At 39.7% G+C, this 56,028-nt stretch overlaps 1 pseudogene; it reads left to right on the forward strand.

Moving 5' to 3' along the window:
- The first annotated feature begins 12,361 nt into the window (after positions 1-12,361).
- On the forward strand, positions 12,362-13,168 carry LOC125101647 (striatin-4-like; annotated as a pseudogene).
- Positions 13,169-56,028: the final 42,860 nt, after the last annotated feature.

The raw sequence follows: 56,028 nt of genomic DNA on the forward strand, positions 1-56,028 counted from the left end.
CTGAGTACCTGGGTCATGCAGCTACCCATGTAAGCCACATGACACCATGTGGATGGAACCTCCCAGCCAAGTGGATCCATCCCACAGAATTATGGGAAATAATAAATTGTTTATTATTAAATTATTAAACAATTGTCCTGTATTGGAAGACAGCATAATGGAGGAAGAAATAACTCAGGAACGTTCTCTCGGTAATCTGATGCTACCTTGTCTCTGTCAAGAATAGTTTGGGCTACAACTACTGATTACAGGGGCTTAAACAACATGCAGGTTTACTTCTCCATCCTGTGAAAGCCTAGAGATACTGAAATAACTAGTCGGAAAACACATCGCGCGTTACAAATTTTTCTACTGTGGTCAAGAACATGCCTTTTCCAACAGTAGTTCTACCACCTTCCCTGCCCTCCCCTGCATTGGTGTTCTCAATGTTAAGTTACTAAGCCAATGTTCACCCTTTCAGAGTTGCCCCCACACTAACTCTGAATAGAAGCACACGCGGATTTTAGCGTAGAACACCTGAGGGGAAAGCTCCCCAGATCTAGTCTCAACTTCACTGCTTCAGGCTTGAAGAGAGACTGATTAATGGTAAGTATCTTTCTGGAGAACCACGAAGCCTCTGGTTGGATCGCCCAATAATCGCTGAGGCTAATTTTGTCACAAATGTTTAGCTTCAGGGCCTTTCATGGCACAACTTTCTTTCAAGGCTACAAGTAGAGGCCTAGCAATGTGCTCCCATATCATCATATATTTGTATAAAAATAACCATAAGGCTGGCCACGACTGCTGTCTTTTTCTCTTCTAACATACTCTCTGCCATCCTTTCTCTAGTGTCAAGTATATCAGATTGGCAAGGGGCTAAAATATGGCTCAGCGGAGGTGGGACTGATGAAGCACTTAGTTTGAGAAATATTTGTGTGGTTGGCAGTCGCTTCTTTGTGCAGGGATATTCCTGCTAGCTGGCTCGGTGTGGGATGAGCTCCAAGAATACTCCCACTTCCCACTGCGCTGACTCACAGCACTGCAGTACAACGACAGGGCCAGAGGTGGAATCATGCTATAAACACGTCCTACTACAGTTGCCACTGAAGTATATGGGCACAGAGGAAAAAGGTTTGTGCTATACCAAGCCATCAGCTGGTCTGTGGAAAATTTTTCCTATCATCGATGTGGAACATTACAGAGGATTCAGGGCTCACTGATACCATGCCAAGAGAGTTCTTTCTGGTCAGGAATGTAGGCTATAAATAGGACATATAATTATGAAAGCACTACACACTTTTTTTTTTTTCACTTTTTGATGGGAATTATGCAAAATCAAATGTAATGGAATTCCTGTGTTTGAAAATACAAACCTGTAGTGGATTAGTGAAGACATCTGTACATGAATTACACATTTTATGTGTCCTAACATATCGGATATAGTCTTGGCAATTTTGATACGGGCTGTCCTGCCATAGTCCGGTGGCTCCAGAGAAAAGGACCCAAATAATAGACTGGTATCAGTTCAAATAATCATTAAGATTAGTCACTCACTCCAGAGAAAAATCTGAAATGCCCTAAAATCCTACAACTCATGTCTTCCATTTAACTTTATAGTTCTTCAATTTGCTAGAAATTTTCTAATTTTTGTATATGTGCTGCTGAAGCAAGCACTATTAGAAATTTTCTAAAAATATATAGGCCATTAGCAATGAGTTGTGTAGTTAGAAAAAAACTTCTAAATTACAATTTTTTTAAAAGATCAATCATCTCTGCTAGAAGAGTGAATTATTTCTAAGTTTTCTACAGAAAGTTGAATTAATAAAAAATACTTTTCATATAAAGAAGTAATCAAAGAACATACCACCAAAAATGTAGGAAAAGGCATTATAGATATGTTAGACATTTAATTATCAGATATATGCTTGTTTTTGGATTTGGGAATGTTGGTATTAATCCATTTTTAAAAACGTGTATTTTATGTGATAGTCTTTCTTACTTTAACCAGTGTTTACTTTCATACCTAATTTTCTTTTTTTTTAAAGATTTTATTTATTTATTTGACAGAGAGATCACAAGTAGGCAGAGAGGCAGGCAGAGATGGGGGCAGGGGGGAAGCAGGCTCCCCGCTGAGCAGAGAGCACGATGTGGGGCTTGATCCCAGGACCCTGAGATCATGACCTGAGCCGAAGGCAGAGGCTTTAACCCACTGAGCCACCCAGGCGCCCCTCATACCTAATTTTCAATGAGCTCTAGGCTCTATAATGTTTGACTCAACTCCTGAACAGTAGAAGAAAATCTCCAAAGTTCAGCTAAGTAAGAATAACCTGTCCTCCCAAAGAACAAAGTTTTACATTATGGTGTATAAATGTGACACTGACATTCAAAGTTGGTGCTTTCTGGGCCAAAGACACAGCCCTCCTAGAGCTGTAGCCAAGGAGGCTCCCAGGCTGTGTGGAAGGTCATCACACTGGCTGGCCAGCCGCTGCCCTGGCCTGTGCTGGCATACGTGTGTTTGGCACTTGTCCCATGTGTTCAACACATTTGTTACTTGGAAAGAAAATGGTGCTCCTTTTTGCTTTTTGCTTTTTCCTAGCCAAAGGGAGTGTTAAATAAACTAAGCTAAAATTCCATCTACATGCATATATTTATCCCATAAAGAGTGAACTTTGCTGTCTCTACCTTCATTTTCCTGGTTACTGGCTTGAAAATAAACATTTGTCTCAGAGCAATTCAATTATAAGCAGAGAGTTGAGAGGCATTTAATTATCAAAAATAATTATTACCCAAAATAAGTTCTTTTCATTTGAAAGTATATTCCCTGGACAGTATCTTGACTCCAAATATGTTAGGTTAGCAAAAAATGTTTTATGCATCATCCTCTAATTAAGGCTTAGGAAGTGGTGTTCCCAGCAGACAAGGAAAATATTCCTTTATTTTGACATCGCGCCATTGTTGAATTTATGGAGTTGGAGTAAGCACCAGAATAACTATTCACCACTTATTAGTATTCACTGCGGGAACTTGCCCTGAACTTCATGATTTTAAAATAACCTATTAATTAAACTAGACATTCAAATGTGTTTTATTTTCATCTGAAAGATGCACAGATAATTTTTTCTGAGCTAGTAATTTGTGGTTTCTTTTGAAGTTTTGTTTCTTATTTACTTTTGGAAGGGATTCCTAGAGTTTTTATAATCGAATTCTAATTGCCTAAGAATGACATCAAAATGTAATGAGAAGAATTTAATCCAAAAGTTATTTTTTTGATGGAAAATGGAAGAGCTCTGACAATAAACCAGTTGCATAGTAACATTTTATTTTTAAGTTTAACCATCTATCTTCCCTCTCCGTTGGTAGAAATAAATCATGGGAAATTAGATCATTAAATCCTCTATTCCTTATAGAATTTAGCTTACTTGTAGTACAACCACTCTATTCTATAGAAATTAGTCTAGAAACATATTTCAATTTCAGTGCCAACAATTCCCATTCATTCTAGTCACTGATGTAGTTGTGGCATCATCACCAAAAGGTTTCGATGTTTTGGACAACTTCATAAACATAAAACTATACCATCCACACAAAATTTACTTATACAAAGAAACAATTAATTCTGTTTACCAAAAAATGATTCAAACTTTTTGTTAACATTCTGTTTTTTAATAAGCCCCTTTCCTCAAGTGTGCCAGGTCACACACAGTGGGTATTTTCAATTTCATACCTACAAGAAGCCATCTTAATCATGGGATAATTTTTACTTATTTATTTTTTTCCAGTCAGTTTGTTCTCACGCAAACCCTAAGTATGTTTATGGTCAGTGTTGACAAGAACCTCCGTGTGGGGTGTACCTGACCTTGCAGCTATTCATTCCAAGCCCATCTGATCTGCTCAAATCAGGGCTCACTGATGTGGCAGTGAAACTCTTCTTTAGAGCATCCCCATGGGGAAGCAGTGACTCCTAGTAAAAATCATACACGATGCTACATCTGCTGGTAAAACTAACAAAATGATTACTCTTCAGTTTATAAAAAACAATTTTGTCTTATTGGAGGAGTCAGGATTTTTAGGGATGGTCACCAACCTACATGGTAAAAAGCTTGGTTCTTAAGGGCAGTATAAAAACAGTAGCATCTACTATTAGCCATTTTAGTTCAGTCTCTGAATGAAAGTCTTTTGGTTCCTTTTATCATCTTCACAGGCAAGGGGTCATGATCTTTCCTATGTGTACTGATCATCTCTTAGGATGGTATTCTCCAAGAATCATGGCTCTGATCACTGCTGGTCAGCATTACTGAGGGGGATGTGGTCATCTGTTAGCTGCAGAGGTCAGTGGTATGGCCGTTCGTTCACACTGAACTGGTCAAGAGAGAAGGTAGGGGGAAAAAGATGGTGACTGTGCTATGTTTTTTCAGCAGTGTCTCTGAGACCGTAGATAGATGGATAGATATAGATATAGATATATAGATATACATCTGTATATCTACATCTGTATATAGATATATACATCTATATAAAGATATACATCTACATATGTATATCTGTATCTGTATATCTACATCTGTATATAGATATATATAGATATATATCTACATATCTATATCTATATCTATATCTATATCTATATCTATATCTATCTATCTATATGTATATATTATACACTGAGGATCATTACACTCTCTTCACCGCCTTCTTCCCAGGAATCTGGAGAGAAGCTCTGGAAAGGCTGTGTCAGGAGCCAATAATATTACTCAGGGCTCCACTCAGAATGTCTCACTCCCCCCTATTCAGGCTTGGTAGTGTTAGCAAATGTTCTATGAACCTCTCCCCTCTTGAATCACTGCCTTTTTAATTCTAATCCTTTGTTCAGAAGAGTAAGGGACATCTGTGATTCCTCAGTCATGCAGGATACTTTTTAAGGGGCCAGTTGTCTGGGCCAATGCTTCTACTCATTATCTTTTCGAAGATGTTCACCAGATCCTTGTGTAAATAAAGCCATTGACTGTGTTGCCAGCAGTTGGCTCTTCCATGATGTGCCTAAATTCATAGAGCTGGCTGCACAATTCCCACCTTTATTCTTGGACTCATGTTATAAAATATCCTTGGAAGCTCTAGAAGATGTGTCTGTTAACACAATTTCTTTCCTATCTTGTAAGGTCTAAGGTGTGCACTATTTCTTACTGTTCATCTCTCTCTTACTAGAATATCAACAGACTTGTCTGATTTCTTCGTGCTCACGTAACTTTTCCCTGTGCTATTGCTTTGATGAATACCAATTTCTTAACCTTTCTCTTTACACAAACACACTGCGTTTCTCCTTATCAATCTGGGAAACCGTTTATTCCGGCTTTCAAAAACTTCCCCAAACTCCTGTCTCTGTCCTATTTTTCTTTATTTCCAGCTTCTCCCCATCATATCCACCTGCTTCAGCCTAGCTGACCTCTCCTCTTTTAGAGTGATCAAAAGAGGAGAGCTCTCTCCACCTAATGCCAAGCCATTGCTTGTCCATTTCCCCATCTGGAATACCTTTCTTCCCTCCTCTCCCCCCAGTCAGCCTTCGAGCTGCAACCCAACTCCTTCCTTCTTTCTTTAGGATATCTTTCTTGACTACTACTGCTGATTCTATCCCATCCCTAGTTCTATAACTTATTTCCAGATTTTCTCATTTGCCACATTTATCACCAATAATCCAATGTGGTTCCTTATCTCCTCAAGGAGATTATGTGTGGTTTCTTTTGGAGAATAAGGGCCCAACTTTAGGCTTCTCATCCTTCCTTCCCATTGACTTTAGCACAGGGCCCTCCTTTAGGAGGCACTAAATAGGCCTTTGTTGAACCATCTGGTGCTGGTCTACTCTGAATCACAGATGGACACTTGCCTGAAGTTGAACTGATCCTCAGAAAGGCTGGATGATTTTTGTCTTAGGTCACACAGTTTTTTTTTTCATCTGTCCCATTTTTCCTGCTATCATCAGCAATAAAAATGTAGACATTTGCATTTGATGTAGAGGTTTCCTTCCTTTTAAGTAATTCTCTACTCCTCTCATCATCCCTCATCTTCTAAAACCTCCTCTTTTAATGGTTCCCCATGAGGAAGCCTTGTTTTAGTGCAACCCATTCCTGGCCTGAATGTTTTGTGATATCTGGTATGTAAAACCCTTCTCTCCCTAAACTGATGAGATAGTATAGGAGTTGGGAATTTCTCCTATAAAGAGACAGGGCACAAATAGTTTAAGCTTTGCAGGCCATTTGGTATCTGCCTCAAACACTCAACTCTACCATTGTCACACAAAATCAGCAATAGGCAATTGTAAACAAATGAGGTGGCTGTGTTCCAACAAAACTTTTTATGAACACTGAAATGTGAATTACATACAATTGTCCTGTGTTCATATTATTCTTTTGATTTTTTTTTTTTCACAATCGTTGAAAAGTATAAAAACCATTCCTAGCTGGTAGGCTTTACAAATATAGATAGGGGGCCAGATTTGGCCTGATAACTCCTGATCCAGTATATTAAAGTGTAGCCAGGGTACATTTTTAATTAGAGGTAAAGTTGGCTTGAGCCTGGTTCTCTAGTCTATGGAATTTCAAATCTGTCCCTAAGATTCCTGTCTTCTTGGTGACATATGACCTCCTCCACTTCTTGTTCCCTCTTCCTTATGTCTGGCCTCTGTTCTACACCAAGCTGACCCCCCATATGAAATAAAGCCCCTTTAATGAGCTCCTCAAAAAACTCCTCACCCACACAGGTCATCATGAACAAAACAGACTTTACTGAAAGTTTCAGAGAAGTTTTTCACAAAAATCTAAGACAGTCAATGAAATAGGACATTATACTTCTTAAAAGGTCATTCTATCCCTTTACCCATCCCCCTTCCCTCCCCCAAAATATTATGTCTTCTTTTTTTTTTAAGGATTTATTTATTTGACAGAGATCACAAGTAGGCAGAGAGGCAGGCAGAGAGAGAGGAGGAAGCAGGCTCCCCGCTGAACAGAGAGTGCGATGTGGGGCTCAATCCCAGGACCCTGAGATCATGACCCAAGCCAAAGGCAGAGGCTTTAACCCACAGAGCCACCCAGGCGCCCCTATTATGTCTTCTTTTAAGAGGACTGGTTCAACTTTTTACAAGAGCAATATCTTTTCTCCCCTTTTAAATTTTAGGCATCCATCCATTCATTCATTCATACACGATGTATTTATTGAATATTTACTACAGTGCTGTCTAAAGAAACTTTCTGTAATGATGGAAATGTTCGATATCTGCACTATTCAATAGAGTAACCACTAGTCACATGTGACTACCGAGTATTTGCAATGTGCCCAGTGAGACCAGGAACTGAATTTTAAAATGTATTTTATTGAATGAATGGCTAGTGCTACCATCTTGGATTGCCCAGATCCAATATGTGCAGGCCACTTAGATACCCTAAAAGTTCTCTTCATATTCAGTTCCTAAAATTTAGCACAAAGTTGGGACTGGGCTTTCACTGCCACTGTGCAGGATTTAATTAAAATGCTGTTTTATTTTGGCTGTCTTGAAATCAGTAACGTTCAAAGCATTCATTCTTCACTCATCTCATGTAATTGAAGATATTCCCTGGCTTTCAAGGTTCTCCCCTATTTTCCACTTCAGTAGTATACAAATGCAAAGGTTCATTTCCCTCAAGGGCACATTCCTCACAAAAAGCACATCTTCAACCATGTGTCCAAATGCTAGATTCCAGCTGATTTTTTTTACCAAGTACATAGATATAACAGCTGGTCTTTGTTTTTAATGCCTCTCCATTTAGGCTAAATATTTCATCTTAAATACTGTTTTAGTATGTTAACATGGGAATGATCATATGAAAACTATCCTATGGAAATATTGATGGTTTGTACACAAAAGGATTAATCTAGGTGGATTAGGAAGACTTCAAAATAGTGCTAGAGTATTTCTCAGAAATGTCGATGGATGCTTAATTTAATCACTATAGATAAACACAATCCCTTGGGTAATGAAGCCATACTTTGGCATTGTCACAAGGATATAATTAACCTGTGCATTATAACAAAGCTGGAATCATTGTTACCACGCCACTTGGGACATTCTGCCCGAGATTATAATATTCAAATATATGTAGATCTTGAAGAACCTTGAGTCCACAACCCCAAAGACTGAGCTAGTGTTGGAATCCACTGCAAAATTATGACTCACAGTAAGATAGTATCTAAGAAGGCCAACATATTCAGGAGTCCAGTTATGTTTAGCCTTCCCTAGTTGTTTGAGTCATGTAGCAAGTGGTAGGGCTCAAGATACAAGATAAGTACTTTCCAGATTAAAGAATAGATTGCACATAAAACACCGAGTTAATATCTTGTTATAGAATAAGCAACTGACAAATCTTAGTTTCCCTTTCCCTGACTTTGCTCTCTGGCCTGTTAGACTTCAGTTCCTAGGGAGGTGCATATCTAAAGGAGCCCTCTCCCAAGGATACTACAACCAGACAACCCATGTCTCTGGAGTAGAGGTGCCCTGGAGGGATTATGAGATAGGACAGAAGTGAGAAGTGGCTCTGACCAAATGGTTCCAAAGAAGGCCACCAGCAATAGGAAAGGGTATTTCTCTCTAGTGTCAGTTTTATAAACTCAGAACACAAAAAAATTCTTACAGGAAATGTTCCAGGAAACATGAGCTCAAATTAAAAACCAAGCTCAAATAAAGGTTTCAAGAGCAATGGATAGTGTGGTGGAAAGAATACTGCCCAGTAATCAGGAGAATGGGGTTCTAGCTCTTACTCTTTATGGATCCAAGCTGAACACGTTGACACTGAGTCTTAATTTTTTATCTATGAACAATGGGTGTTAAACTAGGTGGTCTCAAGGTGGTATGACTCTTTATCATTCTATAATATTTTACTACAAAAATGATTTTGGTAATATTAATCCTATTAACAAAACAGCAGTAGCAATATCTTTAGCTGCATTTGAGGAAACAGTATCACTAGGGCTCCCTGATTCTCACTGTGGTCTGAGTCCCATTAAATCAGGCCTGACTTATTCTTGCACACAGTAGACACTAGGGTCTATAAGACCTTTAGGGACCATGAAAATGTAGTTTTAATTTCTTTTAAAATCATAAAAAACAATGAACGTAATAATGATGAATATGTAATAATAAATGCAGCCTTGAGTATATGGTTTTTATACCGATTCTGTCATAAAGTATAATTTAAAATTATTTTGTTTAAAGGAGAAAAGGGTCCATAGTCATAATGTAGTCCTATCCATTATAGACTCTGATGTATAAGAATTTATCATACTTTTGATTAGATAAAACTTAAGAGAGTCTATAAAGGTCTTTATGCTCTAGGTCCAGTAGTTGGCACTTGGTGGTAATGCTTAGAAATAAAGTTGCATTTGAAAATTAAACTAGCAAATCAACATAGTGAATGAGACTAATAATTTACAAAAGTTACTTAAAATGCCAGAAACTTTCAGGAAGAGCCAATTAGGATATCTGTGGTAGCAATTACAACAATTATCAACCATTTATGATGTACCAGGTGTTGTGGTAAGTGCGTTATATGTATTAGTTCATTTATCCCCACAACAACCTTATAAGGTGAGTATTATTATAAACTCACTTTACAGAGGAATAAGCAGGCTTATAGAGATTAAGTTTATTTGGTGAATGTCAGACATTTGATAAATGGCGGAAATGGAATTTGAACATGGAGTTTGATTTGGGAGAACACAATAAGGCCACAACAAAAACCCCTCACCCTGTGAAAGTACATTTAAGCCCCCATGGACTAGTGGAGCTCAGCACAGGAGGAGAGAGTCTGCATGGAGCACGGGGAAGTAGATCATACAAGGTGTACTCCAAATGGATGAATCCCAAAGATGAAAAGGAAAACGTGAAGGCTAATCAAAGAAAATGTTATTTATTTCATGACCAAGTATTTGATAAAAAACTCTTGAACACAAAGCAGTAGAACCCTTATCCCTCTGCGGATGAGCATGATTCTCAGGTAGGTAATTTTCAATGGGACTTGCATGAGAGAATCTTGAAATTTTTTTAAAAATTAGCAACAGATTGACAAGGGTGTAGTAATACAATTGGAGAACACTTGCCTTCTTAAAAATTCAAGTTTGCAATGGTTACAGATCAAAAGAATGAAGCTATTTGAAAATACTTATAAGAAATGACCATTCCAACAGATGGATGGGAATCATCAAAGAGAGGCCCAGCAGAGGAGGAGACAACAGGACAGTGGTAGAGAAGACCAAAACCAAAAGCTTCTCTTAGCCACATTGCTAAGTGTTCTAGGGATTCCTAGTGAGATAACATTGGAAGTTATTATAAATATCATAGCAGATAGTGTTCATAGTTTGTAGTAAAGAACGATGCCCAAGCTAATTTAGAGTAATTTGCTTATAGTCCTTATTCCATATGGTCTTCATTAAGTTATTCTCAATTCTTTTGTGATTTTTTTTAAGTGTTTGATTAATGACCTTCTCTAATGCTCTAAGACCATTAATGTCTGGATCAGACGGACCTCACTCAGTTGGCATATTAACCATGTCTTCTATTTTCTGACTGTTTGACATCTTGGGAACCTTGCTTTCCCCAGAGCAAGTACCCCTCTCAGGATTAGCTAATTCCTAGAGACAGCAAACAACTCACCTGTAAGCATACCCTTCATAAGCAAACCAGCCAATCTAGTGTCTATACCCCTCAACCATATCCTTTAGTGGACTCTCACACTCTGGGCCACTGTCTGTCTGCCCTAATCACCCCAGGATCAGGTGGCTGATAACCAGGGACACCCACTATGCCCCAGACCCTGTTGATACTATTTAAAACTTCTCAAACCCTAACCTACTTACCCTGCCTCTCCAGTTCCTTCCCATGGAAACCATAATAAAGGCTAGTGCCCACATTTTTCCCTTGATCCCTTCGCCTTTTGACCAAACCTGGTTCCTCCTTATGTGGCCCCCTATGGCACAGTATGCTCCCTCCTTTGAGGAACTGTGAATATAACAAACTATTCTTTCTATGGCAGTTGTCTCCTGATCTTTTGGCTTTGCCAAATGCCTGATTAACAACAAAATATGTATTTTAAAGTGATTTATAATTGTCCTTAAGATTCTGGTAACCTGGGTGGGAAGACCAAGTTAGAAGCTCTCTTCACTGAATACTACCTTAGCCAGCTTTCTTCTTATCTGTGTTGGGATATACATTACTAAGGACATTAGTGATGTTTTCCACACTGGCCATAGAAGAAAAATGTTGATGATCTGACCACTAGATAAGGAATTTCTGTGATAGGGTAAAGTGGATGAAATATAGTTGTATTCAAGACTCTTTGATAACCATGAGGGAACACAAAGGAGAAGAGGGCCATGATTTGGGCATGACCCTTTCAGTGCTATTCAATGAGAGAATACAGAATTCACACCCTCAGAGAAAAGGGAGGGTGTGAATGCACTTGGTAAATTGAAGTCAGGAGCATTAGCTGGCACACAATAAGTGCAAAAATATTTAAATATGAGGAATATGAATCACTCTCATGGGCCAGATGGAGATTTAGAGAGTGGGGCAGGAATCAATTATATCTCAGTACGACATGTTTCAGTTCACATAGTTTAGGAGACAAGGGGCCCCAGGTTGGATTGGAATATACCACTAGTCCTCCCCTCTCCATGTCACAAAACCAAAGATCCCTTTTCCCTTCCAGATCCCACTGCCCTTCAAGGGTCAGTAGGTCCAGAGAACAGTTGGCTCACTCCTCTGAAAGCTAAGAGAAACCTGGGGAAGGAGTCAAACCCTGCTCCATGAAATGGGATGGAGACAAGATAACAAGGTAGAGAAGACTCTTCACCATTTCTGTAGGGACCAATAGTGTCACTGTTTCCTCATCTGCCAAATATGGATAACAGTAATGCTCACTTCTGAGAGTTATTGTTCATTGAGGGATATTTGCAAGGTCCAGGGCCCACACCGGGTCCACACAGCTGCTCCTTAAGAGTTAGCAAATGCAGACAGGGGCTCGCAGGGGGTCCCGAGGCCTCCAGGACACAGCAGGGAGAGGTCCCCACGGTTGAGGCCGCCAGATCCTGCCACTCACTTGGCTCTGGCCTGGGACAGTCTGACAGGGCAGCCCTGGCCTCTGGCCCTGCCCTAGAGCACTACCTGATGGTGAGGGAGGAGGCGGTTGAGGCAGCCTGGGTCCATCATGGAGTCAGAGGCCCCGGGCCTGTGCGGGATCCTGCACTTTTCCAACACGCATGTGCGTGCTTGGAAGCCGAGGGGGCCGAGTGAGCCCAGTTGCAGGCTTAGGTGACTTCCCTACACGGAGAAAGCAAAAGGCAAGGCATTGTCAAGACAAACCTGGCGCGGTGGATCGAGATGTTAGAATTTGCGCAGAAGCAGGAAAGGGCCAAATACTATGAATTGAAGTTCAGTATCGACATTAACCACAGGGAGAATAAACCAGAACTGTCAGAACAAGTGTCCGACGGCCCTGTGCAGTCAGTCTCCCCAGAGAATAGCCCACTGGTGCGGAAGGAGGGGCAGCAGGTTCTCCGACAGTACCTGGAAGAGGTGGGCTACAGAAACTCCATGGTGGACTCGCAGTCCTGGCGCGTGCAGTCCCTACTGGGTCATTCGTTGGAGCTCAGCAGGGCCAGAGAGCCCAGAGAAGAGGTCTGCGGGACCACCTCTGTCCCTGGGGGATCAGCAGCAGTCAGTTGCTGCTGGTGAAACAAGTGAACAGACCAAGAAAAATGTGGCAGCAAAGATGGCAAAGAGCGCTTGGGGGGACTGGGTGCTGGAGCAGATCCCCTTCCTGGGGAACTGTGAGGATGGGGAGAGCCATGAAGACGACCAGCCCAATGGTGTGCTGCCCAAGAAACAATGCAGGAAGCTGCCCGCCAAAGCTGGTGCCTGCAATGCTGGACCAGGTGGAAGAGGAAGAAGGACTCTGAGGATGCCATCATTGGTTTCTATTTTCTGGGCTTGGGAAAAGATGGGGAGTCCTCTCCAAACCCTCAAAGATGCCCTGGAGAGGGACCCACTATGAGCTACAAAAGCCAGGCGGTCAAACTCCAGAGAATTTTGGTCAACTTTTGGAGTGTGGTGAGCAGATGCCCTCATCTGGAAGATTCCAGACCTCAACCCAGACCCCTAAGATGGTTATAACCTGAGTGTGCTGACCCATGTCCTGCCTGGAGGGCCATGCAGAGGCTCTGTGGGGCCCAACCTTTAATCCCCACTCCCAGTGTGTGCCCTACTATTCTGTCAATGGCACCCATGCACATCCAAGACCCCGGCAGCAGCAACTCAACCCGCCTCTGTACTTTCCCCACAACCAGCGATCATGGGATCCCCACGAACAGCGATCACAGGATCCGCATCTCAGTGGTCTTCACAAGCACTGAATCTGCCCACATGGTGCCCTTCTTCTGTTCTGGTGGCACCACTTTTATGACCTTGACACTGGCAGTGTCTTCCTCACCCTGGAGTGCAAGGGGAGCAGCAGCCCCACCCAGATCAACCAGGTGGTGAGTAGCTCAAACCAGTGACCATGATGACAGAGGCAACCACCTCTTGGACCAGTATGCACACTGACGCCCTGGCCAAGGTCTTATAATACCCACCTGGCTCAGTCCTGGCTGCCATGCTGCCTGGGGAGTGGGCTAGGCAGGTTGGACCAAGAGGACTCCCAACCTCAGTCTGGAGGCTGAGAGGCCTGGCCTCTTCCTGCCTTCCTCAGAGTCTGGTGGTGCTTTCCCCCAGAGACCCTCCCCCATGACCCACCCTTCCCTAAGCATCCAGCCTGGAGAGCAGCCTCCTTCAGGGATCACCCTCCAGGATGGCCTCTGGGAGTGTCCTCTCTGTGCCCTGAGGCCCAGCCCTAGTATCTGAGCTGCCTTCTCGGGCATAGCACGACCCAGGCAGGATGTCCTTGGGGATCAGCTTTCCCAAGATGCCAGAAGGTTCCAGGTATTCTCATTGAATCCCCAAATCATCTTTTCTATCTTCCCATACCTGGGTGGGTGCTGTGCTGGGAGGAGACCAGGCGCTCCTGCTCTGGTTTCCGCCCCTTGCCCCGCCCCACAGATGCCATGGAGACAACTGAACCCTGGACGTCCTCAGTGGGAATACCAGGCCTGGTACAAACCAGAAATTTTCTCAAGCCAATACTCCTACCTCCAGCTCCCTAAACACAGCTATCCAGAAACTACCCAATGCCTCCAAGGCCAGTAACTTCCTCGGGAGCCAATAACGGCCTCAAGGGAGATGCTCATCCTTACTTCCCCTACCCAAAGAGAAAAAGAGCTTTCTCTTGCCTTTCCTTGGGGCATGGAGGGTGGAGAGGGTTACCCCATAACTCCCTGTATATCAGTATAAATAAATGGGATTTTAATGGAGCCCCACCTCCACCCATGTTATCACTGTGTGATAGTCTGTCTTCTCCTCTCCTGGCCCTCTACTCTCTTCCTCCATTTATTTCATTTCCTTTTTGGGGTTCCACCCTGAACTCTTGGGCTCTCTTCTGGGTTTATAAGCTTCATCCCTTCTGCCCTGGACTTGGATGTGAAATTGGTCTCTGTAAGCCCTTTGGAGTAAGAAAGAAAAAAGTTAGCTATTGCTATCATCTACATTGTTATTATCTATTATCTTCATTTTACAGATGAGGGAACTGAGGCTGCAACCAGAGGTTACTGGTAGTAAATGCCAGGATGAGCTCAAACCCAAACCCACACACCCAACACTATGCTGCTTCTTATGCAGCAAAAGTCATTCTTTTTTGTGGGACTGCAGTAAGACCTGTATAATTTACCTTTTTTTCTCCCCCCTTCCTTTGTTCTAACTCCAAGCTTGTCAAGCAGGCTTCTGATGCCTTCCTGGGATCCTGGTGTCAGAGGGGGTGCTCCGAGTAACAGAAATTAATCCCAAGATTAATGAATTGACATTGTGCTAATACAAATGAAGTTTTTGCTTTGCTTTTTGGCTTGTGTATCACTCTATCCTGAGAACTCTGGGAGAACTGGCAAAATTCAATTCTGACCCTGGAAAGCTGGTACACAGACCTTAGCTGTGGTGAGCATGACAAGGAATCACCATGTTGTGCATTTGCCCTTTGGCCTGGTCAGTCTTTTTACCTCATCCCTCTCCACCTGTCTCATGCACTATGAAATTTTCCTGACAAGGCCCCAGTTTATTTTTCCATCTATGTCATTCTACAACCTTAATATGGGTCAGTAATTACTATTCTTATTGATGCTGACATAAGTTCCCATCTCCACAGCTGTTTTTAATCCAGTGACATTTTAAATGTGGTCATGATCCCTGATTTTTCACAATTTAGAATTCCTTGAGAACATTCATAGGAAACCAAGGATGTACTTCTGAGTAAGGGGAGTCGAAGTAAAGAGAGACCTCTGTGACAATCCTCCAACTGCTAGAGAGGAAATACTGGTATTGAATCAATGAAATTTATTTGCTTTATCCCACATTTGTGAGAATATTGGGAATTACTGTCTATAGTTGGTGGCATCAGATGACTAGTTTTCTGGTACACTGAAGTTCAAGCCTCTGCGGGCAGGTGTTGGTAAAAGGAATACAGGAAGCCTCACCCAGAGCAGACGCTTCTCTCTCAGATCATCCTGACATCTGGAACAAGATTTGGCCTTCCCCTGAGGCTCAGAGAAGCGTAAATGTTTAGACATACCCAGGCTTAGTACCATTTTTCAGAGAAGGTTTCCTATCTTTTTTTTTTCCTTTTTTTTGGAGGAGCGAGGCAGTCTTTGCTACTGTTCCAGACAATAGTAGACACTACATAAACATAAATTTGTTTATGTGGAAATAAACAAAACCCTTCTGTGGGTAAATGGGGAGAAATGTTCATCCAATCGATTACAAAAGACGATAAAAGTAGTTGTGCCACAACATAAATGAATTTAAAATTCAATCTTTTTGCAGATAAATGGGGAAGTTATTTTTACTTTATAAAGTTAATTCCTCACAGGAAGATTCCTTTAAAGGTTGGATATTGATTAATCTGGAATAACACAGAAAAAAATACACATAAGCACAACTTCAAACACATCTTTTTCCTTCTGCCCTGTGTCTAGCCCTGTTCCAGCCACAGGGCATGTTCCTCGTTCCTAAATCTTCCATGCTAGTTCATGCCCCGGTGCCTTTGCACAGGCTGACCCCTTCACCTGGACAATTCTCTCACACACTCTACCTGTTGGAATTCTACTCAGATTTCCAAGCTCTTTCCAAGTATTAACACTCATATGACACTTTTAAATAGAATTGATCTTTCCTTCATGTCTTTCTACATCTTCCATGGGTGTTCACACAGAATACATTTTCTACTTCTTAATTATAATTTCTGAGTAAAAGGACCAAGGTTAGACTCTGTGTACTTCCCACCCCTACATGTCAAGTAGCTTGTCTTAGATAGAATGTTCTCACATTTTTCCTCCTAGGTACCACTTACAGTAGAAGAGAATATGCCTTCAGACTGCTTTAAGATGGAATTTCTCTGAAGCTGTTCTTTCTCAAAAAATTCATGTGGATTTTACATTCAGATCTATCATGTAGTACTCATAATGTTAATATAAAAATGTTTAAATTTCTCCTGTGTAAAATCCAGACTCTAGGAACCACCCCACAATTTATGCTTTACATAGTTAGTCTTTCTAGCACATGGCCCTTGGGATATACTTCTCAGTTGAAAAGAGTATAAGGAGAAGATTTAAAATGTTTATTGAATTGAATTAAACAACTGTAATGTAATGTAAAATGAAGCATTTGTTCCAAATGCCAAATAATTGAGAAAATATAGTCAAGACAGAGGCTGCCTTGTGATTATTAAGCTTAGAATAACATTTCAAAGAATTATTTAAAATCGCATAAGCTACCCGAAATGCATCATACTCACATCTGCTAATGCTTCCCCCTCAACCCTTCCAGTTCTCACATACAACTTGTGAAGTGATTATGTTAATCTGCTTGCAGCTAGCTGCTCTGAAAACCTACAAATGCAGAGTCCCACAAAAGGCCCCTGTTTCCTTTAGGAAGATATTTTAGCCTGTGAGCTTCTGGACCCATGTCTCTTTCTGGAGTTATGTCAGAATCAAACAGAAAAGACTTCATAAGTAACTGACACCTAGTATTAATATCTTACCTACCTGCTGAGAGGTATAATTCAGTTTTAATGGACATCTTTTAATGGATTTTAATGGAAATCTCTAAAAGAGTTTTCTAAAATAGCCTGAGAGAATACCAGATTACTTGAGGGAATAAATAAATTGCTGATTTGGAACATACAGTGTAAATAAATAAAACACCCCTAACTCTTACCCTCTGCTGACAGATACTAATGGCCAGAAATTTGAAGAAATCATTTCCTAAACAACATTCCTATGGCCCAAAATATGCTCAGTGTCTCCCAAAGTAAATATCTTTGTGATAACATAATAATAATGGAATCCAGTATAATATAGAATTCTCTAACTCTGTTGAGAAACAGGTTTCATGCAAGAACCAGACGTTGTTTATCATCATCATTTCGAACTACGTCAAACTGATAATGGCAAAGGGTACTTTTAACCAAGCAGGGTTACCCAAGCACAGATGTGACCCGTTCCCTTTGCATTCTTTACATATCTCAGCAAGATCTTTATTCACATTTGCTGAATGGAGAAGGGAAGTAGACTAGCACGGACAGCTACGTGATGGGGGTCCTATCTCTGCAGTGGTACCTCCCCCTCCCGCTCCTAAATTCCTCTTCTAATCTTGCATGATGTACTTGGCTCAGGTGTGACACGAGTGCCTTTACATTTTCCTCTCCTTGAATATCTGCTTGTGTTTTTCCTGCTTTGCCTGCTTACCAAACTAGCAGAGACATGATCTTCTTTAGTCTGGCTTTGACGATGTAATGGAATGCCTGGCGTCCATTGCTCCTTTCAAGCTTCCCTGTTCCTTGCATCAGGACTCTCTGAAACAGCCATGCTGTCATTTATGGCTTGGCTGTCTTTCTGGAGCTGCCCTTATTCTAAGTATTTTCTGTTGCACTTGGCTGAAATTGTATATATGCAGTAAAATCACTGAACCGAGGAAGATCTGCCTGCCTGTTTCTCCCGCGAGGCAAACAGCATCCGGAGGAGCAGCTCATCATGGATCCAGTGATATTTCAATCACACTGTGACCGCGCAGGCGGGTTTAATCAACTCTGCCACATGCGTAATTCACAATGGATCCCTTTTGTTACACTTATCATCAGAATGAATACACACAAGAAGCTCATTTAGCCCCCACCATTTGTCATCAGCTGCCCTATTAAACATTGATTTTATTTTCCCAGGTCAGAAATGATGAAATCAATATCTAACACGGCAGGTTTGTATTTGCTCATACTTTTCATTCAGATTCCCTGAGTAATTTTAAAACATTTTACATCACATAAATGTTTATAGATTTAAATGTCGGTAAAGGTTAAGAGGTAATTGCATATGAAACTGACTGCATTAAATTTTAAAGTGAGAGTGGTTTTTATTAAACACATATGGAGATATTATATTATTTTATTGTTATGATCCACTAACTCACTCATTAGTTAATTTGTTCATTATTCATTTGACATATGTTAATGCGGCATTTAGTATTTTTTGGAGTGCTTGAAAGTAAAAAGTTAGGCATTGACATATAAAAGTGTTTTCAAACTACTAAACTTCATAGAAATGTTGTATCTGGAAGTCCTTTTTGTGTTTCAAATATTCACTCATTCACAAAATGCTAGGCACTTACTGTGAACTGTGTACTGCCCAAGCCCTGTGGTAAGAACCATAAATTCACAGACAGGTAAGAATCAATCCCCTCCCCCTACAGCCTCTGCAGGAGCTCAGAATTTGGTGGGAAAGAAGCAGGCACAGAAAAGGTCAGACTTTGGTAAAGAAATCATAGATGAGTTTCTCTGTGGTAGACTTATAGGTGGTCTCCTCTTCCATGGGCTCTACAGAGGGATAGAGGAAGCAGAAAGCAGAGAGAAGAGAAATATCAGCTCTGAAATGGCCTGAGGTATTTAGGAATGTTGAAAAATTATAGTGCCTGGAAAAAAGTAATAAGAAAAGTGACTAGAGAAATGGAAAGAGGAGCCAAGATGTGAGAGTCTATTTGTGTTGCCTTGACTTCACCCTTCAGTCATGGATCCAGCTACCATTCAATAGCTTTGTAATCGTGTGTCAGGCCCTTGGTTTTTCTGAGATCTATTTTCCCTATCTATCAAATGGGGGTAATGATACCATAGTCCCAAACAATCTCATGGGACTGTGATGAGATTCGGGTTAAATAATGTACAAGAGTCATTTTTAAGACAGTAGAACATGACACACAAAAGCGGGATTATGATTACGATTATGATTTAAAAGCTGAGGTAAACTTGACTTCCTTAGCAACAAGTCATCAGAAACAATCTTCTTTCCTGGAGTACCAGATAGTAATAGCTACTTTATAAGCATATAGTAGAAATGTATTTAAACATCAATTCCTTGACTGAGAAATGACCAAAAAAAAGTCTCTAAGTGAATTGACTGAAAGTAAGTAGAAAATAAATAGTTCACAGCCTCTGGTGTGGATGGTGTTCCTAGAGTTATGCTGTGTGTTACCTGCACAACCATACACGAGGGCCTTTGACAACAAAGAGCTTTGATAAGAGAGTGAGGAGATAATAGTGGAAAAATCACTATTTGAAAAGATTTGAGCTAGCATTTTCCAGACTTGAAAGACATAATTTACTGACCAAAGAGCACACTAAGAGTACTGAGCATGATAAAGACAAATATACACTTCCAGCTTTACCAATTGATTGTGGACACTTACCATGGTTCTTCAACTCTCAGTGCTCTGGTTTCCTTATATATAACATGAAATTATTTATTTATTAGAGGAGAGAGATCATGCATAAGCAGAGAAGAGGGAAAGAGGGAGAGGGAGAAGCAGACTCCCCGCTGATCAGGGAGCCAGAGTGGGACTTGATCCCAGGACCTTGGGATCATGACCTGAGCCAAAGGCAGATGCTGAGCCAACTGAGCCACCCAGGTGCCCCCAGAACATGAAATATTAATGCTACTTTCTTCATAAGTTTATTATGAAGTTCAAGTGAGTTCATATCTGTGTATAGCACACTGGTACAGAGCAGGCACTCAAAATGTGTTAGCTATTATTACAAAGAAATGACAACTAGATTGACAGCCTTATCAAAAAGAAAAGAGAGAGGACTCAAAATCATGAATGAGAGAGGAGAGATCACAACCAACACCACAGAAATATAAACAATTGTAAGAGAATATTACAAAAAATTATATGTCAGCAAAATGGGCAATCTGGGAGAAATGGATAAATTCCTAGGAACACAGAAACTACCAAAACTGAAATGGGGAGAAATAAAAAATTTGAACAGACCCATAACCAGCAAAGAAATCGAGTCAATAATCAAAAATCTCCCAACAAACCAAAGGCCAGAGCCAATTGGATTCCCAGGGGAATTCTGCCAGACATTTGAAGAAAAGTTAATACTGATTCTTCTTAAACTGTTCCAAAAAAAAAAAAAAAAAAAGAAAATAGAAATGGAAGGAAAACTTCCAAACTCATTCCATGAGGCTAGGATTACCTTGATTCCAAAACCAGATAAAAACCTCCACTAAAAAGAATTACAGGCCAATATCCTTGATGAACATAAGATGCAAAAATTCTCAACAAGATTCTAGCAAATGGAATCCAACAGCACATTAAAGGAATTATTCACCACAATCAAGTGCGGTTTATTCCTGCACTAGAGGGGTGGTTCAATATTTGCAAATCAATGTGATGCATTGCATTAATAAAAGAAGGACAAGAGCCATATGATCCTCTCAATAGATGCAGAAAAAGCATTTGACAAAATACAGCATCCATTCTTGATAAAAACCCTCAAAAAAGTACGGATAGAGGTAACATACCTCAACATCACAAAGGCCATTTACAAAAGACCCACAGCTAATATCATCCTCAATGAGGAAAACTGAGTTTTCCTCTGGAGTAAGGAACAAGACATGGATGTCCACTCTCACCATTACTATTTAACATAGTACTAGAAGTCCTGGCCTCAGCAATCAGGCAACAAAAAGAAATAAAAGTCATCCAAATTGGCAGGGGAGAAGTCAAACACTCACTATTTGTAGATGGCATGATACTCTTATGTAGAAAATATGAATGGACTCCACCAAAAAACTGTTAAAACTAACACATGAATTGAACAAAGTCACAGGATAGAAAATCAAAGTACAGAAATCTGTTGCATTTCTGTATAGAAATAATGAAGCAACAGAAAAAGAAATCAAGAGATTGATCCCATTTATAATTGTACCAAAACAATAAGATACCGAGGAATAAACCTAACCAGAGAGGTAAAAGATCTGTACTCTGAAAACTATAGAACACTTATGAAAGAAATTGAAGATGACACAAAGAAATGGAAAAATGTTCTATGCTCATGGGTTGGAAGAATAAAGATTGTTAAAATGTCTATACTACCCCAAGCAATCTCCACATTTAATGCAGTCCCTATCAAAATACCACCAGAATTTTTCACATTTTCACAGCGCTAGAACAAACAATCCTAAAATGTGTATAGAACCACAAAAGACCCAAATAGCCAAAACAATAGCCAAAACAATCCTTAAAAAGAACAGCAAAGTTGGTTCTGGACTTCAAGCTATATTATAAAGCTGTAATCATCAAGACAGTATGGCAGTGGCACAAAAACAGACACATAGATACATGGAACAAAATAGGAAACCCAGAAATAGACCAACAACTGTATGGTCAACAAATCTTCAACAAAGCAGTAAAAAATATCGAATTGAAAAAGGACAGTCTCTTCAACAAACAGTGTTAGGAAAACCAGACAGTGACATGCAGAAGAATGAAACTGGACCACTTTCTTACACCATACACACAAATAAATTTAAAATGGATGAAAGACCTAGATGTGAGACATGAAACCATCAAAATCATAGAGAAGAACAAAGGCAGCAACCTTTTTTACCCCAGCTGCAGCACCTTCTTTATAGATACATCTCTGGAGGCAAGTGAAACAGAAGCAAAAATGAGCTATTGAGACTTCAAGATAAAATTCTGCACAGTGAAGGAAACAATCAACAAAACTAAAAGACAACCTATAAAATGGAAGAAGATATTTGCAAATGACATATCTGATAGAGGGTTAGTATCCAAAATCTAGAAAGAAAAACTCAACACTCAAAAAACAAATTATCTAGTTAAGAAAAGGGCAGAAGACATGAATAGATATTTTTCCAAAGAAGACATCCAGATAGCTAATAGACACATGAAAAGATGCTCAACGTCACTCATCATCAGGGAAATGCAAATCAAAACCATGGTGAAAACCACCTCATACCTATCAGAATGGCTAAAATTAACAACACAGGAAAAAACAGATGTTGGTGAGAATACAGAGAAAAGGAAATCCTCATGTACTGTTGGTGGGATGCAACCTGGTGCAGCCACCCTGGAAAACAGTATGTAGGTTTCTCAAAAAGTTAAAAATAGAACTACTTTATGACCCAGCAATTGCACTACTGAGTATTTAACCTAAGGATACAAAAATACAGATTCAAAAGGATACATGTATCCTGATGTTTGTAGTAGCCTTATCAACAATACCTAAACTATGGAAGAAGGCCAAATGTCCATCAATGGACGAATGGATAAAGAAGTGGGGGGTGTGTGTATTTATGATGGAATATTACTCAGCCATCCAAAATAATGAAATCTTGCCATTTGCAATGATATGGATAGAGCTAGAGTATATTACACCAAGTGAAATTTTTAAAAAGACAAATACCATATGATTTTACTCAGATGTGGAATTTAAGAAACAAAACAGATGAACATATGACAAATAAATAAAGAAAAATAAAGGGAAACCAACCATGAGATTCTTAACTATAGAGAACAAACTGAGGCTTGATGGAGGGAGATAGGTAGGGCATAGGCCAAATGGGTGATGGGTGTTAAGGAAGGTACTAGTGATGAGCACTGGCTATTGTATGTAAGTGACAGATCACTGAATTTTACTCCTGAAGCCAATATTACACTATATGTTAAATAACTAGAATTTAGGGGTGCCTGGGTGGCTCAGTGGGTTAAAGCCTCTGCCTTCAGTTCAGGGCATGATCCCAAGGTCCTGGGATCGAGCCCCACATCGGGTTCTCTGCTCAGCAGGGAGTCTGCTCCACCGCCCCCCGCCTCTCTGCCTACTTGTGATCTCTGTCTGTCAAATAAATAAGATCTTCTAAAAAAAATAACTAGAATTTAAATAAAGTTTGAAAAGAAAAAAGAAAAATGCCAAAAATTACATCTGTCAACCCAGAATTCTATACCCTGTTAAAATATCCTTGTTTATTTACAGAATACTTCAGTTAACAATAGCAGAATATACTTTCTTCTCAGGTGCATGTGAAAACTTCACCAAGATAGACCATGTCATTGGGCAAAAATAAATAAATACATAAAAATAACAAATTGAAAAGAATTGAAATCATACTAAATATGTTCTCTGACCATAATGGAATTAAACTAGAAATCAATAAGAAGAAGATATATGGATAATCCCCAAATATTTGGAAATTTAAAAAAAAGCACTTCTAAATAATACATGGATCAAAGAAATCTAAAGGAAATTAGATAATATTTTGAACCAAATTAAAAAGAAGATACCACAATGTCAAACATTTTGACTGCAGCTAAAATAATGCTTAGAGACAAATTTATAGCATAAATCTTACATTAGAAGATAAGTCTCAAATCAATGCTTCATACTTTCTCCTAAAGAAACTAAAAGAACTAATAAAGCAAGCATAATGAAGGAAATAACAAAGACCAGAAATCAGTAGTATTGAAAAGAGAAAAAAAAAAAATCAATGCAGTGAAAATCTAGACTTTTTTAAAAAAATGAGTAAAAATGAACCTCTAATATAAAGATCATCACTGTAAAGATAAGGATATATCACTGCAGAGCTTGGAGACATTGAAAAGATAATAGAGTATGAAGGGGTACCTGGGTGGCTCAGTGGGTTAAAGTCTCTGCCTTCAGCTCAGGTCATGATCCCAGGGTCCTGGGATTGAGCCCCGCATCAGGCTGTCTGCTCAGTGGGGAGCCTGCTTCCCCCCTCTCTCTCTCTTTACCTGCCTCTCTGCCTACATGTGATCTGTCTGTCAAATAAATAAAAATCTTTAAAAAAAAAGAAAAGATAATGGAGTATGACAATAACTTTATTCCCATAAATTCTATAACTTAGATGAAGTGGAGAAATTGCTTGAAATGCACAAGTCACAAAATCTTATTTAAAGAGAATTAATAGCTAGAATAGTACTATATCTTTTGAACAATTGGATTTGCATTGCAAAGTTTCCAACAAAGAAAGTTCTAGGCCCAAATGGTTTCATTGGAGAATTCTACCAAATTCTAAGAGGAAATTACACCAATTCTACAATACACTTTCAGAAAATAGAAGATAGTTTCCAATTCATTTTATGAGGCTAGTACTATCTGATACCAAAACCAAAGACATTACAAGAAAAAAAAAAAAAACAAAACTAAAGAATGATATCTTTCATGTCCAAGATGTAAAAATATTCAACAAAGTATTAGCAAATAAGATCCAATGTTATATAAAAAGGATAATTCACTATGAACAAAGTTGGTTCAACCTCAGAAAAATCAATCAATGTAATTCACTACATTATCAAATGATACATAATAAAAATTCTTACAGAACTAGGAATGACAGGGAACTTCCCCAACATGGTAAAGAGCATCTACAAAAAACTCTACAGCAACTTATACTTAATAGCATGAGACTGGACACTTTCTTCCTAAGTGGGTACAATGTAAGGATACCTTTCTTACCATATTTATTTCATATTTACTCTTAGTATAATACTTTAACTTTTAAACAGTGTAATAAAATAGGAAAAAGAAAAGACATACAGATTGGGAAAGCAGTAGTAAAACTCTTTCTATTCAAAGATAACATTTGCTTTGTGGAATATTTCAAGAAATCAAAAAAAAATAAAGCTTTTAGAACTAACAAGTGGGTTTAACAATGTCACAGGATACAAAGTTAATATACAAAAGTCAATGGTATTTCTATATAGTAGCAATGAGCAATTGAAAATTGAAATTACAGAAAATTGTCCTTTACAAAGAATTTAAATAGTAAGTATAAATCAAACAAAATACACACAGATTCTCTGTGCTGAAAACTATAAAACACTGATGAATAAAATCAAAACAGACCTAAGTAAATAGAGAGAGGTGTCATGTTAATGGAAGACTCAATATTGTTAAGAAGTTAATTCTCTCCGAACTGATCTATAGATCTAACAAAATTCTAAACGAAACTCTGACAGGATTTTTTTTTTTTAGGTAGAAAAAAATCCTAAAATTTATAAAGAATGGCAAAGAAACTAAAGTAGCCAAAATAATTTTGTCAAAGAACAAAGTTGGAGGATGAACACTACCTGATTTCAAGATTTTCTATTAAGCTACAATAATCAACACCCCGTAGGATAATGGCAAAAGATAGACTTGTAGATCCATGGAACAGAATCAAGAGGCCAGGTATAGACCCACTGAAATAGAGTCCATTGATTTTTGGCAATGAGGCAAAGGCAATTCAACAAAGAAAGAATAGTCATTCAGCCATATGCAAAGAAAAGAACTATGACATTATACATATCATACAAAAAGTAACCCAAAATAGATTATAAACCTAATGTAAAATAGGACACTATAAAGCTTTTAGAAGAAATCATAGGAGTAAATCCTTGTGAGCTCAAACTGGGGAATGATATCTTAGAAACAACTCCAAGAACGTGACAAGAAAAGAAAAAAATTCTTTAACATACCTCATCAAAATATAGAAACTTTTGTTCTTTGAAAGATGATATTAAAAAACTGAAAAGCCAAACCATAGACTGATAGAAAATATTATAAAGCATACATATGACAACTTGTATCCAGAATGTTTTTAAAAATTGTAAAACTTGACAAAAGGAAAACAAATAACCCAATAAGAAATGGGCAAAAGACTTGAGTAGACACTTCACCAAAGAAGATTGATAGGCACCTGAAAATATATTTTTTTGAGAAAGATTTTATTTATTTATTATTTGAGAGAGAGATTGAGAGAATGAGTGGGAGGAAGGACAGAGGGAGAAGCAGACTCCCTGTAAAGCAGGGACCCTAACAGAGGACTTGATCCCAGGACTCTGGGATCATGACCTGAGCTGGAGGCTTAACCAAGCCTCCTAGGCACACTGGCACCTAAGAAGATACTTAACATCATTATTCTTTGGGGGAAATTCAAATCAAAATCACAAGATCCCATTATACTCCTATTAAGGTGGCAAAAAACAAAAACAAAAACAAACCCCTAACAATATCAAGTTCTAGCAAAGAAAGAGAGAGTGGAATTATCATATGTTGGTGGTGGGCATCCAAAATGGTACAGCTACTTTGTAAAATAGTTTGGCAATTTCTTATAAAACTACACATGCAATAACCATTCAGCCCAGCAATTCCACTTCTGGGTATTTTACTTAGGAGAATGAAATAAGTTCATGCAAACATCATACACACATGTTGGTAGTTTTATTCATAATCACCAACAACTGGAAACAACCCAAATATCTTGCAACAGTTGAATGGATAAACACAAATTATTACTACAGACAACAAGATGGAGGGAGCTCAAATACATTATACTAAGTTAAGGGCCAACACACTATTCGGTCTCTAGGCCCAATTCAAACCCATTTATTCATTTAGGGATTGTCTGTGACTGCTTTTGTGTTACTATGGCAGATTTGAATAGCTGCAACAAAGACCATATGGCCCACATGGTGTGGTAGCTAAAAATACTTACTACCTGGCCTTTAGAGGAAAAGCTTACCAATCCCTGTGCTAAGTGAGGGAAGATAGACACCATAAAGAATCAGTATTTTGGGGCGCCTGGGTGGCTCAGTGGGTTAAAGCCTCTGCCTTCGGCTCTGGTCATGATCCCAGGGTTTTAGGATCAAGCCCCGAGTCAGGCTCTCTACTCTGGGAGGCTGCTTCCTTCTCTTTCTCTCTGCCTGCTTGTGATCTCTGTCTGTCAAATAAATAAATAAAATCTTAAAAAAAAAAAAAGAATCAGTATTTCAGGGGGTGATGGAACTATCCTGTATCTTATTATGGTGGTTGTTACACAACTGTCTGCATTTGCTGGTTAACATAACTGATACAACAGCACATCCCTCCCCCACCCCCAAAAGTGAGTCTTCCTGTATGTAAACTACAAACTAAATTAAAAAAAAAAAAAAGACAGAAATAAGTGGTGTAAAATGGCACATATACTCGTCTGGCCTTTTTGGCTGCAAGTTGTAGAAACTTAAATGATTTTTAAGCAGGAAAGAAAAGAAAAGATTCATTGCTCAGAGAGCTGGAAGAGCTACCTTCAAACCAAAGGCTGGGCTTCAGGAGCCAGAGCTGAGAGGTAAGACGCACAGATCACTGGGGCCAGGATTCCTTTGGGTCTTATATTCTTGGTTGCTCTCTCCTATTGATCTCCTTGTGGCAGGAAAGCTTTCCCCTGGCAGTCCTAATTTAGTAAGCCAGAGAAAGAGAAAATTTTTCCCTCTAAGTGTTTATTTATCCACTCCAGGGAAAGATGATGACCTTTGTGGCCACAGACTCACACCTTGATCAATCACTGTAGCCAGGAGGGAAAAAGCACTAGGATAGCTAACCCTGCCTCTGGCGACAAAGGACTAAGTTCTGTTTTGAGAAGAACAGGATTAGAAAGCTTCTCAGGCAGGGGAAATCCAGTTGTAGTTTCAGTCAACTTCATTAACCACAAATTAATAAAATAAACACAACATCTCCTGAATATCTCTTTATAGTTTCACAATTGTTTCCCTAAGCTAGGCAAACTTGATTTGCAAGGCAGGTCAAACAAAGGCATTTGAAAAAGGTTTTGAGGCACTTAACCCTTGGAGCCTGTGACTTAATAGGACTGGGAGCCTATCTTAATTAACTGTGAAAATATTCGTTTCAGGTCCCAGTGGATTTCATTGAAGTATTGATACTTCAAAAAAATGATAAAAGGGAAATGGCCTAACTCTGCTGGTGTAGCCCAAACTAAAAGACCTTATTATGTAAACCAAGCCCTATTGTATCACCTTTCTGATTAACTTTTTTTCCTTTGAAGTACCAGTCTTTAAACATTTTGGAATTCTTTTTTAAAAATCAGATTGAGGGGCGCCTGGGTGGTTCAGTAAGTTAAGCCTCTGCCTTCGGCTCAGGTCATGGTCTTGGCGTCCTGGGATCAGGCCCTGCATGGGGCTCTCTCCTCGGTGGGGAGCCTGCTTCCCTTCCTCTCTCTCTGCCTGCCTCTCTGCCTACTTGTGATCTCTGTCAAATAAATAAATAAAATCTTTTTAAAAAATAAATAAATAAAAATCAGATTGAGATAGCCTCTCTTGGTTAAAGATAATAGATGTTTAATTTTAAAGATTTTCTTAGGAAGCTATTAATCATGATGATTGAACTCAGTTTACTAATTTTCCTGCCTCTGTCAGTGAACCAGAACCAACATTCTCTTTAAATAGAAGGTAGACTTTCAAAACCTTTAATTTTTCTATTTTCATGCAGTGGATATTTTAAAGACATCATTAAACAAAGTATAAATCCTTTTCCAAAGCAAAAGACATCTAAGCTTCTTTGGTTTTTCTCTTTCCCATTCTGCGATAGTATTCCAAGGGCCCCGCCTAGAAGGGTTAGATTACACAGAGTAGACCACATATCCACAGATCTCAGGTGCCTAAATTGCCAACCAGATCAGGAGGGAAAAAAAAAACAAAAGCTGGCTTCCCTTTGCTCAGGCTTCTGGCTCATCAACGAAGAAACAGCCTTGGCTGCTCATTTGCCGTCTTGTATTGATGACTTCTTCCCAGGAGGGAACCGCAAAGAGAATCATTCACCCTCAAATACTCATACTTTCTAGCCTGGGGAGCAAAAGCAGGCGAAGAAATTGGAATAGGACTTGCCTGAGAGAAACTCTGAACGCTTTCAGGGAGAATTTATGTCACATACTCTTAAGTTTTTAAACCTAATTTAGAAAGTATACAGCTTCCTTGCAAAATAACACTGAGCATATCAGCAATTTTTATCTTTTCCTACTGGAAATGGAAGCAAAGTTCCCCCTTACTGGCAAATCCTGTCAGTATTTCAGCAGTTGCAAAGAAGTTAATACATCATATTTCTTTCTCCTGTGCAATAAAGTTATATTATCACATATTTTAAATTGCTCTACTAGTCTATCTTAAAACTACAAGTCTAAGTGATATAGAATACTTAACATTTTTTTTTTTTTTAGTTTCCAACTTTAACTTTATTAGGGAAAGTCATTTTACATTTATATGAAGTAATGTCAATCTGGTATGATCAAGTTTAATAGAAGTGATTCAATAACTGGTCTACTTGTTCTATAATTTGTGGTGATTGTGATGGGCTGATCAAAATCCTTCTTGTCTTTTAGAATTGAAGACAAAGGCTAATTCTGAAAACAAATGGTATTAAGTACCTCCACATTGAAGGAAGGAATATTTAGAAGTATGTCTAAGGGTTTGTTGATTGACTTTACTGATACAAAACCTCCATTTCAACCCTAGCCTCCCGGATTGAGGTGAGATGAGATGGCGCAGAGGAAGAGGCTGGGTGGAAAGCAAGTTTCTGAGGGGAGGCTGAGGAAAAAGGGGTTCAAGCAGTGGTGTAACTGGAGGCCCACCTACGGCATTTGACACCTAGGTTGGATAGTTCATACCCTCTTCCTCTCTATCATGAAAGTATTTTAGGGGACCCCTGGGTGGCTTAGTTGGTCTTTTGACCAACTATGACCTGGCTTCGGCTCAGGTCATGATCCCGGGGTCCTGGGATCGAGCCCCACATCAGGCTCCGCAGGGAGCCTGCTTCTCCCTCTGCCTGCTGCTACCCCCTGCTTGTGCTCTCTCTCTGACAAATACATAAATAAAATCTCTTTAAAAAAAAAAAAAGTATTTCAGTAATCATCACAAACTGAAATAAGCAATAATAACCGACTGACAGGAAAGAGATGCAAACAGTGAAAAATGCTTTACTGATTTTTGTAACTATAACTATGCCAGGAAAAAAATTATTAAAAATTAATAAAACATTGCAAAAACGAGATAAAAGTAATGGATTAATCTATTTTAATTATAATGCAGTTTTTGAAAAAAAGGGGGAAATTATGCCTTCATGTTGGTCTTGCGCAATAATGAATGACATTACAGTTTCCATCTTTAAACCTTAATTTTGTCAAAACAGATCTTCTGCACACATTCTTGTTTTGCCAGATTTGTCGATCTACCTTCCTTTCCCTCATGGTTGGTTGAAGAACTACTTTTTTGTTCACTTTAATTTCAAAAGCTTTTTTCACATGAAGTAATACAAATAGTAGTGAAAATTCTTAAGTGTAAGGTTAAGTTCAGCAGAGATTCATAAAAATCCCATTTCACAATAAATTCCAGCAATTGCCATACTAAACATGTCATTGTTTCTTTGGGATCTATTCTAACAGCTTTTAAAAGTCTCCAATCAAAAATATTTCACTTATCTTTACTATAAACTCAACATAAATTTATATCATATTCCATAAAAACTTATGAGGTTTTCCTTCAGCAAAAATTAGAGACATTATTTTATCTCTTATTTAGTTCTTGATAAGAAAAATGAAATGGTTCAATTCAGCTTTTGTGGCAATGTAAGACCAACATCTTTTGTTATTTCTTCTGGCAATTTTCTTTAAAATTTGACTCTTTTTTTCTATGTAAATATTCATTTTTGTCTGAGGTTGGGAGAAAAACCTTTTTCTCTACCAGCTTAGGTCTGAATGGTCAGGGGTCTGCAAATTAATTGACCATAGACACATTGATGAGACAAAAATGTACAGTTCATGTAAAAGTGCTCTATGGAGACATCTAGGATCAAAATTTATATACTAGCTTAGTAAGGGGAGGGGGCGCTGAGTCAGAGCTTCAAAGAGTGGGAGCTTCTGATGCAGGTTGTTTACATAATTTTTTTGAATATTCCAGTGCCCAAGGACAGTTGCCTCTGTGACAGATGATTCTTATAAGCTCTGCTTTAGTCAGATAAGAGAAATTAAGATACGGTTTCTTCCTGCATCTGTTGTAGCTCAGAAGTTTTCACTTTGATAACATTTTGGTGGGTCTTTCTTTGGTCCTTTCAATGTTATGTGCCATAATTATAGCTTCTTTCAGAATTTCTGTGTGTTGATCTTCAAGCAGCAGTTTTAAAGTCTGCTGTGTCCCTGTTGTTCAAGGCTGATTTTCACTGTTTATAAATATTTTGGGGTCTTATTAACCTCATCTAAAACTTCACAACCAGAAAAAAGTTAACTCAGGAAAGAAAAATCTCATGCAACACAGAGAAATTTTAAGCTAATCCTCTTGGGTCCACATCTTCTTTCAGATTACATAGTACTTTGAAGATCGAAATTAACTTTTAAACTTCTTTTGACTATGTATGTAGCTCTATAATGAATATGCCATCTCATCTGGGAAGATCTTTACACTGTTTTGCACACATTCTGCACTGGTTTTCATCAATGAGGTGAAAATTAAATGAATGAATACATTTTGTCAAAGTTCCAAAAGAGCCACTCATAAAGCAATGTTTCCAAAAGACGTGAACTCTGCAGAATTTCAAAGACTAATTTACACAAGACCTACATAAGGATGGGGAGTGATTTCTTTGATTGGTGCCTGACATCATTGTGAATATGTTCCGTAGTTCTGGCTTTGTCATATCATTGACCATGACAGATTGACCATGATTTTGCCCATCTGTCATCATTTAGTTGTTTCAACAACTCTTCCGTGGGCTTGTAACAGTTTTCCAGAAATAGCAAAGAAGCCCAAGAATTATTCCTCTATTCAAAGTTCATCATCTTCATTATGGATGTACCCGACCACTTTGCACCTCTGATCAGTGTGTGCAACATGGGGAGTACAAAAGTAATTCCGAAGTATTGTGCTCTTAAAATATCTTCTACTCCTGAATGGTACCACTGACTGAATGCTTTGTTTTCTTGATTCATTCCTTAGTTAACAACTTAAAAAGGGGGATATAGTTCAACTCTATAAAGTTAGAATTCAAACCCCATAAAATATTGCATGTGCACACTAAGATGTGTTCTTTCCAACCAGACACATCACACGTCACACTTTGCAGTTTCACTGGTTTACATGAGAAACAAAAAATCCAGGTGGTCACATAGAATAACAGAATTGAAATTCTCCACTTTTATTTCCTTCCCTTTACCATAGTTGTGCTATCATTCAACTTTGAGTCTTTGGCTAAAAGTAGGACTATGGAGTACCATAATGGTTGTGTCTAAACTGGACCATTATGAACTTATTCTTAAAAGAAATGCATCTTACAGAATCCTTGTGTGTTGGCAGCTAGTTGATCAGTGAAGAATTCTTCAAATTAACTTTCATATAGAATAAATATTTATTAAAGGATAAGCAATAAAAATGTATTAATTTTGGGGGGGGCCTGGATGGCTCAGCTGGTTAAGCAACTGCCTTCCACTCAGGTCATGATCCCAGGGTCCTGGGATTAAGCTCCACACTGGGCTGAGCAGGGAGCCTGCTTCTCCCTCTCCCCCTACCTGCTGCTCTATCTGCTTGTGCTCTCTCTCTGTCAAATAAATAAATGAAATATTTTTTAAAAATGTATTAATTTGAAGCCTATGTGTGCATGGGCTTACACACACACACACACACACACACACACACACACACACAAATACCAATAATTGTTTAGACTTAAACCAACAAAAGATATTTATAGGAACAAGTATTTTATCACTAATGTTATTCAGAATTGCCAGTCTGAGGTGATAATAAAAAGCATACTGACTTAGAGTTGGTTTTATTATTGTTTTTAAATTCTCTACAGTTAATGTATTGTTTTATTTCCTGTACTGGACGGGACCCCTCCCACCACCTTATTCTTTGTATAACGTTTGTCTGTAAGGATTCTCCAGGGAAGAGAATCATTTTTAAGTTCTGTAGTCTTGCTTAAAAAGAGGGAACTCGTTTGTTATTTCTAGATAGAGTATTACTTGACTGTTGGGCTTGCTGATGTGCCTTCACGTTTCCAAATGGGAGAAAGAAAGTTGCCACAGTGGCATAGCCTGGTGGTAGAACGGACAAGACTGTTCCCATGTTCCTGAGTTGTATGCCTGTGACTGAGGCCTCAGAGTTGGGTTATAGTGCTTAAGGAAATTGTTTGGAAGAAGTCTAGATAATGAAACTGTGTTAGCAAAAGAATACAAAGAGCAGCCATGGATCTGGGCTGTCCCCTTGATGACAAAAAAGGAAACCAACTAGCTCTTACCACCTCTTAAAGACCCACTCTCCAATGTCTTCCCATATAGGCCTATGGAGCCTCAAGCTGGTCTGTGCTAGGTAATGAGGGTGAGATGGAGGAGGGTGGGACATAATTGAACATTGTCTGAAATTTTGAACATAAGTCTGAAATTTTAAGTGAGGAGGATTAACTCTCAATAAGGAAAATGTCTTAATAACCAAGCATGTTTGACAAGTTATGGAATCAGTCTAAGATGTCTTTGAGGGAGTCTGTTATCTACTGGGAAAAACATATGCAAGCCAGGTGCCAATAGAACTGAATTAGAAGATTTTGGGGAAAAAAGTAGAAACTTTCATTTTTGTACTTGGATAAGTTAAGATTCCTCACTGGGCCATTTAAAAACAGTTACATTCTGCGGCACCTGGGTGGCCCAGTCAGTTAAGCGTCTGCCTTCTGCTCAGGTCATGATCCCAGGGTCCTGGGATGGAGCCTCACATCAGGCTCTCTGCTCAGTGGGAAGTCTGCTTCTCCCTCTCCCACTACCTCTGCTTGTATTCCCTCTCTTGCAGTCTCTGTGTGTCAAATAAATAAAATCTTTGAAAAAATAAAAATTAAAAAAAAAAAAAAACCACAGATATATTCTATTGGGCACAAAATGTGTTGAAACAATTTGATCCCCAAGCTGCTGCTTGGTGGGAACCTAGAGAATGTTTTCCTGACTGGGTCCCTGTTCTAATTGTCCTTTTTTTCTAGGACATGGCCTATGACCCTCTTTCAGAGATTTGTTCTGCTTCCCTTGACATTAACTTTCAGGCTTTGAGTTTATACCATCACCTAAGGTTTCAAGAATCCCAACGGTGAACCATTTAGTTCTGGAGCTATTTCCAAAAATATGTGTGTGGGTCCAACATGCACAAAAAGTCTTTCTCAAAAACTAGCCAGAAGTTATTGCATGAATAATGGCAACTCATCTTTCTTCAAATAACATGACTTCCCCCTTTTTGTTTTCCAACTTTCTGCTATATCCTATTTCTTTTTCTTTCCATTTGTTCTGCTCTGTATTTCCCAGAGGAGTGCCCCATAATTTTCTTGTGAACTGGATAATTATAAAGTTCAAATGAGTTCTTTTTATGTGAAAATCTCCCAAAATTGTTAACACACTCAAATTTCTCATTTAAATAATGACTAGAAATTGTTAAATTTGAGTTATGTATGCATAAAGCATTCCATCATGGAACACTGGAAAATCTTTTGAGGCTATTGATTGTCTTGGGCTAAAAAATTGCTTTTCTTGTCTGTGTTTACAGGGAAAAAAAAAGAACCATGCTATTTCAAAAGTGTTTTGTCTTTGGGCTTATTTCTCTCTAAATGTGTAGCTGTTGAGTACTGTATCTTTTGTGACAAAGATTGTAAGTCTATTGTAAAAAAAGATGCTAGGCAAATTTTATCATAGCCATTATTAGCTTAGAAGTCTTTGAAAATTATTTTTTAGGTTTCAGATACTCATGACAATATATTTGCTATAATTAGGAATAATAGAGGAGGATCTTAGGAAGGCAGAGATTGTAATTCCTCATTTGCCATCATAAGGCATACTCCGTAAGGGCTTTTAAGGTTCTGGTGCATATGTGTTTCCCAATTTAAATGTCCATCTGAGTTCCCCTCCTGGATTCTGTCAAAAACCATATTTCCCCACAGGTCCCCCGACTTCTGTAAAACTAGGTCACATAATACACCCTCTAGGAATGAGACTCTTCTCACAAGTAAGAGATAAATTGGCTGTCCACAGGACGAGACTTAAGACAGATTGGGCCAATTGGTCTTTTGGCACCTTTTCATAAGCCCAGGGAATGAAACAATTTTTTGGAAATATATTATCTGTATCTTCCAGAACTCCAAATAAAATAATAATGATAATCTCGTGTTTGTAAAGCCCTTTATAGTTTACAACATATATTCATGTTTTAAAAGTTGTTCCTCCTAGGGTGTCTAGGTGGCTCAGTCGGTTAAACCTCTACCTTCAGCTCAGGTCATGATGTCAGGATCCTGGGATCGAGCCCCAAGTTGGGCTCCCTGCTCAGCAGGCAGTCTGCTAGTCCCTCTCCCTCTGTCCCTCCCCTCCACTCGTGCTCTCTCTCTCAAATAAATAAAATCTAAAAAAAAAAAAAAAAAGTATTCTTCCTCACAGTAATCCTTTGAAGTCAGTATTATTATCCTTATTTTGTGAGACGTTAATTTACTTTCTTAATATGGAAACCGTCAAAGCCTAATCCCAGGTCAGTCAGTGCTTTTCTGTCATCCACAACTTTAGTTCTATTTGTCATAGATGAATCTCTCATTGAGAAGACTTAGGACAACCTCCTAGAATACTTCTCTGCCCCCAGCACACAGAAACCTCTGCATGACTGATGGTATTATTGCAATGACCATCTCAGCATATAAAAAAGGGGATTTCTCTCCGCAAAGTGACATCATCTCCCACATGAGATGGGAGATTTAGATAATCAACCATTTTAAAGTTGATAAACTTAAATTTTAAGAGAATCTCAAAATATAAGCCATTAAGATATAGGATAAATTTCATATCCTCATTCAGTTTGATCCAATTGAAAGAATCCAATATCCTCTTCTGCTCACTCAGTGTTACATTCCTCTTCCAGGTTCCGTGGTTGTGATTCTTCTAACTCATCCTGCTGCTCCACAGCTAGCTGAGTTCCTCAAGTCCAAAGAAAATCAGGGACCTTTTCTATTTTGTCATTAGGAGTCCAACTGAGGCCCTTGGAGTAACTATTCTCTTATTAGTCATCTGGCCCCTGACTTAGCACCAATGAGTTTGTTCAGGGAAATATCCAGAACTCTCAGCCCCTGATGGTTGGCACTCAGCCTATTTCTAGCCTTCAGTGGCTAGACTCTTAGAATATCATGCACCTCTAGGACAAGGCTAAGAATTCCGTCTTGTTTACCTTTATACTTCCAGTAGTGAAATTTCTAGTAGTGCCTGGCACCTTCTAGTGGTTCTACCAACATTTATAGAAGGAATGAACGAGAAATCTGTGTGTTCTCATCTTATGGAGGGAAAACATTACAGTGACAGTGTTCAGTGAATTGTTAAAACACACGGTTGTTAGTACAGAACCAGGACTTGAAATCAGATCTGTTTACTCCCATTCTAATGTGTTTCTTCTGACATGTGTTGGTAGCCCCGTCAGTCATTTCTCCCTATTCAGTGCATTCCCAGAGGGCATATTTCCCTCACTTTTCTATGAACAAAATGACTTCTTCTGTGTCATTTCTCAGCCTCCTTCCCCCTAGAACTCATAACTTCCCTAAAAGTTCTACTGCTTTCATCTTAAGAGATGACATCCCTTACAGTTCCATTTCACCTTGGCAACATGGTGCATCAATAGGGAAAAATCATTTAACCCATAAAAGCAGCTATGAGATGTTCATATCCCTTGCCACATGAACAGGATAATGATTTTACATGTTTAAACTATTTATTTCATTACAAAATAACAACTTCAGTGAAATTTCAACCACTTTGGAAAGGGTATAAAATGAAAAGTAAAAATCCTACCTCCCTTCATTGATTCCCGGTGTTTCTTTCCAGATGTGAATACTATTAACAACATCTCATGTGTACCAACAGGAAGCTGTCTTGCAAAAATGAGCATATACATGTATCTTTTCCACAAAAAACGCAAGGGACATTCACACTCAAAAATGATGTTAAGTGAAGAGAACAAACTTCAGAGTGATAGAGGAATAAGAACGCAAGTTGAAGAGGTCATTACATTGAGGCAAATGTAAAAAGACCTACAAGGGGCACCTTGATGGCTCAGTTGTTGAGTGTCCAACACTTAATTTCAGCTCAGGTCATGATCTCAGTATTTTAAGATCAAACCCCATGTCGGACTCTGAGTTGGAAGTGGAACCTGCTTAAGATTCTCTCTCTCTCCCCTCTGCACTTTCCTCCCATCCAAATAAATAAATAAATACATACATACATACACAAAACAGTGATATTGTATTCATGTTACCTATATATGCATGAAAAAGTATAAAAACGTATTAATCAGATACACATTAAATTCATGTAGTTCCTTAGAGATGACAACTAAGGTACAAGGGATGGAAAATGAAAGATGAAGGGACTTCAGATTTGTCTGGAATTTTTTACACACACACACACACACACACACACACACACATTGAAGGAAATATGATCAATGTCAAGAATTGCCAATTTCAGGAGTAGGCTCGGGGTGAAACTTATTCTCTATACATTTTTAAATATATTTCAAATAAAAATTTTAAAAGCAAAGTAGATTCTCCTATACATACTGTTCTGCACTGTACTTTTTCCATTTAATCATAGATCTTGGAGAGTTTTAATCATTTTAGCATACACAGATCAACCTGAGTTTTAAATGGATGCATATCACTGGACCATACACCTAAGAATGATTAAAATGGGAAATTTTATATTATATAATCTTTACCACAATTTTTTAAGTCACCAAAAAAATGGTTGCATGGTATTTCTTTTTATTTTAATTATTTTAGCATTCTCCTGTGGATGGACATTTACGTTGTTTGCAGTTTTTTGCTGTTACTACTATAATGAATCTAAACATACATTTATATTTTATCACATACATCCAACTGTAGATAAAAATATATTTTTTTAATTTAAGATTTTTTTTTATTTGTTTATTTGACAGAGATAGAGATCACAAGCAGACAGAGAGACAGGCGGAGAGAAAGGGAGAAGCAGACTCCCCGCCGAGCAGAGAGCCTGATGAGGAGCTCTATTCCAGGACCCTGAGATCATGACCTGAGCTGAAGACAAAGGCTTAACCCACTGAGCCACCCAGGCGTTCCCAGATAAAGATATTTTTCAAAAATGACTTTGCCTCACTACAGAATTTTGAGATGAATTTTAGACCAGTCCTAGCTGATATAAATTTTAGATGACATTCACTTATAGTTACAGAATTTAGCCAAGGTATTTCATTCATGGACATTATTTCTGCTTTGGGGCAAAACTGTTAGACTTTAATATTTTTAAATTTAAATTTTTGCTGTTATCATGATTTCGGTTAAAATTCCACTATCAGAAATATTTTTTAGTGTTGGATTAAAGCTTATCCCTGACAAAACCAGTCTCCAGTCATTTATGCCTTATCACAATTGAATTTATCAGCTCATTTTCTAAGATTTATAAATAAATAAAGCTTGAAGACAGAAGACATTACAAGGGTAGAACAAAAAATCACCCAAAAGCAGAGGCCCCCATAGGGCAACTTGGCTCCTACAAAATTGTGTGTAGAGCAGACCCAAATATTTCACAAGTGTTTTAGTATATTGACACCACACTGTCACTCAACTCTCAAAGGAAATTTTTAAATTATAGCAGCGAAGACTTCAAAGTTTGTGTTAGCTGAGTATAGGTTTTTGAGATTTCTGTTGCTGCTAAAATTGCCCTATACATTTCTGTTCTAAATTTTTTCCCCGGGCTCTATCATTAGAGGCACTGTATTAAACACTTCTATTCACTCTCACTTTTAGGCTTTCACATTTCAAAGATACTGTAAATTACGGGAATAAGCATTTGCCCGGAAATTTGGGTGGATACACACTGTTTAGTGAGGCCCGTCATGTGGCCAATGCCCACAATGGAAGTGCATGATTGATATTGCAACAGTACAGATTTCCATCTCTCTCTCTCTCTCCACACACACACACACATATACCACCATCACCACTACCACCACCACCACAACCTTGGAGAAAGCACTGGCCAGCATTTCCCCCATATTTATAGGCATTTTAATATTATTTTTAAACTATGGTGAGGAGGAGAGGAAATTGCATGTATTTTTTAAACAGAGTGGAATGGAAACCAATTGACAAATAAACAAAAATACCCATTCTTGAGAGGTTTAGATCTTGATTCAGGGGACTATGATCTTAACATCAGCGTGCCTAATAAGTGCAATTTTCCCGTGAAAGGAGCTAGACTTCCCTTCCTGACCCCATCTTCCTCGCTCACAGAAACTGCAGTCTACTTTTTAAATGTATGCTTTTGTTTTCGCCGGAGCCATTGGGAGTCTACAAATTCTGTCATGTGGTTGTGTTCAGTAGCCCTAATAGCTGTGATGGAAGCTGTGTGTCAGCTCCAATGAAGAGGGAAAATGGAAAACGAATAGAACACATTAATACCCTTTGGCGGAAGGGTGGGGGTGGCGTTCTCTTGCTGTTGGGAGACAGATGTAAGCTTGGGATCAGAAATGCAGATATGATTTAATTATGTTAAAGTCATGTTATTTTTGCTTTGCATGTCACTTCAAGGATTTGCATGCTATTGGCTGTCACTCAGTTATTGAAGAAATAGCTTTAAATTTGGGCTCTGATAAAATATTTTTAAAAGAACAAAAAGACAGATTTTAAAGTCTGCAGCTAATGAACTGCTCTTTGGGAAAACTGGATATATGTGCTATTTACATTTAAATGAGTCACCCGGCATGCAGGTATGTATACATTCGTGTATAATTTTAAATGACAGGCTCCAATTTAATGCAGAAGCTAGGGCTCATTAGTTCCCTGAGAAGGATTGATTCTCCATAGCCGGAATGGTGCATACAGCTCTTAGATAATTTGTAATGAATTGACTTTTCCTTCAGCATACCTAATTAGTGATTCTTTCTTTTGCTACTTGAAAGGCTATAGATATTTAAACAGATAAATGTTTGGAAATCTGTTAAGATGCCAGAAAGGTATTAAGCCTTCGTGTGCATGGGCTCCAGGCTGGGGTGGAGCCGGAGAAAGCGTAGGAAAAGAGAACACTTCATTCTGGAAAAATTAAGTTGTCAGGGTTTTGCTTTAAGAGCGTCATACGTTTTCTAACTATTTGCAGAATTACTTGGCAAATTTTATGTGAGGGATGTCAGCCATGAACCAAGTCTTCTGGTTGCCTCTTGTTCTTTTACCTGGCTGACTGGCTCTTCAGCGCCCCTCGTGGTAAAGCATGGGAATCCCGGGGGGGCGTTTCTTCCTCAAAGTTTTGCACAGGAAGAGTTTGCTTTTCACTACAGGGACATGCAGACTGAACCAGTTCAAAGACAGATCTTGGGAAGTAGACTGGAAAGTAGATCTGGGAAGTACACTAACAGATCTTTTATTTTTTATTTTTTTTTTAAGATTTTATTATTTATTTGACAGAGAGAGATCACAAGTAGACAGAGAGGCAGGCAGGCGGAGGGAGAGAGAGAGAGAGAGAGAGAGAGGGAAGCAGGCTCCCTGTCGAGCAGAGAGCCCAATGCGGGACTCGATCCCAGGACCCTGAGATCATGACCTGAGCCGAAGGCAGCGGCTTAACCCACTGAGCCATCCAGGCGCCCACACTAACAGATCTTTTAAATAAGTCTCTACTCTATTCATAAAAGTGTTGCTCTCATGGACCCAAGACCTTGAAATTGTTATTTCTGCCAACTCTGAAAATGGATGCTATAGTAATTCAGACTTTGTCTCAGTTTTTCTTGGAATTATTGATTGTTCCAAAGCTTCACATGGCATAGATTAAATATTTAAAAGTTGAGGTCATAATTTTAATGACTTTCCAGCTTAAGGTAAATTATAACTCTGTCCTCTGTTTCTTATCACCAAAAGCACCATATGTATCAAACCATGCCAAACACCAACAAACAATCAGTCACTGCTCAGGAAATATAGTGGAAATCAAGAAAGTAGAGATAATTCAGTAGCGGTTTAATGGTGTGAATGAATAGAGAAATGTTCAGTGTCTATTGCCGTTCAGAGAATAATGAATCCAAACACATATTATCATGTCAGATGGAGATTATATGCTGTGGCCATGGGTGAGGAGATAGAGGAGTTTTCATTGAGTGGCAACAGAAAGGACCTGTTTTTCCACATTAAAATGATTTGGACCAGTAGATAGCAAGTCTACCAGTGTTGGGATAGAAGAGGAATTGATCACCTCTGAAGTCAAGATGTTTAAGAAAAGAATTTTTGTTCTGAACTGAGTTGGCACTGACTTTGTCGCTGAATTTTCCAGGATTCCATTTTGAGCAAAATAATAATAATAATAAATTAATTTAGAATAGCAACAAGAAATGCATAGTGTTTACTTAAGAGAGAGGAGTTCCACTTTCATTTAGTAGTTTAATTGAGGAGCATTCTTTCTTGTTTTCTTTTTTAGATATTTTCTTTGTCACAGTCTGTGTTTTCAAATTTGCAAGACTCAAAAGACATCTATAATTATTGTTGATAGAACTAATCATTATGTGATGCAAGATTCTAACAAATTTAAGTTCCTGCAAGAATGAACCACTCAAAGCTCAATAGAGGGAAATCCATGCAGATAAAAGTGGAACAAGGATGAACTACATGACCAAGAGGACTGACTTGGTACACACTCTACCAGCCTTACTCTGCGGGAATAGGACAGCTGCCCAAAAATATTTGGAGAATTCTCATGTGGAAAAGCCAAAACAGGCCAATGTTCTTCAACCTTCTTCTTCTTCTTTTTTTTTAATAATTACCTCCCTAAAGAGCCTTTTTAGATATTTTTATCCTAATTGCCCCACCCTCACCATGAAATAACTAATACCACATATACACTCTACATCTGTTTATGCACTCTATGTATTTCTGTGCTGGATACATAAAAAGAGTTAAGATTCCTTTTGCTTCCTCTCCCAAAGAACTACTTCTCTTCTCTTCGGGGGCCACATTGTCCCTATTGAGAGAATGCAGGGATAGACTGAAATGATTACAGTAGCTCTGTCAAGTGAAAACAAATCCAGACTCAGCAAGGAGTGATTATTCAAAGGAATTACTGCAAAGGAGACAAGGGACATGATTTCCAGGAGCGTGGGCCTCAGTTAAAATTCAATGCTCTCACTTCCTGAGAAGCCTCAGAAGGACAGATTTCTAGCTCGATGTAAAGAAGTTCTAAGAGCCAGAATTTTCTGAAGGCAAATGGGTTGATGTTCCTGGACACTGATTTTGTTTGAACAACTACTGACTGACCCCTCAACCTGGATGCTGTAAATCATGAGTCACAAGCTCGATTCTAGACACAGACTGAAAGGCCTGGCTGAGTCTGGGTTTCTGTGGCCATAAAAGCTCAAGAAACCAAGACTATAACTGTCCCCTTTGGAAACTACCTCAGGCATTATCTTACAAATAGACTTCCTCAGCAAGTTTAATCTCAAATATAGGATATAGCACTGTGTTTGAACTTTTCATTCCCCATACCCTGTAGGGTCTGGTTCTGTCCACAGGTTCAGAGGAGGAAGCAGAGACTTCAAATCCAAAGAAGCTAGGAACCCTCAATCCCAAGGGAGAAAACAGAGCTAAAACACTAACAGGTAAATAGAGTCCTAAATTGAAGAGGGATGAGAGTCTCTATAAGGCTGGGGTAGGCCTGGAATCTGAAGGAGGGAGAAAAGAGTAACTACAGATGAGTTAAGAGCCAGTGGTTAATTGTTGGGGAAGTCATGGACACTTGCCTGCAGCACCATCTCCCAAAGGAGCGATCCCTGGTGGACCAGGGGGCTGGCAAGGCAGGACAGGAAAGTATACATTTGTGCCTCTCAAATAGCTCTCACTCCATGCCTTCCGCCAGCGTACTTAATTTATCCAACTGGGCCTCTAGGTCTTATCTGACAGATGCCCTACAAAGGACCAAATATTCTTGAAGGTCCCTTTCTGGTTCAAAAATGCTAGGGTTTTGGATTCTCTCAGATCCGCCTCATTTCTTTCAGATTTTTGTTCTTATGGAACATCAACTATCATTGATTTTTAAAAGAAGCCTCACAAATACAATATGATTTATATTCCCCATTTCGCACTTCTTCTGTGAAGTGTTTCTCTACTTGGATTATCCAGAATCGAATAACTAGTTTTGGGGGTTTTTTTTGGGGGGGGAGGGTTGTTTTTTGTTTTTTTACTTTTCTTAATTGAAAAAGAAATCTTATGGGCTACGCAGGTTTTGTTTTGAATTTAATTTTGTTTGGACCTAATGTCAGTAAAATAAATACTGAAAACACCAATTTAATTTTTGTCACTAAGTAAACTTAAACTTGTTCTATTTACTTTCCAAAGAAAGAACTCATGAAGAAAATACCTTCTGTATTCTCATAAAAGTATTGAATTTTAATTACATATGGAATTTGGCTTCATATCATGCATAAAGGGATAAAACCACATTGTAGAAAATTAAAGGAGCAATTTAGAAAAAAATTGCTCTTGAAGTATTTTACTTAAAATCTTCAGCTCTGAATTAAATAACTACTTAATTTCTTTAGATAATCAAAGAACACTTAAATAGAAATTAAGAAAATTGTTTTTAGGAGTTTGCGGTTTGAGGAACCCATTAAATAGATTTTATTGATCTTCCCTTGAGTATACACAGACTATTTTAAATCTTATACCCTAACTAGTTAATTCAGCAATTGGGTCCCTATTATTTGCCAGGTGAGGTGCTAAGCATACAACAGTGAGTACAGCTGGTCTCTGCTCTCAAGGCCTTAATCCTCTACTGCTCCAACAAGGCAGCCGGGCAAATGGCTCAGCTGGTTGGTTGTGCCGTCTGATTACCTGGGTCAAACTACATTTTACTAGAGTAAGAGATTAGACAAGTTGTTGACTCCTTCACAGTTTTAATTCCTTCATCTGCAAAACTGGGGTAACTAGGGACTCCCATAAGAATGTTCTAGCTAAAATGTTTAGAGTGTGTTAAATATTTAGAACATGCTTGTGATGATCTTTCTGATTTATTCACTTGGTTAGGCTCCAGCTCCCAGTTATTCAACCAGACACTAGCCTAGATGTCATGGGGAAGGGTTTTTGTAGATGTGATGAAAGCTACAATCAGTTAACTTTATCCTAGGGCATCTGGGTGGCCCTGACTCATTCAGTTGAAAGGCCTTAAAACCAGGGCTGAGGCTTTCCTGAAAAAAAAAAAAAAAAAAAAAAGCAGTTCTGCCTGTATTCAGCAGCTTCAGCCTGCACAGGAGCATTCCAGGTTGCCCTGTGGGTGAGTACTTTTGTAAGAAGAGCCACCTCCCTTACATGAGAATGGAAGAGCGCTTACTTCCTCCATTTCTCTCCTCCTCAGGAAGAAGCAGAGAGAGAGCCCTCACTGGAACCCAACTGTGCTGGCACCCTGATGTCATACTTCCCAGCCTTGAGAACTGAGAGAAATAAAGGTCTTTTATTTCAGCTACCGCTCTATGACGTTCTTGGAGGGCAGCCAGAACTAACAAAGTCAGTGGGCCACAGATTCTGCCCAGATACACAGGAGTTCCCTTCATTCCTGTCCTCCTTGAGGCCTACTTACTTGGTTATTTGTTCTGTGACCCACTCAGCAGGCTTTCAATAAGCTCTTCTGTTTTCTTTTGTTTAGGTTTAATTCCTTGCAACTGAAGAGCTCTAACTGATACTTTAGGTTTGGCCCTGAGGTCTCTCCTCATGGCACCTTGGTCTTCCTGGGCATCCCGTACTCTCACGGCTTCTGGCACTCCCATGTGTTCTGCATCCTCATGTGTGTATCTTCAGCCTGGATCTCCCTCAAACTCTCCACCAGCACGGATGATTACCCAACTGCTCTTCTCTTGGACAGCTCCCACCCAAAACCCAACATGTGCCGAAGTGAACTCATGGACGTTCTCCCCAATTCTGCTCCCTCCCCTCCTCCATTCTCTACTTCAGTGATTGATAGTGCCATCCCCTCAGTCACTCAAACCCAACACCTCCTCCCCTTCTCCCCCCTCAACAGACTAGCAATCTCCTGGTTTCGATGATTTCCCCTCTTAGTACCTCTTGCCTTTACTCCTCCCTACCTTTTCTTCCTGCCTCAGGCCCTCAGCATGGCCTGGGCCACTGTGGAAGCCTCCCCACATTCCCTTATTCTCACCTTCCTCTCCCTCCCTGTCCACCTGAGCCAACCCACACACCTGAGACTTGTTCTTAAAGCAGTATCTGATCAGTTCTCTATCCTCTTTAAAACCCTTCTTCCCAATGACCTAAGTAAAAAAGCGAACTCTGCATGGCAAACAAAGCTTCCCAGATCTTACCTCTGCCTGATTTCCCCATCCCTCTTTCCTCACTATGATCCCCTAAATTCTAATAATGTGGCTGGAACTGCACTTTACTTAAAATGTCACATATTCTCCCTGTTCCTCCAATCCATCTGTGCTTCTGCTGCTCCCTTTGCCTGGAATGGCCTCCCCCACCTGTCCCCGGCCATCTGCCTGGTAAACACCTACCCATATCTTTTTTCCAAAAGACCATAATGTTTTTCTTATTATAAAAGTAACAGGTATTTGTTGCAGAAAAAAAAAAGTCAAAATGAACAGAGAAGTGTAATAAGGAATAAATATTACCTAAAAACCCACCACCCAGAAACAAACCTAGAACCAGAGTGGGTGGGCATACACTCCCATCCTAGCTTTGCAACAAAGCCATGGCGGGCAGGTAGAGAACCACTGGGGAAGGACCAGGATCCGCCTTCTGGAGCAGGGCCTGCATAGGTGGGGTGGCACAGGGAAGGTCAGTCATAGTATGATTTCAGGTAAGGATCAGGTAATCTGGACCCTCCCTTCTCCCATTGCACTGTTAACATTTAGTCATGGAACACCTGTGTGTATAGGTATTCTGATCGATAGACATCCTTCTAGACCATTTCTTCTGTAAACACCCACACACCCACACCTACGCCCCCACACATGCCGGATATCCCCTCTCTTAACAAAATGCTGTTTGATAAACCATTTCCAAAAAATAACCATTTTAAGTAAGTTCCAATTCTTCACTGGTTTCATAAAACTACACTGTGATGAATATCCCCATACACATTCTTTTGAGCATTCATCTATTTCACAAATTTAAATTTCAGGAAGTGACATTTCTAGTTGGAGGGTATATATATGCTCATTTAAAATTTTAAATTTTAAAACTTATTGTCACACTGCCCTTCAATGATTAAACCAATCTTCATAATTTCTTCAGTGTGTGGGAGTTATTTTATCCTAGCTTATCATTAATTTGTATCAACATTCTTTTAATCTTCACTAATCTAATAGGTTAAAAAAATATCTGTCACATTAGGTTTAATGGAAATGTGTTTTCAGACTATAAAAGTAATGCACATTCATTCCTGTAAAATACAACATACCATGCAGGCTGCTATCAATTGATTGTGCTGTCCCTCTAAAATCCGGGTTGAAGTCCTAACCACTGGAAACTCTGAATATGATGTTATTTGAAAATAGGGTCTTTGCAAGTATCATCAGTTAAGATGAAGTCACGGTGGGCCCTAAATCCAATGACTAGTGACTTTACAAAGAGAGAGATTTAAAGACACAGACACAAGCAGGACAGAAGGCCAAGTGAAGACAGTGGCAGAGATTGAAACAATCCATCTGTAAGCCAAGAAATGCCAAGGATTGCCAGCAACTGCCAGAAGCCAGAAAAGACAAGAGAGAAAGCGCCCCTCGAGCCATCAGACTTCTCCCCTCCAGAACTAGGAGACAATAAATGCTGAACCACTCATTGGTGGTTGTTGTCAGCCACCCAGTTTATGGTACTTTGTAAGGCAGCCCTGGAAATGAATACAGAGGCCTAAGGGGATAACCACATTGACGGTGTGATTAATATTTCAAGGAGGCCCCTGAATCTTGTTCAAGATCAGCCTAGGCACTGACCCCTCCATGAAGCATTTCCTGAACATAGCCGGTAGAATTTACCTCCGTGCAACCACTGGACAGACCATGACCTTGGTAACTAAAACTATGCCACGTGAATGTCTACATGTATCTACCTTCCTCCACTAGGCTTCTTGAAAGAGAGCACTGTATTTTTTTCCATCAGCATATCTTCAACATCTAAAATACAACCTGCCACGCAGTAGGCACCTAATAATTGTTCAGTGTTTGAATGATCAGTAGGCCAAATGGGCACCATGTCATGCAAAGTATAAGCTTTGGAATCGGACCAACTTGGGGGTGACTTTCAGCTCTTCGTGATAAACGACCTGGGACACTTCTGTGTCACAGTTTCCTCCCTGACCTTGGCTTTACCTTCCTCCCATCATAAGCTCCACTCCAGCCACACTGGCCCTGATGTACGTGACTTGCACTACATAGACCTTGGCTCTTACTCTTCCCTCTGCCTGAGATGCTCTGGCCCCAGAATCTGTGTGCATTGTTCCTTCTCTTCCTTCAGCCTTATCAGGGAGGCTTTTCCGCTGTATAAAATAGCAACACTCCCATACCGGCACCCTGCTCTTTTTCCTCCATAGCACTTCCCACCATCTGGCACATTATGTATTTATTCATTTATTTTCTAGATGTCCCACCACCCCTATTACCATGCAAGCTAGTTGAGGACAAATGCTTCATGTACCTCATAATGCTTAGCACATAGTATCCCTCATAAGCACTTGTTAAATGAATAAATCCATTTCTGTTTCAGGGGTCATTTTGACTTCCTCAGGAGAAACTGAATAACTCTGAGACTGCCATGGAGGCTTCTCCATGAAGCAATGTTGTTGAATAAGAGCTCATCAGATGAAGCAATGTTGTTGAATAAGAGCTCATCAGATGGAGAGGCAAAGATGAATATTCTAGACATAATGATGAACAGGAACAAAGGGGGAGTAGCTATGCAAGCTGGGGGAACTGTGATAGGCTGGTAGAGCGGAGATGTGGGCTGGACAGAGTAGAATTACTAGAAATGAGCTGGGAAAGTAGAACCAGATTGTCAATAGCTGCGTGTGCCTTGCCACCTTTTGCCAGGGACTGAAGAACTAAAGAAGGATTTTTAAGTAATGAAATTATAGGATTCTTCTACGTAGATACCTCCTTCAGCAGGTAGGTACACACAGTGAAATGAGGTTGGGCATGTGGTGACTGTTTGAGAGGTTTGGGCCCAATCAAGATGGACTCAGGGAAGTCTGGATGAGCTCATTTACTTTGCAAATAAGGAGAAAGGTTCTGATTTTAAGGGAATTTTGTAGATAGATAGAATTAGGGAATTTTTAAGGGAATTTTGATGAGCAATTGAATATGGAGGACAGTTTCTAGTTTAGAAGGGTAGTTGGATAGTGATGCCAAGGTTAACGAACAAGGGAATTTAGATCAGGGAGTCTACGGGGCGGGGGTGGGTAATAAACTGAAAAGTGGTATTGTATTGGGGATTGCAGGAGCCAAGGGAAGAATTTTAATAAAGAGAGTGATCAAAACTGCCAAGTCAGTAGAGAGGTCAGCCAAGGGAGAACTGAGAAGAAACAAGAGACTGATGTTATCCAAGAGCTAGACAGTTTTAGGAACAGGCATATGGAACGCTGTAGTGAGGGCAGTGTCTAGACTACAGTAAGTAAATGGCAAGTTACAACTTCAAAGTATGAAAGGAGGCAATACCACTTCACGTTGCGGGATAGCTATTATTATTATTATTATTATTATTATTTTGTTGTCATTGTTGAAAGCAAAAAACTTTTTATCACTTGTTACAAGCGGGGAGACAAGGAGATAGCTCTCAAAGCACCACCTCTTTACTCATAATTCCTTTTCTGTGGAGAGTTGTCATGTACAGAGCTGGGCTTGGGGAAGGTGCTTGTCAGCTTGGGATTCCCCCACGGAATGTGGGCTCTGCCCTCATGACTCCTTTACCCACGCTTCTTTCCTTTTCTGTCTCCTGCCTGGCTCACCAGCTGGTAGAAGGTGCAAGAGGAGAGGGTCTGTAAAGTATCCCCCAGACTGAGAAAGCATTTTGAGGTAGAAAAAGCAAAGCAGGCAACTCCATACAGTTTACACAGAGTTTCATTCAGAGTCACTCACTGATGGGGAAGATTGGGTGAACGTCAATCCAGAGCTGTGCAGCTATGCTCTGCAAAGTCCCAACTGTAGCCTACAGATTTTATAGAGAAGGGGATGCCAGGAGGACATTGTAGTGAGATCAGAGGGTTCCCATGCACTTCAAAGGGTTTGCATGCTCTTAGTTGACAGCTAACATTTGATTAGATCTCATGGTGCCACCTGTGCATTAGGAAGAGGAAAGACTATGTTATCTCTAACAGATTCAGGGGAGGCCGAAGCAAGCCCCTCTACATTCCAGACTTGGTGAGCATTTCTAAGGTGTACACATTAATTCTCCAAGGGGCCTGGAACATTAGCTATTATTTTTTTAAAAAAGAAAGAAAATAATCAGTGTTGACAAGATGTGGAGAAATGGAAACCCTTGCATACTGCTGATGGGAATGTTCAACCATGCAGCCACTGCCAAAAACATTACGGTGGGTCCCTCCAAAATTGAACATAGATTTATCACATTTCTAATTCTATGATTTCCATTTCGGAGTATATACCCCAAGGAATCAAAAGTAACGCCTTAAATGGATATTTTTATACCCATGTTCAGAGCAGCATTATTCATGATAATCAAAAGGTAGAAACAATCCAAATGTCCATCAATGGATGAACAAATGTGGTATCTACATAAAAGGGAGTTTTGTTCATCCTTAAAAAGGAATGACATTTCAACATGGGCTACACATGAATGGACCTTGCAGACCTTACGCTAAGTGAAATAACCCAGTCACAGAAGAACAGATACTACAGAACTCCATTATTATGAGGCACCTAGAGTAGTCACATTCCCAAAGACAGACCATAGAGTGGAGCTTGCCAGGGCCTGAGGGGACAAGAGCAATGGGTAGTTAGTGTTGAAATGGTACAGAGTTTCAGGTTGGGAGGATAAAAAAGTTCTGGAGCGGGATGGCGGTGGTTGTGCAACAATGTGAACGTACCTCATGCCATGGAATTCTACTCGAACACGGTTAAATGGCAAATTTTATGTTATGTATATTTTACCATAATTTTGTTTTTAAAAAGGAAACAAGACAGTGATTTTGTGATAGTCTTTCAGATCCATTTTTTTCTCTTTTTTTCTTCTTTTAGAATGGAGGGAACTGGCTTATGTTCATGGTAGGAGAGGTGGAAAGAACTAGTAGAAAGCAGAAACTGCAGATCAGGAGAGGAAGGACTATGAATTGTGTCATTTATTACCAGAGCGACTGGTACAAAATGTCACATCTCCTTCAATATTCAAAGTGGCTGAAGTCTCCATTTGGCTACTACAATAATGTCTTTCTTCCTTTCCAGGATCTCTCCTTCCCTCCTCCACTTCCAGTGATTAAACTCTTCAGGGGTTGCTCAAACCAGGATTACCAAACCTGCATGTGGTAGGAAGCAGGGAGACTGACGGAGCAGCCTCCTGGCTACAAGGACATCCTCGGCTCTGCAGCTGTCACAGCTGTGGCCACAAGGTGGCACTGATTCTCTGGCAGCCCTCGCTATCCCTGACCTTGGAAAGTGGGGAGGAGGTGGGGCTGGGTAGGAGCAGCACACTCCTGGAGGCTGCTGGTAGGTTCCACCTCTGCCCTCACTCTTGTGGGGGGGGGATCTTGAAGATCCGAGTCCTGCTCCTCCTTTCTCTGGATCCTCTCCTGACTCGCTGCATCCAGGGGTCTCTCTCTGAGACCTGCTCCATTGTGACTGAGCTGTCAGCTCTCAGCAATCTTGCTACCAAAGGTTCAGTCTATGCACCCTCCCCTAGACACACTTCCCAATCCTAGCTGGGTTCAGGAATCTTACTTCAGTTGCATGAACTCTGAGCCCCATAACGCTGCCCTCTTCTTCTTTAGAGCTTTCCTCCCTAACCCCGGAGTACAGGAAATCCCCTCTCTCTATTTCTTAGTTCTTCTCACAGAAGGAAGGTGCTTTTCAGGGTACAAACTCCACCAGTTTGTCAGAACATTGACTGAAAAATGGGGAGGGCAGAAGATAGATAGTACGGATGGAAGAGCCAGACTTTGAAAGAAGGAAGGATACATAGCTCTCCTTCTGAGAAAGTAGAGAAGGTTTAGGTGGGCAGAAGGAAGGGAGTTTGGGAGACCTGGGATCAATTTTCCTCCATATTTTCATTACGAAATAGAAACAGATGTCATGTCCAAAAAAATGAGAATAGTAAGGTTGAGGTACATTTGCAGAAAAGGAAAATTGCAGAGGGAGAGACCAGTTGGCTGAGTCTTGCACAAGTGTCCATGTGACCTTGGAAACAAATTGTTTACTCATTTATGTATTTAAGACAAAAAAGGTAGGGATACATCAGTGAACAAAGTAGAAAAAATGCTTGCCCTTTGGAAATGTTCTAATTGGGGAGGGAGACACCAGGAGGGTTGAAAGAACTAGGAGGTCTTGACAAGAAGGAAAAGAGACTTAGTAGAATTTGTGAGTGGGGGAAGTAGGAGCTTTCAGTGGATAAGCAGGAGGTATCTGGGTTAGAATTTTAGATGTAACGAGTAGAGTAATTCAAAGTGATGACAAATCAGGAGTGTGCCCTTGGGAGTGAATTGCTAAAAATGGCCTGATATGGGCTGATGCACAGTGCATGCCCAAGTAAACCACAGCTACAACCGCATTCCTCTGTAAGGGGTTTCACATTATATTGAGGAGTGCAGGAAATTTCTCTCATGCTTTACCAACAAATGCACAGTAGAATTTAACATGCTCCCTATAGCAGTTAAGAATGCGTGAATGCCTGCCAGCAAATATTATAGGTAAGGACCTTAAATTTACTACCAATCTATCCATTTCTCTTATAATAGGTGGATTATTTTGTTCCCTTCTAAAAGGAGGATGCCTGTCTGTCTTCATGAAAATGTTGGTGAGAGGCAGTGTGCAGGTGTTGAGTTTGAAGTGACAGAGAAGTGTACGGAAGTTTGGTGAGCTAGCAGCTTCCATTTCTCTTTTGCCAACTCCTGACTTGAAGGAAGGAAGAATTGCCAGGAGTGGCAAGGTGAAGTGTGGAAATCTCGAGCCAGAACTGTACATAGTGAGACCTAGGCTAGTCTCCTTTACCTGGGAATGGTTTCCCAATTGCAAGTTCCCTTCTATTTTACCACTAAGTACACCAGCATGTCCTCTGCTGTCTTATGAAAGAGAATTTATCGTTGGAGGATGATAATACATGAGTATAAAGGAATGTGACTGGGTGGAGGGGAAAGAAAAACAGTGATGACTCATATATACTCATTTCTTACTTCAACAAATACGTACTAAATGTCTACTAGTCATGTGCAGACATATTGCAGGTGTAGGGGCCATTCCTGAACAAAACAAGGGCCCTACTCTTTGAGAAGACAGGGAATGCATAAAGGTGATAATTTGTAGGGGTGGAGTTAGAAGAATTTGAGGGCTGATCTAGGAAAAACATAACTGTGAGAAGCAGGAACACACAACAAGCTCTACTGGGTGGCACTTGGTCGGGGTAGCTTGAGAAGGGAGGTTCCTCACAGCACAAGATGGTCTAGTGATTTGTAGTGAGGGGGCTAATATCTGGAAGGAGAGGAAAGCAAAGGAAGCCCCAGGAAGGGAGGGTTGGAAAGGGACTTCTGTGTCTAAATGATATCATTCAGCAGCATGGTGGAAAGTCTCTGGGTCAGAGAGCTCTGAAGGGCAGCAGTGGCTTGGAGCCTTCTAATTATAGGGCCCTATCTTACCAATGAACAACAACCGTTGGGTGAGGTTTTAAGGGGTGTACAGAACAGGCAGGCTCTAAATGGCTGGAAATCTGTGTGGCTGGGCTACTTTTTAAATAATTGGATGTACAAAAATTTGAGTTTGGCTCAAGCAGGCTTTTGAACTAACAGCCTAGAGGCCAACACACAGAGGACATCTTTGACTCGCTTATAAGCACATGTGCTAAGGAAGAAATAAAGCAAGGTGAGGAGACAGTGTCGCAGGAGATGGTGTCTATTCTAGATGAGCGGTCAGAAAAGGTCTCTGTGGTAAGGGGACATCTGAGCAGAGACATGCGTGAAGTGAGCAATTGACTGTGCCATATGGAGACCTGGGACGAGAAAGTTTTGACAGTTTTGTTTTGTGCTGAGGAACAACATAAAGGTCAGTGAGGTTAGAGCAGAATAAGCAAGGGAGACAGGGGTGGGAGGTGAGGCCACATTACTTAGGGCCACACAGATCACATGCAGGAAGGATTTTATTCTTAGTGAAATGGGAGCCCACTTGACAGAGAGGAGCCATGACCTCATTCACATTTTTAAAAAATTTTTTTCCACTCACATTTTAAATATGCTTTGATGTTCCACAGAAACATGTGTTATCCAGGGAAGGAATGGCAATGGCTTGAACCAGAGTGGATATTGGGGAAGGCCATGAGAAATTAAACTCAGAAATTTTAAAAATAGAACTCAGAGATGTTGATGAATGGAGTGTGAGGTATAAGAAAAAGAGAAAAGGAGTCAAGGATGACCAATATCTTTGGTCCATGAAATTGTCCTGCACCTGCCATATTTAAATGCTAGACAACATGGGGTCTGTACTGTGCATTTTACCCATTTAGGTCTCAGAGAAGCTATTAGTGGAGGCAACATAGTATGGACAGGAGTAGAAGTTATGAGAGCAGATGACAGGGGATTGAATGCTGGTGCCCCCCTTACTACCTGTGTGACCCTGGGCACACTTCTTAACTATTCCCATATCTGTAAAATGAACAGAACTCTGAGATGCTGTGAACATGAACATATATAATAGGTAGAAAGTGCTTAGTGCCTGATACATGGCAAGGGCCCAACAGATGTACGATGATCAGTGCTCAGGCAAGAACTTACAGAGATAGGAAATTTACCATTAGGGACAGGGGGAGGGACAATTTCAGGTGAAGTGAATGAGATTCTTTTGGTTTGTAACTTCTCTGAGAAAACATCCTTCATTCACAGAATGGCTATATAATTTGCAGGGCCCAGTGCAACATGAAAATGCAGGGACTCCTGTTTACATTAAAGTGTGAGTTTCAAGATGGTAGCCAATGAGCATTGCACCAAGCAAAAGGCCCTTGGGAGTCAAGGTTGTTGCACACCCATGAAGTCAGTGCCATTCATCAGAGGTTGCTCCAACTCTTTTCCTCTAAGTATTTATTGCCAAGGGCCTCTCAGGGTCTATGGGCCTCTCAGTGTCTGTTTGACCATTTCTGAGTCAAACTGAGGGAAACTGGTGACATAATTCAGTTGTGCACTAGAATCGCAACCCATGCCACCAACCTGTTCTGTCTCAGAGGCCTTTCTCTTTGGCTTCTATTACCATTTTCAAAAGTGCCTCACTTCTCTGTATGCTCTTGAATAAAATTAGAGCCTCTCAAATATATAGGCTGAGCTAATAGACGAAAATAAGTAAGTGACACCATAATTCCCTTGAGAAGATAATGCTGAGTGTATACACATTCCCTATATTTGGGTAGTACCTTATACATTTGAAAATGCTTCCAAAATAGTAGCCATGGGAGATGAATGATATTTTAGAGGACACAAAAGTTCAAAATGTTTATATTGTTTTTTCAAAAATCACTGTTAGTGGAATTACTATCATTGGACACCTGGTCCTCTCTACTTTTGGTCCTGCATTTTTAACCAATTTGCAAAATAAATAGAAACTAGAAATGATCTTGGTCTCTCAAGTTGAGTTCATGTGAAAGGCACTAAGATTTCTTTTTTTTGATAAGGAAAGGTTGAAAGCTTATCCTAGTTTTCTTTTGAATGTCGAATGTAATTCCATAATATCAAGCATTTTGTGTATTTTTATGTCTGTAGTGTCTTGAGAGATTGGCCTAGGTCAGTTTTTTTCTCCCTTCCTCCTTTTTTCCCCTTTCTTCCTACCTTCTTTCTCTCCCATTCTTTCCTTCTCTCTCTCTCTCCTTCCCTCTCTTTCACTTTCTTCTCTTTCTCTTTCTTTCTTTCCTGCCCACCTTCCCTCCCTTCCCTTCTTTTGTTTCTTCCTTTTTTTTTTAAGAATGTCTAGAATATGCTTTACATATAAATGTCTTTAGCCAGTCACTTTGGATGTAGAGCCATGGTTTTTAGCTAGGGATGATTTAGCTCCCAGAGGACATTTAACAATACCTGGAGACATTTTGGTTGTCACATTGAGGAATGCTACTAGACTCTAGTGTACTCTCAATTAGAATAATCTTTGGGGTGCTGGGGGGATATATTTAAGCTGCCCAAAACTTAAAGCAATAAACATTTTTCTGTCTCACCAGTTCTATGAGTTAGGACTCTGGTCTCCTAGCTCAGGATCTCTCCCAAGAGTACAAGTAACGGGTTGAGTTGGGGCACAGATTTCAATCAGTGGAGGATACACGTCCCTGCTAGAAACAGGTCTCCAGTCCTCTCTGGATTGTTGGTTGGAGACATCAGTCTAGCACACACTCAAGTTCCCACATAAAACCAATGTGAGGATCACTGGGTCCATTTCAGAGGCTGCTCACCCCAAGAGACAATTCAGCGGTATGTGTCAAAAGCATTAAAGAAGTATGCATTTCTTTGCATATTGGTTCTAATTCTCAGATTTATCTTAAGGAAATAATTAAATGAGTGCACAAAGATATGAATACAAAAATGTTTTTTTCACGGGCT

This window comes from Lutra lutra, chromosome 6, assembly GCF_902655055.1.
Source record: "Lutra lutra chromosome 6, mLutLut1.2, whole genome shotgun sequence".
Lineage (NCBI taxonomy): Eukaryota > Metazoa > Chordata > Mammalia > Carnivora > Mustelidae > Lutra > Lutra lutra.